Below are 62261 nucleotides of genomic sequence, written 5' to 3'. Positions count from 1 at the left end.
AAGGTCAGTTTGTACTATTGAAGCGATTTTTCTAGTAATTTCCCTAGTAATGTGATGTAAACACTAGAAATATCACCGAATCCACTCATTTACATCTTCATTTATTTTAGATAGTGGATAGATTTGAAACCAAAGGATTTCGAGTACCTTTAAATCAGCGGTCTTTCACGTTTAAATTACCATTCATCATGTTTAAGTCTCAAATTTTATTAAGCAAACGATGACGAATACAAATGCATTCATCCGTAACCACTTGGTGTGGGTAGACCGTAATGGTTGGCTGTACGCCAACAAGCACAAGCGTTCACATTTGAAACGAGTTAATCTTGCAGAGTCAATAGTTTTCAAATAACGGCAGCTTCTATTTGCATATATTCACCATAAGAGTTTGTGTTCAGACCGGAAACGATTTCCTTCTGTAATGAGATGTCGCGATTGCTTCTACAGCTCACCGCGAAAGAACAAAAGAAGACATGGATGAGATTTATCAAGATCACCTTACAATTTTATTTTATGTCAAACTGATGGCGTATCCTCCGCACAAGTTCTTGTCTTGTGCAAATGACTTATTCATGAAGTAAAATTTCCATTGCCGCAAATTTGTTGCATAAATTATGGTTAAGTATTAGGGCTATATGCCGCGTTTGTCGCATTGAATCCTTGATTTGTTATACCAACAATTATCCGCCCCCGATTTGTTCAAAAGCGTGGCACCTGTAATCTGTGCATTGTTTATTGAATCCGCTTGCATGTGTCCGGCTCGATTCAATAATAGATAGCAACTATTATGCAATACTTATAAATAATCCGGATTAATATTTGGTACTGTTCCGTGAAAATTAATCGGCGACTCTTCTAGGTATATTAGCTCTCACTATTAAAACTTTCCAATTTACTGAAGGCAATCATACTATATTTTGATGCATCCTTCCAGCATAGTACCAATATTATTCAAATGTTTGTTATTTTAAAGTCTATAGCTGATGTTAGTCCCTACACTGGCTTCTCAGTTACGAGTAATATCTCAATGGATATTTAGTCCCTATACAGCTTCCACTCGCATTTCCTCCGAATTAAACAGAGTGAAGACCAGTGAACGCATTTTATTTCCCGTGTCCACTGTCCAGAAACTTCCATCACTTTCTTATAGGGACAAGCAACCAATCAACGGACAGATCCAGCCTTCCGTTTATTGTTGTTGGTCGTAACATACCCGCTTGTCAGACAGGATAAGCCGGTTTAATACTCTTCCGGCCGCTTCAACTACGGCTGCGCAAAATCTAAATGTGTCATCAAAAAAGTACGGTATCAAATTACGGACAGCATCAGGAATCAAACCCAATTTGAACAAGATGTATTTTTGAACATTTTTGAATTGAATGTTACATACTCTAGCATTCCACTCAATGACAACTGAGTTGATAGGTCAGAATGGTAAATGATAACTTTTACAACTGAACATGAAGCAGGAAAATTTGATTTTCGTTGCGATCTGTCAATGCTAATTACTTTAGCAGCAGACGTTTTCGTTCTGTTGCATATTGATATGTTAAACGTTTTTTCAAAGCAAAAATGTTGCCTTCATTTTCTTAAAGATGTCAAGGAAACTAGCACTGTATCGAACTGAACCAAAATATAGTTATTTGAACCCAAAATATTTTACAAAATTTAAACAGAATTATCAACTGTTATCATTCGAAGCCGTGACTATATGAACGCATTTTGCGTTATGTCGACTTGCGAACCAATCAAAATCAGGAACGCCTGGGCGTGCGTCGGTTAAGGTTGCAACCAGTAAACATACAAACAAACTGTCAATCACGCTTACGTCAATCTAAACAATCTGACGCTGTACGAAAGAATACGACTCTGTCCGAGTCTGCGCTGTTGCTTCAATCTGACAGCTTCGTGACAATACGCGGCGAGCCCGTTCCGTTCGTGACGTCAAAAGACGCGTGGTTCGCTGGAGGGGTGAACAATAATGGCCGCGTTCGTGTGTGGTGTATGACGTTTTCGGTGGAATAGTGCACAGGCTCCATGAAGAACTTGACATTTGTAATTCTTATTGATCGCAGTTTCGAATAAGAAACTCCCGCCATAAAAGTAACATGGCGAACGCATCAAATGTTTTCCGGGTTGGAGGTGAGTGTGATCACAATATAAACTTGGGGGAATTTTTGACGAAATGCTTCAACTTCCCTCGTCGTAAAAAAATCTTTGGGACGTCGCTTTTGTCTCCCAGATTTGATAGCTTCACTCTTTGTGCAAACCTCAACTAGGAAATAAAAGCTTTTCCTTGACAAAGGTGATAAGTTTTAACGCGCGGACGATTGCGTTATTTTGCCCGTCTACCGGGCGAGTGAACAAAAGCCGTACGGTGTACGAACTTGTCGGGGACATCATTACACACTGTCCCTTCTTTTCTTGAAAACCCGAGGGAAATCTCGTACAATTGATATCTGGACACTGATAATCCAGTAATTTGTCGAAAAATGTAGATACGATTCAATAAGAAATGAAACTGAAACCGACAAACTTTCCGAATTCGCCGCGAATCGTCGTTGTCGTTTTCGTGCGCGCGATACGGTTACCAACTAGCGGCCTGTCTTGGTGACCATGTGCGTTTTCTTTTGCTGCAACCCGCACAGTCAGTGAAATTAGACGGTGACTAACAGCCCTATTTTCTATGCCCTTTACAGATTATGTGTACGTTGAAACCAACCCGGCTTTACCGTATCAAATACGAAGAATTGAGGAGTTGACCAAGGTAAAAATTTAAGGTGGCTCTGTGCGTACTCATAAATATGTTAATTATGCGAGGATGTTTGAAAATGAAACACACTTCATCTTTTTTCTGAAGACAAGCAATGGACAAGTTGAGGCAAAAGTCCAGTGTTTTTACAGAAAGCGAGATTTATCCTCGACGCTGGCGTTGCAAGCTGAAAGGCACTTATGTAAGTATCAGTTTGTGAAAGCTTTAGTTTGTATCTTGTCAAAAAAGGTTGCCTGTAAAGTGCTCCTACGCTTTTCTACATTTTTTATTTACAGGTAGCAAAAAGTGGTGGTATAGTTTTTTCTTCTTCATTGTCCTCATAAAGTGGATAAATACAACTGAACATAATTTACCATATAAGTGACATAATTCAATGTTGACCTAGACTAATGTGAGGCCTTGCTTCCATGGTTAGCATTCTTTTCTTCCTGACTTGAGATAGTGCGCAGAAAGTATACCTTGTAAATATCCTTTAAGCTTTAGACAGAATTCTATAGATTCTGAGAATAAGAAGGCAGGAAATCACATCTCTGCTTCAAAAATTTGATTTGGGCATTTTTTTGCATTGTCATATATGTTTGTTTACTTTTAAATTCAAATATTATTTTGTAAAAAAATTTTGTTTGTGTATCTCTTCTCCTTTTTTTATTGTCATCTGCGAAAAATAATAGAAAAGAAACACACATTTCTGATTATTTATCAAGAAAGTTGGTCTTTTTTTAGATTTACCACAAGTCAATTTAAGTCAATTGGAGGTTCTAGAATGACATGAATTTTTCACTCTGTGTTTCATCTCTTTAGCACAAGAATTTTTGTATAGTTATTGTCAATAACGGTTCAGAGAAAGACATATACCAAGTTTTACTCATTGCTTTGTGTTTATATTGTTCCCAGTCCACTGTGTGTATCAATATTATTATTTCTAAGAATTACCCACTTTTTGAAGAAACTTTCCATTGAAAAGTGGATTTTTCTGCTGTAGGGAGTTGTGTTTATTTGTTAATTAATTTAAGAAAGCATAACAGAAAATTTGTTGAACTGTGCTCTGTCCTTACATGTACTATGCTGTGTTGATGAAATCACCAGTAAAATAGCTGGAAGTCTTAAGAAAGTAAAATATTATCTGCACCCACTTAATTTCCATTTTTCTTAAGATGATGACCCATGGTATTTGTGTTTTTTAATTTACCTTGTGCCCTGGGGACATTATGATTAATACTGATTTAGATATACAGTAACAATACTTATGATATTCTTTGACACACATGTAATTTGAACCCATGATCTTAACTATATAATTTTCTTGGATTTAAGAAGCTACTTTATATATTCAAATCCTTGGATAACTGCTGCTTGTAGTAATGATTAATATCATTACTGCAAAGTTCAATAAAATTAAGATCAATGTAGAGATACATATTAATGGTTGTCTTTCTCAAATTAAGTCAGATTCACAACTTTCAGTATAACTGAAGGTAGTTGTCCAAAAAGTTAAAACTTTTGGCTGAACAAAAGCCTTTGGAAGCCAGATAAACCTTCGAAGTTGAAAAAATTGTGGCTAACCAAAACTTAACTTTTCAACTAACTTAACCTCATCTTTTTTACAGCAAAAATCTGTAGACTGACACAAATTGATTTTGTTCCTTAGACTGGTGAACTGTGTAGTTCACATTGTGTTTGAGTTTTTTTCTGCGTACAGGGAATAGGACATATCTAAGTATATGTTGTGGTTCATTTTTTTCCTTTGTTCATATTTTTGAATTCAGTATGATACATTACCATAAACAAAGAGTTTTCCTTACTTTCACTGTAAACTTTCTTGGCTTTCCATATATTTGTTTTCTGTGGCACACTTTTCATGTTGTGCATCATACAAATTCACCCGCTGCAGTGCACTATTTTGTCAAGTATTTTTTAAAAGATGTACCAGCAATCCAATAATGCATGATTCTTAAAACTTTAGTTGACCTGATATGTTTGTGACTCTTAAAAATACATATGTAAATAATCCTCAGAAGTAAGATGGAGCTGATGACCAAAAAACAAGTTGTACCACAAATCTTGACACATCAGGGGTTTTATATGGTGTTGTTACAGTGTACAAACATGATGTGAAATTTATTTGCATAGTATATTTTTTTTGGCATTTTGACAAACATTTTCTCTAAGTGTGAAAATCTGAACCAAAAAACTTATCTAATGCATGCCCAACAGAATTGATTTTCTATCATAAAAGTTTTGAATTATGTCCATAATGGTGCTAATTAGATTGTACTTAACATTGATGGTTTTACTAATACTAATTTTAGGTATTTACATGATTTATTCAAACATAATGTCATGGTCTGGTCGTTACAAAGTAGTTTTTATTTACCCACAGTCCGTGCCAGTACTGGTTGTGCTTTTGAACAATAATATATCATGGTCTAATACTAAAAGTGGTAACATTTTCTAGTTCAATACCATACCACAATAACTGAGTCTGGGATCTTTGGTTACCAGACCAGTTCAGAATAAAAAACTGTGAAAAGTTTTTCATTAACATATTTGAAGGTTATTACCAATCACTCTGCTTAAAATAAATGCATGTTTTTTCGTGTGGCATGCCAAGATGTTAAATTACTTGACTGTTAGGAATTGTCAACATCTTCAGCAAGTTCTAGTGGAGTATTTGGTTACTCAGGCCTTGAGAAAAGTTCTTTCAGGTCTTCCATGACAAGCAGATTTTCTCTTTGGGCAAGTAACCTCACTTGTCCAGTGGGCAAGGGTCGACACAAGTCATCTTGTTATTATTTCATTGGCTAAGACAAGCTATGTGTAGATATGGCATTGGGCAATCAGAATGCCAGAGCTACTTGTACATGTCTAAAGGACAGGCTGGAATTCAAGCTTTTCATTGGCAATGTTACTTATGGATGTTTGTTTTTACACAGTGCAAGCTGAGGAAGATGCAGAAATTGAAATGGGAGATAATGAAATGGAAGATTTATTAAGGCATCAGCTGAGCCACAGAGAAGTATTTTTGTCACGGCAGTATGAAAACATCAACGCTAATACTATAAGGTAATATTCTAGTTAATCATATTTGATGATTTACAGGGAGAAGTGCCCGTTATTGAATTCACTAGGTAGAAAAGAAGTTGGTTAAAAATTCGTAAGCATTTTTTTGGAGATTACTAACTTAGCTGTAAGTTACTAGTCCAGGGTCTAAAATTAACTTTTGTTCTTGGTTCCTCTTTGGACAACCACCTTTTCTCTGATCTAGGTGTCCAAGGTGAAATCCCTTCACCTTACTTTAAAAGACATAGTCAGCTAGTTTTTCAAAGTGACTGATTTTTGGAAGCCATGAGTTTTGTTAAGGGAGCAGCAGTGAAAACAGATACCAAACTTGATTCAAATTTAATTCAGATTTTGTCCACCAAAATTGATAAAAGTAATCCTATTAATGTGGAAAATCAGAACTTGATTAGCCATGCTTAGGTCCCAAGAGTGACCTATGTCAATTTTCTCCTGACAGGATCAGAACATTATCAATGCTTTGACCTTTTATTTAATTATCTCAACTAATTCATTCAGGAAATGTATGTAGATCAATCTGGAGAATATTGGGCCATAAAGGGTTAAAACAGTTTTAGGCAAAATATGGACAAATCTCTAATAATGGTTACCTTACTGGTACTTAATTTCGCTGGTCTTTAATTTCGTGTTTTTTGCGATTGTAAAAAAATAGCAAAATTAAAAGCCCCGCAAAGATAAATCCTTTTGAAATTAAAAGCTGGTGAAATTAAATACCCATGTAGAAAATTAAAATGACAATTGACATGTAATAGCAACGATATGTATTGACAAACACAAATTGCTTTCTGGTTTTACTGGTAAGCTCCATTTTGTATCTTTTGCCATGAAATGATGTTAGTTTCCAAAGATCTCACATATTGCTTGTTCCAGTTATAAATCTAATTTTCTTAAAGGTTCAGACTTCTTAAAAAAAGAAAATGAAGTTGAGAGCGTTTAAATTGCAAAATTTAATGTTAACTTGTTAAAATTGTGAAAATAAAACCCCGCAAAATACTCTTTCGCCAAAATGCGAAATTACAACTGTAATTACCTGCAAAATTAAGTACCAATGAGGTATATAACTTGGGCATTAGCTTTAGCGCTTTAAAAGTTCATTGTTCCCATTAAAGTTGTTCCAAAGAAATTCCAAAGTGAGCCAGGTTAATTTATTTCATTTCCTTTCAGAGGGAAATGTTTGGTCACACTCTACAATGAAGCAGAAGTTTTACCAAAGTATTTAGAAAAAGAGGTGTGTTAATAGTTTAATTGAGTCATGAGTTGACAAAACCTCTGTCAGTACTTTAGGGAAAAGTAGGAGGTTGTGTTTTTGTGTTTTTGTGTTTTTTATATATTAGAGAAGGAATAAAATACAGTCAAACCGACTGTATTTCAAGCATTCAACCTCTTTAAAGCGCTCATTTATCAAAGTCCTGAAAATCATTTTCCTTAAATATTGTTAGTAGAACTTACTTGTATATAAGCCATCGTCTCCTTTATGTGGCCATGGTTATCTTTTCCAAGGTCCCAACAAGTAATTTTTTATGGTCCTCACCTCTATAAAGTGGTGACTTGGTCAAGCTGTACATAACTAGTAACATGATAACTAAAGTGTGCATTAAGTGTTTAGCGGTCTTTTATTTCCTTTCTTTTGGTACAAGAATCAGTAGCAACACTTTGGGATCATTTTCTTGAGGGACTCTTTGGTTTGTCAAACCTGTACATATTAAACGGTCAACCTCAAAGGGATCAGTTGGCCATTTGCCAATGGTGACTGCTTAATACAGGTTTAACTGGAAGAAAAAAATCTTATTACATCTTACTCCAGGATTCTGTAATCAAAAGTAATTCTTGTTTTTATATTAACATATTTAATAAATTCCCTCCTCCCTGATTTCTTCCCAAAGGCTTTTAAAACTACATTCCCCCAGTTGTTCAAACCCTGGATAGCACCATCCACAACATTTTCCGATCACTATCCAGTGGATAAAGGTTAACGAAATCACTTGCATGGATAGTGTTATTCACCCTTTGAACAACTGGGGCCAGATAATTATATATAAAGTATACCATGCTCATGAAAGCATGAGATAACTAGACTACACTTATCTTGTTTTTTTTTTACATAGGACTGGTTCCACTACTTCCTGGTTTATGATCCACAACAAAAAACCTTAGTTGCAGACAGAGGTGAAATGGGAATTGGGACAGCATATCAGGCTCATGTGCCCAAAACTGCTATAAAAGGTAATTTTTATTGTTGGAGACTAAGAGTTTTTTAAACCATTTATCAATTTATAATACAATGTAAACTCAAAATTTAAACAAACACTTGCAGGAGCTTGCTTAGGTTTTGTCAAGGACTTTCTTGTTAAAAATTTAATTTTTTCACAGTTAAATCTTGTCTTCAGACATGAAACTACACTTTACCGTAATGAGGCTATGTAACATGATCCTAACTAGAAGTAGCAACAGCTACTACATAAGATAAAACTACAACAACAATTCTGGGACAGAACATTCTTGTTTAATTTCCAGTAAATATGTTAAGTATCAATGAAAAAAATTACATGGGATCCCCTTTGGCCCCTCATTACTGCTGATGGTACTTCAAGATTTCTTGGTGATGAGCTATTTAAAGAAGCTTTTGTTCTTTATAGGGTTACAAGATGACAGGGATCTTTCAAAGCTTGAGACATTAGTGTGGGATCCAAACAATCCTCTACAAGATCAACACATTGACCAGTTCCTTGTAATAGCAAGGTATAATAATAATAATTAAAAATCCAGTGCTCACCTTTGACATTTTCAAGAACGTAGTCACTAAAACATGGAATGACCTACAACCACCTAAAACCACCTAAAACCATCTACAACCACCTACAACCATCTACAACCACCTCAAAAAAATTCAACAACCACCTACAACCATCTACAACCACCTCAAAAACATCTACAACCACTCGCAAACAATCTAAAACCATCTGAAACAAGGTATAAATGTCTGAAATAAGGCGAGACGACAACATGTCACGTACATGAAATACGAGAATCGAACAAAACATCCACTTCCCCCCCAAATCTTACTCTCCCTGGTCCCTTGTATCATCAACCATTAAGCTTAACACAAAACTTCCACCGCACTGTCCTCTTATCAAACTGCAAACGTGACCGCAAGCCCGAGGTCAGGTGACATTTTGCGGTTTGTCGTTTCCCATGAAAAACGTGATGCTAAAGGTCTCTATTATGTAAACAAATGAAACGTCAACCAAACGTCTCACTGGTACCCAGGGCAGAAAAAGCCAAATCAAGTCAGTCTTTCGACTACGAGTTTGTTATTTTATTTTATTATTTTTTGTGACTTGATAGTTCATTTTGTAAAGTTCTTTAACTCTTTTAATATACTTAGCATGATCTCGCATTTCATTTCGTGACTTAAGCCAATGGTTGATGATACAAGGGACCAGGGAGAGTAAGATTTTAGGGGGAAGTGGATGTTTTGTTGTCGTCTCGCCTTATTTGAGACATTTATACCTTGTTTTAGATGGTTTTAGATTGTTTGCGAGTGGTTGTAGATGTTTTTGAGGTGGTTGTAGATGGTTGTAGGTGGTTGTTGAATTTTTTTGAGGTGGTTGTAGATGGTTGTAGGTGGTTGTAGATGGTTTTAGGTGGTTTTAGGTGGTTGTAGGTCGTTCCATGTTTTAGTGACTACGTTTTCAAGAACCAGTCCTTGAGAATTAAATATTATTGGTCAACAAGGCTCCGGTGGTAACCCAGCCCCTTCTAGGCTTCTGAGGTTCATAATAAAAATTATTATTTTAGCAAGCTGTAAAGCTTGTCTTTGACTTTTCTCTGGAGCACAGTGTCCCTGCACACCTCAACAGACAACAAGCCAGTGAATCTGTTCAGATATCTTTAATGACCAAACCTAGGCCGGCCTCTAAGGACTTGACAGAAGCTTCCAGAGTAGGAGGGAGGGAAATAAAGAAAACAGCTACTCCAAAGACTAAGCAAGACACATGTGATCTGATTACAACATGATGTCAGTCAGTGCCCAGCTGGTGTAACCGCTTGGTGTCCTAGGGCTAATTAAGTTACTCCCTTGGAATATGAACACTTTTTCCTTGCTTCACTTAACCTTCCAAAACCTATTTTAATGACAGACTAGCTAGTGGCTTTAAGCAAGGAAATAAAGCTATATGTACTTGCATCCAGCGTTTAAAAAAGTAGGATGTACTCTTTTTTAAAAAATCAATTTTTATCCAGGAGTATCCAATTTAACAGATTTAGTGTAAATGGAGTAGCTGTTGATCTGGACCTCTTTGACTAAAAGTGTCTTTTACTTATCCTTGTAAACCACTTACAGTGTGTACTGGTTATTTGTTTGTTATAGATCCGTTGGAACATTTGCAAGAGCACTTGACTGCAGCAGCTCAGTAAAACAGCCTAGCCTTCATATGAGTGCTGCCGCAGCTTCAAGGGATATTACTTTGGTGAGTGACTTTTTTCATTATCCTTAGTAAACCAGTAAACTTCAAAGGTTGAATATAGGCCATTTTACAGTTACAGGTGGAAACGAGGCTGGAGTTGACATTGTTTGGATACAACCCTTCCTGCTTTATTATGTAAATTATGTTTTTCTTATTCAAACTGGTATTTTTAAGCATAATTTCCATAAGAAAAGGAAAGAGGTTTGTATAAAACAAGGTCAACCTCGGGCTCACATTCACTCAAAGGCTGGGATTCTAAGCTCACAACTGTAAAATGATCTGTTGTTAAAGATATATCAGATGTTCTTGAATACTTGTCATTTAATCTCCTTCTACCTCAGGAAAACTTTTTCAAAAAGGATAATGGTGTGGATCTTAATAGGCCATTTGCACCAAGAGGTCATATGACATTGTTTTTATGAAAATGAAAGTTATATTATTTTACCTTCAAAAAGCACTTAGTGGGTAATATGTTAAACAAAATAATAGTGATTTGGTTTTGAGTAAGTTCATAGCTGGTCACATGACCAAATCCTGATTTTTAAAATTATGAATTACTTTCTGAACTCAAATCTTGCTCCTAACCTTCAAGGAAAAATATTGAAAAGATGATGTGGTAACGTTTGCAGCACATCTCAGAGTAACTCGAATGTTTAACAAGATACAAGCAAAAAGAAGTTTTGGCCACCATGTTGGAGGTGCCCACAATAGCTCGTTCCTCATGCTACGCGTAATTCACAAGTTAAAAACTGAATTAAAGTGGAATTCTGATTTTTTTTCAAATCTTTGGCCAAGGTGGCAGTTGAGGATTACAGTGTTTTACCGGGGAAACAGGCCAAATTGTGGTTTCAGGATTGGGATTCTATTGTCCAGTGGAACCGCAATGTACATGTAACGACCCTCTATATGAAGAAGTCCTTGTTGAAATGAATGATTTTCTTTACTCAATTAATAGTAAAGTTTTATAAAAAAGAGCCTTGATATAACAAAACCTTGTTATAGCGAACAATTTTTGCCAGTCCCCTGGCCCTTCATTATATGAAGGTTCTGCTGTACTTTGAATATTTTGGTTATCATTTTAAACATCAATTGACAAATATTTTCTAGGCTCATGGCATGTTTATACTCCACAATAACGGTTACAACATTGGCAAGGCAATAGCTAATCTTGTTCCTGCTGGTGGACCTGTTCTGTGCCGGGATGAGATGGAAGAGTGGTCTGCAGGTTGGTTACTGGTGACATTCAGTTTGTGTTGATGTGGTGAAGTGAAGGTGTTTCTTCAGTAGGATAAATCTCTGTTTAGAACTCTCAATCCGGATTACCTGAGCCCATTGGAAATTGAAGGGATTGTGTTTATAAATTCCACCCTCATATGGAGAATTCAGGGAACCATTCTTAGCAAACGTAAGCAATGACAATGGAGACTGCAACTAGAGCGGGAAAGAAAGCAAAGCATGTGTATCATGTGTACATTTCTTTGCAGTTGCTTGACTTCCATGATGTGTGAAAATTCCTAACTTCACATGAAAACTTGACATTTAGACATAATTATATCATTTGACATTAATGAGTTAAAGAACTATTTGTTTATCATTTTTTTGCTATTTTAGGAGAGGCAAACTTGTTTGAAGAAGCCCTTCAGAAATATGGAAAAGATTTTTCAGACATTCAAAAAGACTTTGTGAGTAGCTCCTTATGTAGATTATTAATTTTATGATAGATGTTTCAGTTTTTAGAGATTTCAAATTACATTCTTTGCTGAGTTATTATTCATTGTCATAACACCCACAGTAGTTATGGCTATTTACTTTACTCTATGAATAAGGGTAAAAAATATGTAGGTCTCAGAAAAAACTTTTCACTGGCTCAGCCTTTTCAGTTGATGAGCAGTTCTCTATATACCTTGGACTACTCAATGGTGTATCATTAAAAGACAAAAACTGTTAATCTTGCATAAAAATCTTGGTTTTGCCATCATGGTCAAAAAATTGAGTCCCTGACAGATTTCAAACTGACAAGCTCGAGAAAGTAGTCGCACTAGACTGCAGAGAGTTGCCAAGAAAGCTAGGTTTTACACTAAAGCCAGGTTTTATTTTGTTTATTTTAGCTTCCATGGAAGAGTCTACCAAGTATAGTTGAGTATTATTACATGTGGAAAACCACAGACAGATATCTACACCAGGTATGCAGGGAACTTGAACAAAATTAATAATACTTAAATATATTTGGAAGTTATCTCGACCTTTATGTTACCATGCTGATTTGGGATGTTTTTAACAGACAATCGTCTACTTTGTTACTGAGGTTATTTTTAATGATTTAAAAACTTCCTGGTTTATGTGTTTGCATTTTCTCTAAATTTAACATGAAGAAAGGCATGGTTATTTCAATGTATTACAGTGATATTAAGACAGAGTGTTTGTACACACAGTAACTGATTGAATTCTTTCGAGAACTATTCTTGGTTTGCAACCATGTAACAAGGCATCCATGTTGGGTGTCAAAATTTGTCGAAGAATTTACATGACAATACAGCTTAGTTCCCAGAGGAGAGAAAGGCTTTGATTCTTGACCACTAACATGGCCACCAAGATGTCGTGTGCAAACCAACTATTGTTGCAAAAAAAAATAAAGACAGGGTTAGTATATTATCATTGTTCCAGCTAAAATAATATACATTATTTACTGGTAGACATGTTTATATCATTGTTTCAAAAGTACCATTTGAATAATATGTTATTATTTTTGTATTTTTCAGAAACGACTCAAGGCTGTCTCCAAGGAATGTAATTTAACACAGATATACATTCCTGGGCTGTAAGTTATTATTGTATTCTTGATCACAATGTCACTTTTTTAAATAACCCTTTCACATGAAGATTGGTTTGACCGAGAGGCTTTTTTAGAACACTGTGTAATCTGTTTTTTTTTAAAGCTAGAGGAACTGAAAATTTACTTTACAAATATAATATTGTCAGTAACAGTGGTCAAACCAGGTCTCTGAGATTTTGTTCGTTTTTTATTTTTTTATTTGTTTGTTCAAAAATGATGACGTTGTGTAGATTGGAATTTAATAAGAAGTCTATTAATTATGAAATTATATGTGAAGGTAATTCATATGCAGTAACATTTAAAACACAGGAAATGTCTGACTTTTAGTAGCAGCTAAAAATGTTCAGTTTCCCAACTTTTCCCTTGCTCATGTTGTTCTTTTTCGTTTTATTTTGTTCTTGTCTAGGGGTGGTAGTACAACTCAATCAGGAAAAAAACAAACATCAACTATAATATTGACACCTCCGCCAGGTGTGGCCAGCAATCTTGTGGGTGTCTCGTGTGAGAGCTGCTATGGTATGTAGAGGTGACCAGTGAAGTCATTTTATTTCTTTTGCAGTAGTATTATGATGGTTGAAATACTGTTGCAATAGTTTCAAGAATAGTGGTCTTCGTACAAAGATATGAGGGGTTTCAATAAGCACCGACGGCCGACGAAACGCGTCAGCTTTTTCGCTGACAAAGATCAGCTACTTTTTTTCAAGAAAGAAGAAGCAACTAGTTTGAATAACAAAATTTATCATAACAAATTTTTGAATAACGTTGTAAACAAAAAATTTATTATAAAAAATTTATCATAAAATCTGAATGTAATGTGTTTTCATGATGGCCCACTGGTTTTCCCTTGATTTAGTCACGTGAATGCTATATTTCAGCCATTTCTCATAAGTTTCTCTATAGGTTTACGCAGAATTAGTTTACGAGCTAAAGCACGTCATTTAGTTTTCATTTGTTCATTGCTTGTAGGAACTGATTGTGTGACTGATAAATATTATTGAAAGCTACATTCTCTTGAATGAAAAACACACTCTTTTGTCTTTAAATTTAGTCCCCAGAACGCTGGAAATCACATTTTAGGACTTTGAATTTTAAAAAATGTCTAAGGCAGAACACGCACAAACCCCCTCCTCACCCTCCCTAGAAAAAGGGGACCAATTGCGCTTTGTTCATATGTTCGTTACTCTATTCAAACCTGCTGGCTACTTCAAATTTTGATTGAAACCCCTGGATACTATTGCAACAGTGCATATTTTGCGATCATTATTCCAAATCAGATGAATTATAGAGAGATTTGCCTTTCAAATTATGGACCATTTATTACAAGGGTAAGATTCTGGGGACGTGTATTATCTATATTTGTAAAAAAGGCTTATTCAGGCAGTATGACAAGTCAAATAAAAATATAACAACAAATAGAATAACTTAAATGCTCATGGTCCCATTAGTCAACTGTCTCATTTAATGTTAAGTATGTTATAAATTGTTTTTACTTAAATTCTGCTCTCTTAAATACGTGGCAGGATTAACTCAGTCAGTAGAGCGCTTGACTGCAGAGCGGGAGGTTGCGGGTTCAATTCCCAGGGTCGGACCAATACTCAGGGTCTTAAAATAACTGAGAAATGAATGTACTTCCTTTGCCCTGCAAATGGCTAGACCTTCGCGTGGCTTGGATGACCACGTAAAATGGTGGTCCCGGCTCTAGTAGGAAAATAAGTGAAACAAGTTAAATAAGTGAATTTTAAGGTTTAAACCTCACTTGGAACCTTACAGACAGGCCACACCCATGAACACCTAGCAAAGTTTGTTTTATCTGGCAGTTTTTGATGGTTTATCTATTATATTCATTTTTTTGCACTTATGGTGTGCACAGGAACCTCATCCCAGCAATGGTATCCCTGGGGTGTACCAAACTCCCAGCACAAGTTCTGGCTTTGTACACTGTGCTGGATTTACTGGAAGAAATATGGTGGATTAAAAAGACCAGGTAAGCATATTAAACTCATTCAACAAAGCCAGATAGTAACCACATCATCAACAACAATAATTATTCAAACTTAAATTACACATGACAATGCTTGTGCCCATGATTAGCTTAAGTACATTAGTCCAGACAGGCACAAAAAAAAGTGATTGATTAAATGAATGAATACAAGCCTAGAATGCACTCTAGTCATTCGTTTTTTATGTCTAGTTTGTATCAATAATTTTTGTATTAGTTGCTGATGAAAGTGTGACCTATAGATTGGATGGATAATATTCATTATAATAAATTATTTAGCAGCACTTTGGATAAACAATCTAGTTTTTGTTACAAGCTTATTTTTATATATACAAAGTCCAAGGACAGAATCTTGGGGAACAGTGCAGCTCTAAAATAAAATGACAGCTTTCCAATAGATTTAACACACTAGACTCATTCGGTATGCTTACATAACTGATTAATTAAAAATCTCTTTTTCTTTTTTTAGATGGTTTATCTGGAAAGGGTCATGGAGGCGGACTGGAAACAAGATATACATGTAGAGTGTGTGGCAAAGTGTTTAACAGAGCAGGTTTGTGAAATAGATGCTTCACAGTTAGCTTTTTTTTTTTAATTATTTTTTAAATAATTTATTTTTTAAACATCATTTAACATAACATTACAATAAACTTTACAATAACAGGGCAGCAAATAAAAAGGCGGTGAAACAGTAAAATAAATAAAGTAAATAAGTAAACAAACAAGCAAAATAAAGCGAAATACGAAGGTTCAACAGATTAACGACAACAAGCAGAACAAATAGAAAAATGTTTGCTAAATTACTATAAATCCAACACTAATCAGAAATGCACAGCGTGGTCCACTTATGTCTGTATTTGTTAAGATTTCCTTTTGTTATTGCTCAGTAAGCTTTACTCTAAGACCGACACGGCTGGGAAAAAGAAATATTAGCATTCTCAATACTGAATCCTGACTGAGCTTGCAATAGACCTATTCGGCTAACTCAATGTTGTACCCAATTCAAATCTCCCGGGGATAAGATTCTTTGTGTATTGTATTTGCATTATAACGTTGCATTCACATTTAAATGATATGGAAATTCCTGAAACAAAACGTTTTATTCCCAAAGGGGTTGAATTGGGTACAACATTGAGTTAGCCGAATAGGTCTATTAGGCATGAAATAAAGTTGTCTTGGACTGAGGATGTGGGTACAAGACAGGATATCAGTTTTTACACTTGCTGCATGATTTATTTATCGTTTTTGGTGACAGCATTCTTAATGTCTTGAACCTTATCCAGTCCAAACAAATTGACTGAAGGGTATTTAGGGAAAACAAATTTTTTTTTTTTCGTGTGGGTTAGGTTTTTTTTATTTTTCTTATTTTAACATTGCCCAAAATACCATTTCATCGTTCACTAAATTTCTGCATGAGCATTGTGTTCAATTTCTCTTGGTACAATTATAACACCTAAGAGAAATTGAAACTATGATTGTTCTGCATTTTGGTAAAAGTGAATTGCATTGCGCAAATGAAATCTCCTTTTCTATTAATTGTTGTGGTGTTTGATAGATTTATTAATAAAGTGCTGTTGCTTTTGGTCATTTGGCAGACAAATGCCATTCAGTGTGTGAGAATCGTTGGGAATTACTGAGAATAGTCCTTCTACAAGAAAATAACTTCATTTTTGACATTTTTCTTATCTGCAGAGCGTCTCTCCAGCCACATGTCAATTCACAAAATGTACAAATGTGCAGTGTCACAGTGTGACAAGGTCAGTGTGGGGGTTTACATAGAAAGTTTTTTTTTTTTAAGCATAGAACGAGTATTTTAAGGTTGAGTTTAGTAGCACAGTTGTGCCTTATGTTATGTGCGTATTCTAATACTCCATTTTAATGACATTTCATAGGGAAGCAAGCAACAAGTATTTTTATGGAAGCAAAGAGTTAAGATGTAGGTTCCTTTAACCTGCTTTTAATTTTTATTGCAGGTGTTTAATTCGCGTCCAAACCTCACTCGGCATCTAACGGCTGTGCATGGGTACAGGCCACCCAGCCCACGCAAACTAAAACCCAGGTCACCATTCTATATGAAAGCCACACCGCTGACCAGACTTGCTCGGCGGCTCTGTCAGGAACTGTATAATAAGGTGCATCACTGTCGAGTGCCCGGAGGGGCATTAAACACACAGGAAATCAGATCCCAATGTATGTGCATTAATTTGACTCATAACTCTAAATTTTGTAATCGCCGCAGTTTCAGATCATAAAAGTATGAGATTGTTGTATTTAAGCATCTCTGGTTTAACTGCCTCCTACCTGCTTGCGCTGAGAGCATGATCTGACGGGCTTGATCCAGTTAGCGTTAAACAGACCAATGAAGCTCTGTAACTGTTAGCTCCTACTCTCGTTGAGGGAACATATGTACGGTCAATTCTCTCTAAGTAGTAATCTCTATCCAACGGAAGCTTAGAATTAGTCTCTTTCTCAAGTCATTTTCTTTGACTCTTTATAAGGTGGATACCTTCAACCTCGTTTCCAGGGCTTTTTCCCTTAGAAAATAGAAATAAGCCTGGGAACGAGGGCGGGATACCTCTTCAAGAGGGACAAGTGCCGATTTCAACTGTTTCCTCCTTAGAGAAAGTCAACTGTTATCTATCTTGTATTCTCTGTTGTACTCAAATCAAGGTTTTCTTTTCAGGTTTAAAGAGACTTGAGACACCCAACGCAGACGCCATAATCAAGGCCAAAAAGCAGATGAAAACGCGAAAAATCCACGATGTCGTGGACAAAATCAAAGCAAATCCTCCTAAACCGCGCAAACCAAGACCGCCAAAGCCAACGCTCCTACCCATCCCTAAGGAACAATCGCCAACCGCACCCTCACCACCCACCCCTACAGGACATTCAATCACCTCCCCCTCCCGGAAAATGATTCCCCCTTCCAAAAGTTATGTGCCGATTCAGCCGACCCCACCCAAGGCGAGTGACTGGAAATATGCGGCTATACCCTCAGCTAAACCTGTTGTTCAAAACCAACCGCTTCCTACACAAACCAGTAACCACATGATGTCTCGGAAGAGATCTCACGATGGCGGCCAAGTACAACAGAATGGAATTGATGGTAAGATACTAGAGATCATTAGGTTACAAGACGAGGATGACTACGAGGGCAAGGTGTTATCAATACTAAGTAGTGAACCAGCGTCATTTTAGCGGGAAAACGTGGTAGCCGTTGTCATTCTACTTCGAGCACGTTAAGCGAGATTAGGGAGCTTAAAGGTGATGTTATACGGGATGATTCGCAATGACTATTATTAGCGCAACGCAACGTTGCAACATTGTTCCAACAGTGCAACGCTTTGTTCCGACGACGACGGCGACGTTAACGAGAACGGCAAACAATAGGTTAGATTGGCAAAACACCAACCCTGCACATGCCGAATTTCGCGTTTTATGGAGGTCGTGAAATCAAGACAACGACTTTTGCTTTCTCTTCCTGAACTTCGATACAGTCTTTTAGAACTCAAGTCCAGGAAATATTGCCAACATTTCTCGAATTGAATGACATGGAATAAGCGCGATCAAGTTTGAAGCAGTGCGGCTTCACTTTATAATTGACGTTTTCGTAGCTGTCGCAGTCGTTTTGCTTAGGCTCCCTAATGTCGTAGTGACGGAAACAAGTTATCAAATGTTAGGAGTTTTATTATTTTGCGATCAGGAAAGGCCTTTACCTCCTTCATTAAAAATAACCGCTTTAAAGGATAATAAGAAGATGACAATCAACGCAGATACTGTAGCCGACGCGCAGCGCGGGAAAATGCTCGTAAATTTGGCGACGCAACGTGAGTTTATTAGACAGTAACATACCGTTAACAATGTAAACCAAAGCAATCCCAAAGTCAACCAAATCTGGTCTGTTTATTTCTGCAGGCCCTTCACCAAAGAGGCTCAGCGCAACTTCTCCTTTAGGAAAGAAAGGCTGCGAGTGCACGTATTGTGGCAAGATTCTTCACAATCAGGGTGAGTCTCTTATGTTTCTCCAGAGGATGGGGGACTGGAGAGATTTGTTTATTCATACTATATATGGAATTTGCGTAAGTTTTTTTTTAAGTGTTTCCTAGTTTAGAAAGAAAACTGCAATTTTTCCAAAAACTCTTTCATTTTTACGATACTTTTAACCTGCTGATCGCGTAGGCTTATTTTAGCGGGCACTGGAGGAAAAAGACTGAGTCTGCCAGCAGATGAGATTCTGTCTTTACTGGCTCAACGAGTGATATTTCTGATATCTAACCATCCCCTTCAAGAAAACGAAAAACAACATTTTCATGAATGCCAAGTTCTTACGTTGTTAATGAACCAGAACTGAAATGTTTACTCTTTCTTTCTTAATTTGTTTATAGCAAGTCTAATACACCATGAACAAACAATGCACACGTCCACCGAGCCACCAAAACAGCGGTCATACCCAGCATACTGTGACGTCAGTCCTGCTCTAGGTCCCGGATCTACCAAGATCGTGCCTTACGCCCAACACTCAGTGACGTCATACATTAACGGCCAGCTCCATGTAGAACGAGCTGTGCCCAACTATGCTGCCCAAAGCGCGGGAAACAAGCCCTACCTGCTCCCCAAACCTCCTACTGCTGCACCTGCACCTGCACCTGCACCTGCCATCAAGGTAGAGGGTGGAGTGACTGCAAATGCGGCGAGTAATACTGTGCCAAACAAAGTGATTGTAAGTCAGAATACCAAACCAGTCGTCCATAACAAGCCAGCTCCGTCAGTGAAGCATGTTATGACCAAAGGCGGTGTCCATCCACAGTTTATTGATCCCCCCGAGGAGTTCCAATTCTTGTCGAACAAGCATTCGAGGTAAGTAAGTTGGCATTATTATTATTAGAGAAATGTTATAACGGCGAAGTTTCTAAAATAAAGTATTCAAGTTTTATTCTACAATTTTGGTAACTAGTTCATTACTTTGCCGTCGCGATCGGTCCACCTACTTTATCTTCAAGAGATTTTCTTCTACTTATCGATTAGCCTTATTTTAGGCGTTCAGATTGTGACAACAGCGCAAAAAGATGTTAACGGGAAAAAACCAGCAAGGAGTGGGGTAGGGGTTGAGGAAACGCCTGCTCTACTACTCTCCGGGTTGTTGCAAATAGGAGAATGGGACCCCTGTGGTCATAGCATTTACCCTTTCTCTGTTATTTTTCTTTTCACAGGAAAGCCCGCAGGGCGTTGTCAGTTGAGACTCAAAGGAGAGTAGCTCGGAGGCCATGGAAAGAGGTCAAGTGTAGTGTCAATCTTCGTGCTCTAATTTATGCCATGCCCCAACCACCACAAATGGATGCTGTTGAACCTATAGTCATTGATGATGACTGAACAAGAGTCCGACCTTTTGATGTCATTGGACCCCTGAGGGAGATTTGAGAGTTACAAACGTGATAGAGGTGTTTTATCGCGTGCTTTGCTTTCTGAATAACGCTTTGCGGGGCACTTCTAAGACGGTGTGCATAAAACGTGCACACCACGTGCTCGTAATTCCGAGTTCACGCGGATGGGCGTCTTAGATCACGTGAATGTCCACAAGCACAAGGATCACTTGACTAAATGGTCCGAATGTGCTCTGCACAAAAAAAAAAACGCTAACTAAAAAGGGCGAAACTAATTACCGTCTACTAGATTGCGATTTCTTTTAACGGAATATTTGTTTCCTGTTACTGGTGTCACACTTTTGACAACCGATTGCTGTTTCATTGGCATCGGAAAATGTGGTTCGACCCGATAATAATAACTTAGTGTTGAAGAAACCCGTACACGTGTTTCGTGGAATTTTTCGCACTGATTTTTCACCGTTGCTTTTCCGCAGTTAGGCATAGCACGTGGGTTAAGTTGGCAAAGACAGGCGTTGGGTACATCGCAAATTTTATCTTATCTTGTCCCGAAAGATGACCAAAGTTTACCCAGGTTAAGCCAAATTTTAAGCAAAGTTTCTTTACTTGAAACATAGTTAATTGAGTGGAATGGTTATGAAACCCGTCAGACTCCTTTGTTATATGTTTTTGTGGACCTGAAAGTGCACAACGTTCAAAAGAATTCCTATCATTTTGATTGTATTGACCAATAAAAAAGTTGCATTAATTTATTCCGTAACAATTTGCCAACAGAAAACAAAGGATTGTGCACTTTCAGGGTGCTTCCAACATAAACTGCAGCACTGTTGTTTTTATCATTGATGTTTCCCGCTTTTCATAACCAGTCTCCTCTAATAACTATGCTTGGAACATGTATCTGGACCTTACAAAACACAGGCCAATCTTATCTCCGAAATCCAGATATGACTACACAAAATAATACCCTGAATAATCGAAAGGTGCTATAAATCGGCCTTCTAGGAACCGAGACCATTCACGGCTGTTTTCAACCACGTTGCTAGATTGAAAGTGTTTTGCACTCATACTGAACCATGCCCCTCTCGTTTGTGTTCTTCGTTTTACTCCACAGTACATTTTTCTTAAGTTATATATCCGTTCTCCGCTTTCCACCTATCTTTGCCAACTTTTTCTGAGTGCAAGCGAATTCTTCTGTGGTTGAGTTTCGGGAATGTTTAGCGATGGTCAGGTATCAGTGTAGATTAGAGCTAATACAAAGAAATACATATAATTCGCAACTGCGCAGAAAGACCTTAAAGTAATATGTTTTCAGTATATTGTACAATAGAGTTGATGGCGTATTCCTTTTATACCAAGAAAACTATCTAATGCATCAGATTTTTATTTTAAAAGTCCTTTGTGGTAAGTGTTTTGATGTATATGTAATTATTTATTTGGTCTTTGATAAGACTGTAAGTGGGAAAACTAAGAAAAAAAGCTAGGATTGAAATGCAGCTTAAACCCGTCTTCAGAACAAACAAATGATTGCCATTTTTAAAGAAGTTTCCAACTGTATTTTGTTCCTATATTTGGTTCCTTCAAGCTACGAGCGATTTTCGTACTAGTGTCCCGAGTAATTATCGATTACTGACTTCGGCAATTACCTTCTTCAGCTCCGAAGTCTTAATACCTTACGACAGGCTCAAGCATACCAAGTTCATGTATAGCCTCTTCTGCAGGGAACTCTGAAGGGCTGGAGAGGGCGTCGAACTGAACTCCTCTCTAGTTTGCTTCTCTTTTATACTAGGCGATTAATTAACCTACCCTATAGACCTAAACGCATACGATCGTTTGCACTTGATAACGGTCAGTTACGAAAATTGAACAGCGCGTCACGTCTGCCTTGCGTGTCGGTGTAAGAGGGAAATCGCGGTAACCGTCATTCCGTATATTCTGCGCTATTTTCTTGCCAGCACCACCCTTCAGGTCTCTTCCAGGAGCTTTGGTTTCTCCTTTTCTCGTTTTGAGAAGAAGAAGGCTACCTTAACTTATGCTTGAGGCAGATTCTTAAAGACTAAATTATCCTTCAAGACCTTCAATAAAATTTGTATATAGTCATTATGTGTTTGTTGTTTCGGTTATTATTTATTTATTTGATTTTTTTGGGTGAGCAATCACCAATGCCATCAATGTTTTCAGATCGTCGAGCGTAGCTCGTTCAAGGGCCTGTTTACATGAAGGTGGGGGACCCCAGGTAGGTAAGGTAACATGTGGCGGGTTACCCCACCTAGCATGTAAACGTGATCACATTAAAATGAGAGATTGTATGGACAGGTGGGTTACCCCACTTAAGCGGGTTACCTCACCTACCTGGGGTCCCCCACCTCCATGTAAACAGGCCCTAATAGACCTCTTTAGCTTGTATGTTTTGCTTTCCATTAGAGGTCCCAGGGGAACTTAACCTTTTGTCTTTTTATAAATCATGCGTTCATGTGCAGGTGAATAAGACGAAATTTGAAAAAAAGTTATCATGAGTATTATCACATGACCTGACTTGGGAAAACAAAACGAACAAGCTTGAAAGGTCTATTATGCAAAAGGGCGTTTTCCTTGTTTCGCGGAAACAAACATTCCAATGCATGCGGGGGCGAGACAATCTCTTATGTAAATCGTTCAAATGAAACTTAACTTTTTGAAAAAAAAAACTGATATACAGCAGGTGTCTAGCTCATTGCTTTTCTATTTTCTATCTTTCTGTTTCGTGGCGGAGGTTCAGAAATTAGACCTCTCAACTTTGGGACAAATTTCTTTTTTTCTCTCTTTGCACGCATCAGCAAAATTTGCGAAAAATTGGAGAATTCGCGAAATTTAAATTCAAGTGTTGAAGCAGGTAGAAAAGGATCTAACTAAATCTGCGATTTTTGCGATTTTAATAATAAAAGAACTTTCTAATATACGTCTGATATTATGCAAATGGAATAGCACGGATTGACAGGATTTGTTAATGTGCGTTGTCATACTGATGTGGCTATCAAACCAAGATCCAAGGTTTCTGACAGAAGTAAAAGTTGGAACACTTGCATTGTGGATTGTAAACTGGCTTATCTTTACGTTGTTCAGTTGAGCACGTGTACCAATCACAATGAATTCCGTCTTGTCCTCATTAAGTTTCAACTTATCTACTGTTATCCAAGTTCTAATCTCCTTAATACAATTCTGAACATCATAAATAGCATCCAGTCAGGGTTAAAGGACAGATATAACTGTGTATCATCTGTATAAGCAAGTACGTCAGGAAAATGGGTTTCAATCACTTCAAAAAGCTTGCCGGCGTACATTGTAAAGAGCAGAGGTCAGAGGCAAGAACCTTGTGGGACACCATAATGCACGTCGAAGCTATCTGAGTAACTGTCATTAATGAATATACTTTGGGATCTGCCTTCAAGGCAGGATCCTAACCATTGCAGAGCAGTGCCAGATACCCCGAAACTAGACTCCATACACTTCATGTTCAACCGCATCAAATGCGGCGCTTAAATCAAGCAGAACCAACAATGTAACTAACTTTTGGTCCTTATTGCAGATTGCAATAAAGGATATAACGAGAACTGTTCCATGTCTTCCATGTGACTGTGAATTTGATTATGGACAGTACGCTCAGTCAGTTTTGAAACGAGCTGAAGATTGCTGACAGGTCTTAAATTCTGAAACGAGTTGTAATGGCCAGGTTTCTTGAGGAATGGCGAAACAAGTGCATTCTTCCATCCAGGTGAAAAATAAGCTGAAGACAAAGACGAGTTAATCATACAGGTGATGACAGATAGAAGCTTATCTTGACAGTTTACAACCATCGATGTAGGCATGGGGTCGAGCGGGCACATTTTCTTAGCCGACCTTTGTACGAGCTGAAGGAAATCTTCTTGGGATAGCAGGTGGAAGCTGAGTAATTTGTTCTCAAGTGCAGAATCTACTGGTAGCAATCTGTTAAGTTCATTTGGTTCGATACCAGTGGCGTCAAGAACTTTGCGGATTTTGTCAGTCTTCAGGAAAAGAATCTGCCAATGTCATTATCAAACAAACTGTTGTCATTATATTCAGAAAAACAAAGGTCATCAATTGGGGCTAAGAGTTTCTCTGTCGCTCTGAACAGCCTCCCTTGATCAGTACCATTTTCATTAATAAAATCTGCGTAGAATTCTTTTCGTGCCCTGTTCATGATAAAGGTAGCATTGTATTTCATTTTGTTGAACAATAACAGATCAGCAGGCTTTTTCTCAGCTTTTTGACGTCGTCTCTTTGCCAATGCAATTTCCTCACTGTACCAGGTAACTTGTGGTCTAGTTTTCACAGTTTTAGTCTTCAGCGGCGCATGCTGGTCAATGACGCTAGACAGGGTAGAATTGTATTGGTTAACAAGCACCTCAGGATCTCTAGGTACAAGTAGCTCCTCACAGTTAACGCTGCATAGACCAGAGGATGTAAGGCTATTCTTGAGACTGTCCAACTTAACAGATCTTAATTTTCTGTAAGTAAGTTCCGTTCTGACTCTCGTTGCGGTTACTTTTGCCAAAATACTACAAACAACAGATCCATGATCAGAAACATACGGTGGTGACCTAATGATCTCATTGACCTTGCGGGTGATGATAAGGTCAAGTGCGTGACCCCGTTTGTGGGTGGGCTGATTAACGTGCTGTTCAAGACCAACAGACTCAAGTAGACATAAATAACAAAACAGCAAAGAGAAAAGTAGACTCAAGTAGGTCCAGGAAGTAGCTAGCGTCAATATCAGTGGAATGGTCAACATGTATATTAAAATCGCCAGTTAGTGATCAATAACATGACAAAGAACTGCGAATTCGAAAAATTGACAGTAAGGCGAAAAATCGTCAGACTTGTCATTTTTCGTAATTTTCGCAAAGTAGCGCGAAAATTCGTAAAAACGAAAAATCTCAGACTTGCGATTTTTTGCAATAGGTCATAATTCATGCTTGGCTCCGAGGCTAGTGGGAATAAAACAAAAGAAATGTATTATTCGTTGCTGAGCCCTAAGATGATTTCTTTTGTTTTATTCCCCCTAGCCTCTCAACCAAGTCTATTTTCGCAACTGGCTTTCGAAAAATCTCCTATTTCACTGGGAAACCCCCTGGGATGGGTTGTTGTTTCCACGACAACTCATCCGGGGTAATTCATGCACGGCAAGAGTGTACAAGTTCTTCGTACACCAGCCCTTGTTATTGATAACTAGTGTTTTCTTTGCGAACAGTTAATACTTGTGGCATCAAGATCCAGAACTCGCGAGAAAAAGGAGATCTGGAGACAAGGACGGTAAACGCACTGTAAACTGAACTCGTTGACAACACAGTGACATTGAAGATCATTGAATTTAAACAATGGAGTTCCTCCTTGAACCAGTCACGGAGGTTGATGCGCAACAGTTTTGCGTGCAAATAATGAAACGCCTCGATATCCAGCGAAGAAACGAGCATTTGTGTGATGTGATTCTAGAAGTTGGTGAAGATCAAGCTCGATTGAAAGCTCACAGAAACGTGTTATGTGCCACCAGCCCGTTCTTTTACAACGCCCTCAACACGGAAATGAAAGAAAAGGAAGAAGGAGTCATTCGATTGAAAGATACAAGCAAAGCTTTGATGGAAGAAGTTCTAGAATATTTGTACACAGGATATGTTGATATCAATGACAATAACGCATTCGAATTGATGGCTGTAGCAGATTACTTTCTTATAACAAGCTTGAAAGTACTCTCCAGTAAGTTCATTCAAGACACTTTGTGCGCTTCAAACTCTATCATGGCTTATTATTCCAGCGTTAAATACCAATGTTCTGATTTACGAGAGGCAGCCAAAAGCTTCATTCTTGCCAATTTTATGGCCGTGTCAAAATCCAATGACTTTCTTAATTTGAATTTGGAGCAAGTCGAAGAATGGATTTCAAGTGATGAAATTGTTATAAAAGGCGAGAAAGAAGTTTTCATGGCTATTTTGATTTGGACTGAACATAACACTGAAAGAAAAGTAAGCTTTTATGACTTATTTCGTCACGTTCGTTGTCATTACGTATCACACAGTTTCCTTACCACGGTTATTTTGCAACATGAACTTGTCAGAGGCCAAAAAGAATGTTTTGATTTGGTTGTAGATGCCATGAAAGAGCTGTCAGATGAAACAGGAGCACAATTTTGGAAGCATTCACCAAGAAAGTGTTTGAACACCCCTGAAGATGCGGTATTTGCCTTTGGGGGTGAAAATGGTAACAAAGTATTGTGTTACCTACCATCCCAGAACAGTTGGTGCAACTTAAGAGACATGCATGCATATCGGGAACCCGGTGCTTTTGCCTCAAGTGCTTGTCAAGGTAGACTTTATGTCATTGGTGGACGTTGGGGAGAGAGTGTCTGCTCATGCTATGATCCATTGCTGGACACATGGTCTTCTATCAAACCCCTGGCAGAGAGGCTTGATTTTGCTGCGGCTGTGTCATTCCAGAGGTTATTGTATGTCATTGGTGGAGCAGATAACACTGGAAATAGGTTGAGAACTGTAAAGCAATATGATCCCAGTACAAACTTGTGGGAGGAAGTTTCTCCCCTGAGTAGTGCCAGATCCGATGTGTGTGTAGCAGCTGATGAAAGCTACATATATGCCATTGGAGGGTATACAAATGTGATATCTGAAAAATGTCTTGATATTGTTGAAAGGTTTGATCCTAAATTAAACTCCTGGAGCAGAATTGCACCAACTCAAGCTAAAAGAAGAGGGGCTGCTGGTGTTAGTTTACGTAACAAAATTTTTGTTTTTGGGGGTGTTGATCTGTCTGGTGGATGTCCTTGTGAAGTTTATGACAAAGACACAAATGTTTGGACTGAGATCGCAAATGACATTGCTCCAAGGTACCGCGCAAGTGCTGTTTGTGTCAAAGGACAGATTTTTGTGTTGGGTAAATTTGGGGTGAATCAGAATGACTCTCAACAACACTTATTACAAGTATATGATGTTGAGGAAAATGAGTGGAAACTTTGCTATAGTCATGGCAAATTGGGCACTAAGTTGTACAAACTCTCTACTCTTAAGTTTTTCAAAACAGGATAAAAAAATGTTTTAGATGTTCCTTTCTCTATGTAAAAATGGTTATTTAAGAAGTAAGTAACAATGTTCCTTTCTCTATGTAAAAATGGTTATTTAAGAAGTAAGTAACAATTTTCGACAAACTGTTTATAATAACTGTCAGAACGTGAAATTTAAGTATGATTGGAGAAAAGGGAAGTCAAGAGTGGATCTTAAAAATCACTCAAACAATAGCCTGTGTCGGTATCCCGACCACTTGCCCCCCAGACAATAATTAGCCCATCACAACTGGCCCCCACATTATGGACAATTATTCCCCACTTTCTAAACGATTAGCCGCCAACCAGATTGTGATAAGGTACAAAATGTTATTTATACCAATTTATTGGTATACTCCCGCCTTCTCTACTTTCCACGGTTTGTGTTATTGATTAACTTCACAGTGGTCTTGGAGAACGCCAAATATCCTTGTCTGAAGGGATCAAATTAACTCTTTGTTTTGGAATTAGTATTTTTTTTTAATCTTGACGTCAGGATTAGCCCAGAGAGTACAGTTTTTCTTTTCTGTATGCAGATCCTAAAGTCGATGGACAAATAAAACCTAACAACGTAACACAACAATGTAACGTAACACTGCTATTTGAACCCAGGCCTTTTTCAATTTTCCTTCAGTTAATATAAGCATTTGTTTTTCAAGGGTTCAAATCACAACCTTATTTGGCTCAAGTTTAACATTAGAATAATTCCTAGTTTTTCAAAGGTTGGAATCAAAACCCTACTTAGCATAAGTTAATATAAGAATTTGTTTTCTAAGGGTTTAAATCGCAACATTATTTAGCTTAAGTTTAATATTAGAATTTGTTTAAGTAGATTTGAATCACAAACTTATTTAGCTTAAGTTATCATGGGCTGGGTGTCACTCGAACAACCCACACATCCTCGCATGTATTAAGTAGATTTGAATCATGAACTTATTTAGCTTCAGTTAATATACGAGTGTGTTTTTCAAGGGGGGTGTCACTCGGACAGCCCACTCATCTCCGCATGTATTAAGTAGATTTGAATTGTGAACTTATTTAGCTTTAGTTAACATAAGAAATGTCTTTCTCAAGGGGCAGATGTCACTCGGACAACCCAATGAATTTATAAAGATAGTGAACTGAAAACCCAGCTAGTGATGATGATAGCAATACTGGTGACGATGACTGCAGCAATAGTGATGACAATGAATAGACACCTGATGGACCTGAGCAATATAGCAAGTGAATCCATCTCACTATGCAGCACCTCTCTATTCCTTGTCATCACCATTTTTTGTTCATTTTTATTTCTCGCATCATTTTTATATACTTAAAGGAAGTATAATTAACAACATGGGTTTCATACAGTTTTAAAAACAGTTTTGATCTTCTTTCTTGTTTAGGTTTGCTTTAATAGTATGTTTGTTGAGTTGTATTTTTGTCCAAATTAATATGACAAACACATTGTTTTAAAAATAGTTGGTGTAGTTATATATCATGGTCTGGCTGTCAGAGGGGTGGGGGGGGAGTTAAGAAATAAACTGAATGAAGTACAGGGGGATATGACATTTTTGCCTGCCAAGGAAGGGGGAGGGGGTTGGGTAATCTTTGGAAGACAATAAAAGTGATTTTGCCAACCCTTCAAGCTGGCACTAAGAAATGAAAGCCCCCTTACTCTCAATAACAGATATTACAAGTACACGATGCTGAAAACAGTCAGTTTTGCCAGGTAACAAATGCCTGCAGTTTAGAATTTACTGTCTGTTGTTTCAACAAATTGTAGCACAGTAACTATTACTGTGCTACAATTTGTTGAAACAACAGACAGTAAATTCTAAACTGCAGGCATTTGTTACCTGGTAAAACTGAAGTTCGATCCATCAAAATGTTCCTAGATATTATGAAGACAAATAATGAATAACATAATATGTTATCCTTTACTTGTCTTCACAATGCAAGAATTCAACAAGAATTATTGTTGCTGAATTCTTATATTGCGACTAATCTGTAACGGAGGCCACCTAGCCAAAGTTGACCAATTGGATTAAGGGAAAATACCAGTTCATTGCAAGAAAGTTGGTTGTGGGCCAATCGGCAGCTCATAAGCAAAAAAACAAGTCACTCGAAACACATAAAATTAATATTATAGCAAATAAGTTATATATCCGTTCTCCGCTTTCCACCTACCTTTGCCAACTTCTTCCAAGTGCAAGCGAATTCTTCTGTGGTTGAGTTTCGGGAATGTTTAGCGATGGTCAGGTATCAGTATAGATTAGAGCTGATACAAAGAAGTACATATAATTCACAACCGCGCAGAAAGACCTTAAAGTAATATGTTTTCAGTACATTGTACAATAGAGTTTATGGCGTATTCCTCAAGAGAGGATAAAGGGCACAGAAAAGGCATCCCCCATACACACCCTATCCCATAGGTAATTCGTCTCGAGTTATTTTTAGAATGGGGATAAAGTTACCTCGCGCGCTGCGTGGAGGTTTCGTGGAGGTTTCGAATGAGTAAACGCCGTGCAAAACATGTCGGGCGAAAGCCAATGAAAGCGTAAAGAGATCGAGAGCGTTTCGGAATATTGAAGCGAAATGAGTCGGCGCTCACCTGGGAAAAGCGAATCGCTGGACTCTTTGACAACCCGTGTCCCCTTTATCCTCTCTTGGTATTCCTTTTATACCAAGAAAACTATCTAATGCATCAGATTTTTATTTTAAAAGTTCTTTGTGGTAAGTGTTTTGATGTATGTGTAATTATTTATTTGGTCTTTGACAAGACTGTAAGTGGGAAAACTAAGAAAGAACGCTAGGATTGAAATGCAGCTTAAACCCGTCTTCAGAACAAACAAATGAATGCCATTTTTAAAGAAGTTTTCAACTGTATTTTGTTCCTATATTTGGTTCCTTCAAGCTACGAGCGATTTTCGTACTAGTTTCCCAAGTAATTATCGATTACTGACTTCGGCAATTACCTTCTTCAGCTCCGAAGTCTTAATACCTTACGACAGGCTCAAGCATACCAAGTTCATGTATAGCCTCTTCTGCAGGGAACTCTGAAGGGCTGGAGAGGGCGTCGAACTGAACTCCTCTCTGGTTTGCGTCTCTTTTATACTAGGCGATCAATTTACCTTCCCTATAGACCTAAACACATACTATCGTTTGCACTTGATAACGGTCATTTACAAAAATTGAACAGCGCGTCACGTTTGCCTTGCGTGTCGGTTTAAGAGGGAACTCGCGGTAACCGTCATTCCGTATATTCTGCGCCTGCGCCTATTTTCTTGCCAGCACCACCCTTCAGGTCTCTTCCAGGAGCTTTGGTTTCTCCTTTTCTCGTTTTGAGAAGAAGAAGGCTACTTTAACTTATGCTTGAGGCAGATTCTTAAAGATTAAATTATCCTTAAAGACCTTCAATAAAATTTGTATACAGTCATTATGTGTTTGTTGTTTCGGTTATTATTTATTTATTTAATTTTTTTTGTGAGCAATTGCCGATGCCATCAATGTTTTCAGATGTCGAGCGTAGCTCGTTTAATAGACCTCTTTAGCTTGTATGTTTTGTTTTTCATTAGAGATACCAGGGGAACGTAACCTTTTGTCTTTACATTAATTACCGTAAAATTCCGAAAATAAGCCCCGGGGCTTATATTTTTCAAAGGCCCTTTTTGAGGGGCTTAGATTCGGAGAGGGGTTATCTATGGAGGGAAATTTGCGTTTCAAAATCGATTGGGCTAGCCTTATAGTTGGAAGTAAATTTACCATTTTTGCATTGTTTTACTTTGTATTTGAGGGCAATTTTCCAAGTACAAGCCCCCGGGGGGCTTATATTTGGAGGGGCGATTTAATGGAGGGTTTTTTGCGTTACCGGATTGGGGGGCCTATATTTGGAGGGACTTATACATGGAGGGGCTTACTTCGGAATTTTACGGTATGCATTCATGTGCAGGTGAATAAGACGAAATTTGAAAGAAATTTCTCATGAGTATTATCACATGACCTGACTTGGAAAAACAAAACATACAAGCTAGAGAGCTCTATTATGCGAAAGGGCGTTCTCCGTGTTTCGCGGAAACAAACATTCCAATGCAGAGACAATCTGTTTCGTAAATCGTTCAAATGAAACTTAACGCTTTGAAAAAAGACTGATATACAGAAGGGGTCTTCCGTTTGAAGGTGTCTAGCTCATTGCTCTCTATTTGCTATCTTTCTGTTTCGTGGCAGAAGTTCAAAAATTAGACCTCAACTTCGCAACAAATTTCTCTTTTTTCTCTTCTAGTTATCTTTCTCAGTGCAAGGTAGTAAAATAATAAAATCAACTAATCGGCAGTAAACAGTGCGGACAAAAAGTTACGGAACTTCTTCCTTTAAGGCCTCCTTATACCGTAAAATTCCGAAAATAAGCCCCGGGGCTTATATTTTTTAAAGGCCCTTTTTGAGGGGCTTATCTACGGAGGGTAATTTGCGTTTCAAAATCGATTGGGCTTGCCTTTTATGTGGAAGGGAATTTACCGTTTTTATTTTGTTTTACCTTTTATTTACATGGAGGGGCTTATTTTCTGAATTTTACGGTATGTCCATGGTTAAAATTTGTGCACCGTCCCCTTTACAGTTGTCCAATGAGCAGCAATTCTCCCCCTTCAGCTCTTCTGCGTAGCTTAGAACGTCCTCTTGAATATTAGCCAAAACGTCCGACCCTTCAGATGGAAATATATCTTGTACAAGAGAAGGAAGCCGCAAGGAGCCAATTCCGGAGTAGATGGGGTAGCCTGCGAGCAAGCTCTTCTATTTGGGCGAGCGAAAAGAGCCGCGCGAGAACGCGCGAGCGAACGGCGACGCCCTGAGAGGCCTTTGTCGCGTCTCCTCTCGCGTGCCACTCGCGCGTGTACTTTTCACGATATCCCCAAATGGAGAGCTTGCTCGCAGGCTAGTTTTCAACTTGGTTTTGAACACTTCACTCTTTGAGCGCGGGCGTTACCCTGAACCAACATATCACCAGCGTCCCAACAGTAGTCAGAGACAAGAAGATATCGATTTATTGCTGGGCAAGTAACTTTAAACTAAAAGTTTACTTGTCAAACTGAAAAAAAAGAAGTAGCCCTGGGCAACAAAATGCGAGAGCTTCTTGCCTAAAGGACAAGCTTGAATTCAACTGATTCAGGTCGATTGCGCCGAATATTTTCAATATAAGACAACCTTGTCTCCAGGGCCTTTCCCTTAAAAATTGGTTGGGGCGGCCCCACCCATTTTTTAATGGAAAAGCCCTGGGAACGAGGGTGAATATAAGAGGCAGAAAAATTTATGATGTTTTCATCGCACATAGACATGATATATAAAAATAGGGCCTTGAAAGACATATTCTTAAAATTACTGTTTATCGACTATAGGCTCTCCAAGAAGGTACCCCTTTAATGAGAAAGTGATGAGTGATTACATTTCAACAAATATTGCATACACCCCGGCCGCCCCTCAAGCACTTAGCATTCCAGATTCCGTAGTCTGCGTAGCAAGCGTTTCCGTGCGGTTTAGGAGCAAAGAACGAGGAACGAGATTCAAAGATTGCGCGAAAAATGGCGTAAGTACAAGAGCGGGGAGGGGGTGGGGAAAAAAAGGAAGGAAACGCTTGCAGACAAACCCCACTTTCATTTTTTGGCTCTTGTTTCATTTCTCGCGCGGCCAAAACCGAGAATCCCGTTCCCCTGTCTTTCTTTGCTCCGAAACCAAGCGGAAACGCTTGCTACGCAGGCTACAGATTCCGACGCTCCTCCAATCTGTCCAATCACCCTCAGAGCCCTGAAACTAGAAATTCCTTTGTCGCATGGTCTGCATGGTTCATCCTTCTACACTGGCTTATGCTTGAAAACAACTTTGTTGGGTTTTCAGTTCCCTTTACGGCAAGGTTTCTTGAATTATGAGTTCTCTTCTTGAACCAGTCATAAATAATGACACCCAACAGTACTGTGTGGAAATAATGAAACGCCTCGATTATTTTCGAAGAAACGAGCATCTGTGTGATGTGATTCTTGAAGTTGGGTCGGATGATAATCAAGTTCGGTTGAAAGCTCACAAAAACGTGTTATGTGCCACCAGTCCCTTCTTTTATAACGCCCTCAACACTGAGATGAAAGAAAAGGAAGAGGGAGTCATTCGATTAAAAGATACAAGCAAAGTTTCGATGGAACAAGTTCTGGAGTATTTGTACACAGGACATGTTGATATCAATGATAAGAATGCGTTTGAGTTGATGGCTGTTGCAGATTATTTTCTAATTCAAGGTTTGAAATTAATCTGCTGTAAGTTTATTGAACAAACTCTAAATATTTCAAACTGTATCATGGTTTATTTCTCCAGCGAAAAGTATCAATGTTCTGAATTACAAGAGGCTGCGAGAACCTTCATTCTTGCCAACTTTGTGGCCGTGACTAAATCCAATGACTTTCTCAACTTGAGCGTAAGTGAAGTTGAGAAGTGGATCTTAAGTGTCTTGTCTTGTCCTTATCGGAAACTATATTTAGACCTCCACAAAAAAGTGCGTTGCATCAAACAGAAAGAAATCAGTCTTTAATTAAACAGACTCTGCGAAGATGGAAAAATATACTTTATGGATCACGCAACACTCTCTCGTTTACTGGCCCAATAATAAAAAGTGTTCATTTTTCATCGTAGGAGATCGAAAAATTCCGAAACCAAATTTATACGAACTGGGCGTGTCTTGAGGCAGCCGAGTTAAAAAAGAGAGTGACTAAAACGTATACAGCCGATTTCGAGAAAGGTTGTCGGAAAAAGTGCCCGCGACAACCCCGAACGTTATTGTGGGAAGTTTTGAGTTCACTGTTCTTCAAAGAAATTTGAAAGAATGGCAAGAGAGGCCATGGATATATCATTGAGATTGCTAAAGGAAAGCAACAAAAGTAGGTTTGACAGCTGCAGTGTCAGGAACAATGTATTGATCATACGGCCCAAATTACCTTTCGGGATTGTCGCGTGCACTTTTTTCCGACAAACCTTTCTCGACATAGCTGTATAAAACTTTGTTGAGCGCCCCCCAGGGTATTCTCTTTTAATAAAATCCAACAAGTGGTCCATTATCGATGCTGCGCTCTGATTGGTTCAGTTACTCCTAGGCTATATGTTATAGCCCACTACTAGCGAAAAGCGCGGGCTTTTTTGGCGGCAAAAAAGGATTAAAGTCTAGCTTTTACCTAGCTAAATTTTTTTTATTCTCGATATTTTTGACCAACTGGTTGGATTTTACCATAACAATTATTCCTCTCGCCCTCATGGCCTCTGAGTCAATAGCCCATTCGGCCTTCGGCCTCATCGGCTATTGACTCAGAGCCCATTCGGGCTCGAGGAATAATTGTGTTGCGCCCACTACTTTCTAGCGCCTGTCACACAGGCTATATCGCACCCATCTCTGTGAAACAAGATGGAAAACAATACCAGGAGCCCATCAATGGGCTGATGGGCTCCTGACAATGATGGGCTCCTGACAATACCAATTTTTTTGTACTGAAGCACACGTACCGTACTGACCATACCGTGGGGTTGGTCACGGCGTGAGTTTCAAGTCTGCTGAGAGCAAGCAGTTTTTTTTCCTCATATTTTGTAGAGAGAATATTTGTTGACCTTTTTCCCTGCCTCCTCTCACAGCCCCATTATCATTTTTTTCTTATGGCCCGAGAAAACGACGACATTTTGCAACGCTATAATTTTTTTGCTCTGGTTCCCCCGCGAAATGACCTCTCTCTTCGCGGGAAACCAGTGTGCACCCAGACGTAGTGTGTGTCATGACAATATATTAATATTCACATGGACAAAATGGGATGAGTCCCCGACGGAGGGGGGGGGGGGGTACTGCCATATATGGGCTATATGGGTATGTGCCGCTGTGAAGGGTATGGTTTTCAAGCAGTTTACTCTAGGATAGGGTATATAAATCAGAGCGTTTGGGTCTAGAATACGGTATCATTTTTCAGGAAACTGATCAGTTGGTTGAAGATTTTCTCTAGACTGGGGAAACAGCTACTCTAGGATAGGGGGATTTTGGGAATTTACTCTAGTATAGGAAAGCAAAATTCAGCTGAACTAGCTCTGGTATAGGTCAAGGGTTCCAGGGTCCCAGCGGCACATCCCCACCCAGAAATTCCTAAAGTGACCCCCCCGGGGATGAGTCGTCGAAACTCCCATGAACTAAAATAGTCCCATTTTGTCCATGTGAATATTTTCACACACTACGTCTGGGTCGCCTGTGGGGAAACCAGCCGCGGTCACGATTGATAACAAGGGGCTCGAATAACGTATGCACGTGTGTGCTCGTTTTCCACAAATCTTTCCTTTTAGTTGGCCTTTTTCTGTACGATTCAGCTGTCTAACACCGCCATGGATGTTCTTCTAGAACCAATCATTGAGACTGGCAAGGAAACGTTTTGTGTAGAAATTATGAAACGCCTGGATTGCCAGCGAAGGAACGAGCATTTGTGCGATGTGATTCTAGAAGTTGGGTCCGGTGAAGATCAAGCTCGCTTGAAAGCTCACAGAAGCGTATTATGTGCCGCCAGCCAGTTCTTTTACAATGCTTTTAATACAGACATGAAAGAAAAGGAAGAAGGAGTCATTCGATTGAAGGATACAAACAAAGTTTTGATGGAACAGGTGTTGGAGTTTCTGTACACAGGACATGTCGATGTCAACAACGCGTTCGATTTAATGTCCATTGCAGACTACTTTCTTATTACCGGCCTGAAATATCCTTCCAGTAAGTTCATTCAAGAAACGTTTTGTGTTTCAAACTGCATCATGGCATATTATTCCAGCGTGAAGTATCATTGCTCAGAATTACAAGAAGCCGCCAGACGCTTCATTTTTGCCAACTTTATGCACGTGGCGAGAACTGAAGACTTCCTTAGTTTAACTCATTCTTGTCACTTGAAAATAGGCATATTTTAAGCACATTTTATTTTTATTGAATATTTCTAAAACTATTTACAGGAGAATTGAAAGCTACACATCATTGTAATCAGCACTGATGAGGCTTAACAGAAAAAAAATGTTTGTCTCCAAGGGAGCTCACATTATTCCAGAAAAAAATTACAATTGTCATAAATTAGCATAATTTATGCCAAAAAATTTTACCAAATACAAAAAATATGACCCAGACTTCTGAGTATAGAGAAAAGTTAAAAAAGAAAATTTTCCTTGGTATATTGACTGCAAATCCTCCAAATCTGGTGAAAAAAGAACACAAACACAATTAATTACAAATTTTTATTTATAACCATTTCATCACATAAAAATCAATAATTTTTTTTTTTTTTTTACTTTTGTCTTGGGTGTGTGTGTCTACATGGGAGTGGACAGGAGAGGGTGGTAAAAAGAAAATCAAGCCCTCCTGAGCCTCTAAAATTGATTTTTGGCCAAAATAACAATGTTCCATCTTTCACCCATAACATGAACTAAATCAGTAGAAACAAATGCAAATAGTTGAAATTTTTCTTAGAATTTTTTGTAACATAATGGTCAATGATCATAACCCACAGAATGAAACAACTGGAAACAATTTTTTTTTACTTGTTAGGTGCATGTGGTGGTTACACTGTGGGGCACTGCAATAGGTTCTAACTTTATAAACTGTTTTTTCCCTTTTCCAACACACCACACACATTTTCCTTTCTTCACCGACAATGGGAATATGTTCTGTCACAAAACGCCCATGGTCAGGTGGATGAGGAACTGGCTTTGTGGTGGCATGGACTGGAGGATGGTCAAACTCAGGAAAATCACAGAGCTGCCTTACTATTTCCTCCCTATAATTAATGAGAGAGTAATCAGCAGTACGCTCTAAAGCCGGCTGCTCATGTGAAAATTTTGCCTGGTATTCCTTGAACAAAATAAAACTATTTACCACTGCCATATCAATAAGATGAAAAAATAAAGTTTTCCACCACCTTACACACTTTCTTAGTACATTCTGTGTGCCTAAGATCTGGTCAGACCGGTCAACTGCATTCATAAACTTATTGTAGTTACCGATAGCCCCAGGCTGTGGAACCTGAATGGCGGTCCACCCACCCTCTGCAGTCTTTACTTTCCGGGTGACACAATTCTTGACATTCGCATTGTCAATAGTGGTTAGTACTGAAACTACCTTATTATCTACCCACTGTAATGCTAGGCAGGGGGAGTCCCTTTCCCATCGCATACTGCCCCTATCCTTTCCCTTAGCCCATTGTTTGCTATTCCTGAGATTTAGCGGAAAATCCCTCCTGCTTTCTATAATAGTTCCTGTGGCTGCGACACCACGAGCAAACAAGTCTTTGAAAAGGGTAACGGAAGTATAAAAGTTATCAACATACAAATGATAACCTTGATCCAAAAATTTGTTCATTAGTTTCATGACAACATCATAACCAAGCCCATTTGCACTGACATTCCTCCCTGGGGGGACTGTACAGAACAAAAATAACAATATAACTATTATAATCTAAAATATGACAGTGTATGATGTAATAGACAGCAAAAACTTGGTTTTACATAAATATATAATCACAGTAAACTGACCTGGAGGACCAGTTGCCCCAGTTTCATCATCTGAAGCCCCAGCATCTCCTTCATCGCCTTCATCACTCTCACTTCCATCAAGAACCAGTCTAAATTCTTGTTCAATTAAAAAAAAAACATAGAAAACCTGTGTAATTTCGCAAATTGTTTTTACAGTGTTTCTAAAACATCAAATATATAAAGACAGAGTAAAATCGTAACAGAAAATGACAAAAAACGACTGTAACTCATAAACTCAAAGCACGCACACTGATATGCTTCCGTGGCAACAGAATGCACTTTCGAAGTAACTCGAGACTTCAGCGTCAGAGCCATACACGGCATCAAATCTTTTTACCCTGATGCCTCTAAAAGACATTTCTAACGAAAAATACGGAGCTTTTCACCTCAAAATGTGAACTTAGAAAGGTTTTTTAAAGAAATAAGCAATAATTCAAGCGTAACAGGTATATAACAATCATATTTTCCCGCAATTCACGAACATGTGTTCTGTTACTTGTGACATGTGTGGCGTCGTAAGAAAAACTCTTGTTGTCGCTTACCTCGAATTTCCACTTTCATTGGCAAGAAGGCGATCTAATTCGCTTTCTTCACTACTAGACATGCCTTCTGGGTCGCTATCTCCTTCAAAGACTGGAGGTGTCGCTCCTTCTGAGCTTGTTTCCCCAACACGGGCTCGCTTGAACTGGTCGCCATTACGCTCACACTGCGATTCTCCACATAAAAATTCCGTATGAATAATTTATTCAACCGATTGCCACAAAACACGGCCAGTGATTGGCTAATTCTACAATGTTCTTTTGTGCCAAGTTTGACGTCAATGGGAGGTAACGCAATTTTTTTATAAATTTTCTGCCTATTGGTCCATATGGACCAATAAAATGTAGTGCGTGACAAGAAAGAGTTAAGCGCCGAGGAAGTTGAGGAATGGATTTCAAGTAACGAGGTGGTTATCAAAGATGAAGAGGAAATTTTTAGGGTCATTTTGAGATGGACAGAGAAAGCTGTTGATAGAAAGCAAAGTTTCTGTACCCTATTTCGTCATCTGCGTTGTTTGTATATCCCACTCAACTACCTTGTTACGGTCATTTTACAACACGAGCTCGTGAAAAACGAGAAAAAATGTATGGATTCAGTGCTTAATGCCATGAGAGAATTTTCCGATGGAACAGATGCATGTTTTTTTAAGCAGTCACCAAGAAGTTGCCTGAGAACCCAGGAGGAAGTCATTTTTGGTTTTGGAGGAGAAGATGGTAACAAGTTGGTTTGTTACCAACCATCTGAGAACAAATGGTACCAGATGCCAGGACTACAATCCTGTCGAAATAGATTTTCTCTTGCTACAACTGTTTGCAAAAGTAAGCTCTATGTTGTTGGTGGAAGTACTGCAGAATTTACAGTTGAACGGTATGACCCAGTAGTAAACACTTGGTCACCAATCAAGTCTTTCAAACAGAAAATCAAGTTTCCTGCTGCTGTCACATTCCAGGGCTGTCTGTATGTCATTGGTGGGTTAGATATGGATGATGAACCCTTGAACACAGTACAACGATACAACCCAGACACAGACTTCTGGCAAGAAGTTGCGCCACTTAGTTGTGGCCCGAGGTCTAGAGTAGGTGTTGTGTCTGATGGAAGCTACATCTATGCAATTGGCGGAATGAATTCATTTGACATATTGAATACAGTTGAAAAGTTTGACCCTAAAATGTCTTCCTGGAGTGCAGTTGCACCAATGCAGGCACAAAGAAAACACCCTTGTGGTGTAAATTTAAATGGCAGAATTTTTGTTTTCAGAGGAGTTTATGATGAAACTGGTGGATGTCCTTGTGAGGTGTACGACAAAGAAGCAAATATTTGGACTGAAATTTCAAATAACTTCGCCCCGAGATTCCCAGCAAGTGCTCTGCATTTCAAGGAGCAAATTTTTGTGTTTGGTGGATTTGGTGTAGATCAGAGTTTTTTCCAAGAAATGATATTACAAGTTTATGATGTCAAAGCAAATGAGTGGAAGCCATGCAGCAATGCTTCACTTGGATCATGGTTGTACAAACTTTCTGCTGGGAGGATTTCCAGAGAACTTTTGAATTCTTGTGAATCAATTTCAGTACTTTAAAGTAATGTTCCCTGAGGTCTCATGAGTTAAATATTTAATATTTTAGTTCATATTTGGTTAGAAACACATTGAGTCACCAAAACAAACAGGGTTTTAGAGGCAATTAATCCCTAATCCAAATGAGGCCTTTAAAGTTCAGTTGACCAAAAAAAATAAAATGGGATAAAAAAAGGTCTTTGATTTAACAGATACAGTGAAACCTCTATTATGCGGGCAGCTTCGGGACCTTCCCAAGTGTCCGCTTAATGGAGGTTGTAAAAGTTGCACAATGTCTGTTAGGCATCAACATTCAATGGTTACTCTGTACTGTGATAAAGTTGCATGTTGTTAAAGAAGCTATGTAGAGTTCAAGTTCATTACCTTTCATTACCAACTTTAATTTGTCTGTAAATGCAAAAACATTAACTGACTTCAGAACGTATATCAAGGGCGTAATCCAATACTCCTATTGTCAATTAAGTCTGGTGTCCGCTTGATAGAAGTTTTTAACAATAGAAATTAGCCAAATACAACTTATTTTAGTGTCAGTATCTGCTTAATAGAGGTGTCCGCTAAGACGTTAATTTCAGGATCCGGCTTAGTGTCCACTTAATAGAGGGTGTCTGCTTAATTGTGGGTCTGCTTAATAGAGGTTTCACTGTATTAAATGTTTCTTTCCTTTTTCAGAATTTGTCATAACTAATTCTGCTGTTTGACGTTTTCTTGTTCTATGTATTATTCATATCCTTTGTATCACCCTTGAATTCTGTTTACAGGCTTGTAGCCTTTTGTAGGGGGCGGGGGGGGGGGGGGGGGGGGTGCAATCCAACCAGGAGAGAGCCAAGAACAACACTGGAGGCTCAAGTCTCTAGTGGGGCAAAGATTTCATTGTCTGGGACTGAATTTTGAGGGTAGGTAAAAGTGAATCTAAAGTAGTACATATTTCTCAAATATTTGAATTTTAAAGTTATGTTTAGGTAAGGGACCATTCATTTTTAATGGGGGAGGGTTATGGGTAGCTCCTGTAGTATATGATGACCCCCCCTCTTCATAAGACATTTTTTGGGGTGGCCCCACCTTGTATCCCAAATTGAGTTTTATTTAAAAAAAACGTCAAACCTCTATTAAACAATCAGTTGGCATTCCCCCCGGGGGGGGGGGGGGGGGTTACAAAACAAAACGAATAATTGAAGCGGTCAGTCCAGTGGCGCAAACTGTGCAAAAAAATTGCACAGTTAAGGTGTTTACAGGGTCCGGCTAAAAGTGGAACCGTATCGTTAAAAAATTGTGACTTATTTCTGCTCAGGTAAAAAACTTGCACACTTTGCCGTTCAAAATCTTGCACGATTCTGCGAGTGCATGCCGTGTAAACGAACGGCGGATTCGTACAAGTTTTTGTCCGCTCATAAATTTGTCCGGAACCATATAAACGGGGTGTAAATGAGGGTCTTCTCTTTAACTATCTACAGCAATTAATAAACAATCTGTTTTCAAAGACATCCCATAAAATAAATAAATAACAGTGAAACACTTTTCTTCTCTGCTACAGTCACCAAAATCCGGAACAAGAAATTGCAGTTTGCAAAGCTGATCAAGTCTTGGAATTTTTAAAATGTTCAGTCTTGTTTTAACAGGGAAGAAAACGTTTATAACAGTTATTCTTCCCGGCTGATTCCCTCAACCCTGTCCACTTTATATCTATCACGCACACGATCGTCACTTTTAGCAACCCGGCTTTCACTAAACTAATTGAGTTACTCAATTGGTTCCTTACTATACATGCATGCCTCCTCAACTTCAACCAAACGTAACTTCCCTTCAACGGTTATAAAAAGAGCAATAGGTTTAATGAGCAAAACAACTGTGCACGTGCATCACGCTTTTTTGTACATTTCTTTGCTGTCCCTGCACAACAACGACGTGAAATGACCACATTTTAAGTTTGACTTGAGTACGGGAACGGTACGATCTCTGTCTGAACTCGGGCGTGGCCCCCTCTCTTCAGCTCCAAACAAAATTCCTTTCTTTTAAGTAACAGGGTGAATTCGGATAATCGTGAAAATGTTTGAAAGGATGCGAAGTCTATTTTTCCGCGACGTTTTCATGGACGTTGTTCTTTGTCGGATCGTAAGGTCGCTAATTTTGTCATTTCACGCGCATGCAGTTCTGGTACAGCTAAGAATTTACAGAAAAGCGTGATGCACGTGCAGAGTTGTTGTTTTTAAGATTAAACCCATTGCTTTTTTCATGTTCCCGTTGCCGTCGCCGTCATTGTTTTATAAGGTCCCTACTTAAGGTCCGACGACGTCGACGGCAACGAGAACGTAAAAAAAAGCGATAGGTTCTTAATTAGCAAAACAAGAACTCTGCAGCGTACAACACACTTTTTCGTACATTTGTTTACCCTCACTGCCCGACTACGACGTGAAAATGCCCTATTAATTTGTCAGGTAGTATGAAGGACGTAAACATGGTAAACGAGCGACGACAAAATTTTCTTTCTCTTTCTGAACTTGAACGCGGTTCTAAGGAATTCACATCCTCGGAGACCCAGGGGCAGAAAATAATGAATAATTTCGCGTTCTTTCACGACGTAGTGCTTTGAAAAAAGGTTGAGGCACATGCAAAATTGTTCTTTTGCTACATAAACGTTCTGCTTGTTTGACATTCTCTTTGCTCTCGTCGTCGTGACATCTCAAATTCCCTATCTCCATTGTAGTAGGAGTGCTCCTCACCTCTTTTCTTTCTTTTTATTATATTTACCCGTCAATAGGTGTGCGGGTCGTGCGCGGGCCGACTGTACTGTCGAGCGGGCCCTCTCTTTTAACGAGAATTTGCCGATGGCCAAAAGGATTGCAGCTCCAGAAAAAGAATTCGACCACGCATGCGTAAGGTTTTGGCGCGTTTCTCTGATTGTCTTAGTTTGTTTTGCTTGAATTTTTCATATTTAAGAGGCCTTTTTTCTGTATTTAACAGTCTATCATTAACATGGATTCTCTTCTTGAACCAGTAATTGAGGCTGACAAGGAAACCTTTTGTTTGCAAATAATGAAACGCCTGGATTGCCTGCGAAGAAACGAGCATTTGTGTGATGTGACTCTAGAAGTTGGATCCGGCGATGGTCTAGCTCGCTTGAAAGCTCACAGAAACGTGCTGTGTGCTGCCAGCCTGTTCTTTTACAATGCCCTCAACACGGAAATGAAAGAAAAAAAAGAAGGAGTCATTCGACTGAAAGATACAAGCAAAGCTTTGATGGAAGAAGTGCTGGAGTATTTGTACACAGGACATGCTGATGTCAATGACAAGAATGCGTATGAGTTGATGGCTGTTGCAGATTATATTCTTATTCCAAGCCTGAAATATGTCTGCAGTAAGTACATCCAACAAACTTTGAGTATTTCATCCTGTTTGATGGCTTATTATTACAGTGTAAAGTATCAATGTGCTGAATTAAAACAAGAAGCCAGGAGCTTTATACTTGCTAATTTTATGGCTGTTACAGAAACAGAAGACTTTCTCAATTTGAGTCTTGATCAAGTTGAGGAATGGATTTCAAGTGATGACATAGTGGTCAAAGGTGAAGAAGAAGTTTTTAAGGCCATCTTGAAGTGGACTCAGAAAAACGCTCGCAGAAAACGAAGCTTTAGTCACCTTTTTTGCCATGTGCGTTGTGTGTATATCTCACCCAATTTCCTTTTCACGGTTGTTTTGCAACACGAGTTTGTGAAAAACGAGAAGAAGTGTATGGATATGGTTCTAAGTGCCCTGAAAGAGTCTACGGATGGAACAGAAGCATGCTTTTTGAAGCAACCACCAAGAAGTTGCCTGAGAACCTATGAGGATGTCATATTTGGTTGCGGAGGTGTAGATGGAAGCAAGTTGGTTTGTTACCTTCCATCGGAGAACAAGTGGTACAAGTTGCGATGCCAGAAAGGTTCTCGAAACGGATTTGCTCTTACCACAAGTGTTTGCCAGAGTAAATTATATGTTGTGGGTGGAAATACAAGTGGTTCGGCAGCTGCAAGGTATGATCCAATCATCAACAAATGGTCATCCATCAAGTCTTTTAGGCAGGAAATCACTCATCCTGCTGCTGTTACATTCCGTGGATTTCTGTATCTGATTGGTGGGGTAGATAACAATAAGGGAACTTTGAGTACAGTGCTACGATACAACCCTGATACAGACCTATGGCAAGAAGATGCCCCTCTCTGTGGTCCAAGATCCAGAGCATGTGCAGTATCTGATGAAAACTACATCTATGCAATTGGAGGGATGAGTTCATCTGAGGCTTATAACTCAGTTGAGAAGTTTGATCCTGAAACTAATTCATGGAATCTAATTGCATCAATGCAGGGAAAAAGAAGAAACCCCTGTGGTGTTAGTGTACACAACAGAATTTTTGTCTTTGGTGGAGTTGAGGGATCTGGTGGAAGCCCATGTGAAGTGTATGATAAAGAAGAAAATGTTTGGACTGTGCTTGCAAATGCTTTAGTACCAAGGTTCCCAGCAAGTGCTGTGTGTTTTAAGGAACAAATTTTTGTGTTTGGTGGATTTGGATCCAGACAGAGTTGGCACCAAGATATGATATTACAAGTCTATGATGTTGATAGAAATGAGTGGAAGCCCTGTGGTAATGCCTCACTTGGAAATTATATGTACAAACTTTCTGCTGGAAGGGTTTTAAGAGATGTTTTGAAGTCTTGTGCAGTGATTTAAAAACCAAAAGGATGGCCCAAAGACCTTTTTCATTAGTATTTGAAATAATGTTAAATATGTCGATTTTTGGTGTATTCAAATCATGTTGATTTTCTATTTGCTTACAAGTAGATGGGCCAAAACTTGGGTTGGGGGAGGGGAATTTTACAGATATGTGTCACAGTGTCATGCTTATTATAATTCGACTGACCAAAACTAAATTTAAATTTTCATCTTTGAAAAACTGCTAGGCTGAACGGCTTTTAAAAACTCCACAAGTTTTAATCTTAATTTTGCCAATCCATGCCCTCTGTTTGTATTTGCTCCTCTAGTTTAAACCGTTGCTTATTTTTTTGAGAAGTTATTTGTATGTTTTGCTCAATAAAGTGGACATTTTCCAGTGGTGAAATTTCATGACACAGCTCCTTCAACCCTTTATGTACCAGTCATTCCAAAATTGCCCATACCCCCTGTTCAAAAACCCTAGGCATTTGGCTTTTTTGAAACATTCAAATTTCCCTGTTATGTTGGTAGTTTTGTTCAAGTGCCCCACCAGCTAACACTTCAAAAAGCATCAATTCCCCTACCTATCAGGTATTAAAGGTATTAGGGGCATGAAAATGAAACGTTAAGAGTAAGAAACAAACATGGCTCTCTGTTGATATGGCATGAAAACCCTCCTAATACATATGTACAGGTTAACCTGGGTTAACAAGGGTGTAGCATGAGGAGGGGTACCCTGGTTTTTCCCCCAAAAAGTCAAAACATGCACACATAAAAGTTGAAAATAGAAATTCATCTCCCAAAGCATTGAAACGATTATGTCTTTGCAGCTGGGTAAAACATTTTCTGGTTTTAAGTTACAAAGACCAGTCCAATGGGTCCACCGGACCCAAAACCCTCTGCTTTCAAATACAATGAGCTCCCTAAAATCTCTGTACCCCCTATTTTCTAAAGGCTTGTTACGGCCCTGGTTAACCTGTTGGGAATATTTGGTTATCTTTGCCTAGTCTGGGTTAGGCGGTGTAGATGTATGACATTCCAGACTAACGTTTGCCTCATTTGCATGTCAGTTTCTAATCGAGGTGCCCGTAATGCTAAAAGAATGAATTATGTAATTCTTTTACTTGCCACCACTGATCAATGTTTTGACATGAAACCCTAGTACCCCCAACCAAGTGAGCCTCATTTGTAAGCCCAGTGTGTCTAATCGAATAAATGCAGTACTTGAAAGAATTTGATAAAATCATAAAAAAGCAACGCCTTTTCCCTTTAGTGATTTTTATTAATTCTCATAACCTTTGGTCTTGATTATGTATTGATACTGTAAAAGAGAAACTTTGTGAAAAGTCTTCCTCTTCTCAATTCAGTTGAATACGCATATTTTTACGAATGCAGGAGCCCATAACTAGTCATGGATCCTTCAGGGATGAAAAAGGAAATTATTTTGATATGAGAATCATGTTATAATTTTTTTAAAACGTTTTTAGTTAGTTTTCTTTTTGAAATATTTTTTAACTCAAATTTTTTGTATCCTGTTACTCGTGTTTAGCAATACCCCTTCTAAGCATGCGTATTATTTTGGTGAGAAACCAGTGGTTTTTTTCGCTCAGTAGCGAGTTCGCCCCCTACTAGTTAGCCCCCTTATTCTCGAGTTCGCCCCGTAGTGAGTTAGCCCCCTAAAATGTTTCAAATAAACAACCGATCCATGGCCAGTTTAAATTATAACTACTCACCGTGCTTCACTTTTAAATTTCAACTATTCGGTCAGTTAGATTGAAGCGGTAGAAGTTTTACAACATGCGAGCGATCACCTTCAGATTCTGCTTCATGTACCGGACACAGGATTATACAGAATCGTGTTTTGACAATCATAAGTATACAAATACTTTAAAGTTACTCAAGAACGTCAACTAGAAAAGATATTTAAAAGAATGGTATTAAACAATTTTTCATTTCTTTTCTTTGTGTCTCTCTTTGCCTTCAATTAATGTAGTGAGAAAAAGTCACAAATAATGCTTGATGGGTTATGTCACTGCTAGTTCATTAGCTATGCACGCGCGACAATAAATAAAGAGGTGTGAACTTCAAAGTTGTAACTTCATTACAATTTGAATTAACCTACCAGTTTACAACTGGCCAATTAAATAAAGCATTTTATGACACTTACCTTTTTGATCCGGAAGGGGCTATAAAAAGGATGAAACGTTCGGGGGGTGACAACTCTAAAAAAGGCTCTTTGGGCACTCCTATAAATAACTTTATGTCCTCCCGGAAATTTGGACGACCTTCCCGAAATTTTCGGTGGCACTCTCCATAACTGTTTAACTTCCCAAAATTGTTAATTTAGAGATTTTTTGCTTCTGGTTAAGTATCTAACTCTAGTTAGATAGTCTAGTCTAGGAAGCTTTAGTCCCTGGGGGTCCATCAATCTTCCCTCTTCCTCCTCGCACATTTGAGGCGGTGGTGACCACTACTGGATCAGCATCCCTTACTGCCTCTTGAGCTTCCAAAGTATTTTGTATTCTTCCAACAAATCTTGCCTTAGCCAGGAACACACATAGTCGATGTCCCATTTTCGAAAAACCTTTTCGGCTTTTATAAAGAACATTCTAACGTCTGCTGCTATATTGTGAGTAGTTGCTCAGGGAAAATGTGGAAAACGTCATGACACCGGGTAAAGGTCCTCCTGTCATGGTTTATCGGCTTACTTTTACCGACGCGTCCATTTTACAGCTCTTACTTCCTTCTCAAGTATGTAATCATTGGAATGTGCTCTTAAAACTCCTTAACGTGCAGCGTAAAAATACCACTGAACTAATGAATGATGGGATCTATAATTATAATTAGAGATTAGAGGCCAGGCTACATTGGTGGTAGGCGGGTGCTCTCCCCACGGCACTACGCTTGCTCTTAATGTGCAATCAGTCGGCTGTTCGCCTGCAAAAACAGCTATATCTCAAATTAAAAGGCGACCCAATTTTCACAGGCTACTTAACTGTGGACATTCCCACAGGGAAATCCTCTACAAGGTAGCATAGCCATGGCCTTCACAGGTATCATCTTCCAGGTATATTTTGTATTTGGTGAAAAAAAAAAAAAGGCACTAGCTTGCGAGCAAGCTCTCCTGGGGTTCCCTGGGATACGGCCAGAGCGCCCCGGAAGAGCTTGCTCGCACGCTACCCTCGAACGCGTCCCTCCTATCTAACGTTAAAATAATAAGAGACTGCTCACAGTCTAAAAACTTTCGGCAAGGATTGTATGTGAGAGAACAAAATAAACGTAGTTCTAATCAAAAATTCTTTATTGATCATTCACGTTCTGGTTTCTTAAATATAAATAGATTAGTATTTGAAAGCTAATTTACAAACGGAATGATAATAACGTCAACATTTATCACATATTTGGCTGAAAAACGTATAGTCGTAGAAGTAGTTGGAAGGCAACCACAGAAATTCAGGTTTTAAACTTGTTCTAACTGGACCGGCGGAAAAAAAATACTTTTTGTGCACTGGATGCTGAAGACTCAAAAGACAAATGGTGTTGTGTGCGCTCGACGTTTGGCCGATAAAACTCGGGCGGCGAGCGGTAGATAAAAGCAGAGGTTTTCCCAACATTTGACCATAAGATTGGAGTGACATTAACTACCACACACGGCACGTTAAGTGAATTCTGCCGTATCAGCCGCTGAAATAGTTTCCATCAGACCCCTACTAAACTGATGCGTTTTTATTTGAAAATGTGTACATATGTTTATTATATATCATTAAATATTTAGGAGCTTTAAATTCAGATTAGCCTGTATTTTAGCCGCCTCCTCCGTTCGCTAAATCAAAAGGCAAAGTAGAGTGCGTTTTGATCCGATTTAGTGTTTCATTGTTACACGTAACATTTGAAAATGACGAGAACACGTTAACGTGGAGGCAGGCGGAGCTTTCGATGCGTTTTTGTTAACACGTAAACGCATTGGTTTGGATATGAGCTTAAGTTTTAAAACATCAGTTTTAACGTTTTCTAGCCGTGAACTTTTAAAACCATTTATTGATCTAACTAATTAGTTCTCTGAAAGGAATAATCTTGATCCAATCTTTTCATGCATGTACATAAGTCTCAAAAGGAAATAATTACATAGATTTAAGGCCAAGCCATAAGACCCGGGAAAAGACGGAAATGAACCCTCCAACCGTCAAATGGTCTAAACTATAACGCACAAATGTAGTTTTACTTTTCTTTCAACGAAAAATAAACACTACGAAAATTTCTTCCAGCAATTACCTCGTCTCCGTTGAATATACCTTCAAAAACTCCGCATAAAGAAGCAAAAAGGTTATGGTATACAGACTAAAAATCATGTATAATTATTATTTTACCTTCAAGCATGCGCAACACCTCTGAAATTTTTTTTGGCCCTTGGTATAATAGGGGTAAAGAAAATCAGAAACAACGGAGATGTAAACATCCAACCTCCAGAGTTAACCCCTACTCCTTCAATATGGTGCCTTTCTCCAGTGTGTCTTTCTAATTCTGCTTGGTTCATTCCGACGAAACTTTGCCTCTTTTCATGTCTGTTACGCACTTATCATGAAAAACGATACCAAAATTAACTAACTGAATCTATCCCAGTTTCCTTTTTCTCTCCAGTCCGAATAATTTCAGTCGAAATCTCCCGACCGGATTTCAAACAAACGAGACAGTAATATTACAGCAAATCACGATCCTGCATCTTATTAAAATATTTTGTTATTTTTTTTCCGACGTCTATTTACTTTAGAGTCTCCACAATACCCTCAAAAAAAATATTCTGACCGGAATGGTAAGAACTCGAACCCATTAAGATTTTAAAAATAAATAATCATTTTTTTTTTACAGGTAATACTTCAAATTAAATATTTGATTCCTTTGCCTTCTTTAGCTTGTGGACTAGTTCATCGACGTGTGTAAAAGAAAGAAGTGAGCCAATGGGAGATTTTAGCTTCTTGGAGATCTTATCGGTTTCTTGTGCTTTCACTTCCTTCGATGAATCTTCTTTGTCTATGCTGAGCCTTCGGTAGTTCTCGTGAAACCCCAGCAGTACTGGAATACAGCCTGCGCATGCGCCAAACATACACCAGTTCATCCATACAGTGCCTGAAAAAAAGGAAATGAGACTTGTTTTTATTTCACCAAACCAAGACTGTGAGCGCGCCATTTAGTGTTCCTAGTAAGTTTGCAGTAGTCGAAAACTACTTTTCGCACGAACCGTTTTAGAGGTTTAACGTAACATGCCTATTTCCAGTCTGTTCTATCGACAAAACGTACGTGCCATACGCGAGCGCATGTTTTATTGATTTGTAATGCACAAGTCTTAAATCGTCTTGTAGGCCAACGGAAATTTTTCAAACAATTCCAGGGGAAGCATTGAGGAGTTGCAGGCCGGTTCTTGAAGCATTTCTGGTTAGATCAGTTCATATTCATGACTCAACAATGAGCGAGGAACAAAAATTGCTCAATTTACCGGTAGGACACCTAAATTCTAACTGGTCTTCACTTACCGACTCCTGGGACCATTAAGATGATCAAGAAGATAACAGTGAATGAGTTGTTAATAAGGGTTAACAGTCCTGTAGTAATTCCTTCAGCTATAGGGTATGTAGATTCCACAGTCAACTCATAGAACAAAGGAATGGTACCACTCACGAAAAAGCCGCCTAATATACTCGACTTGTACAAAGAAGCTGCAATATCAAGTACAAGAATACTTAGAAGAATCATTTAACCGTCGATTCAGTTAGCTGACGTAATAATTTAAGAATATATTTTTTTCCTAATTATAAAGAAGAGTCAACTTGAGGTGTTTCATGTTATTTACCATCTAAATGATGGGTTATAATGCGCCAGTAGTTACAGTTCTACTGCTAATATATTTTGTAACGTTTTGTTAGTTTCACAAGAGTATGTATATTAGGTTGCATAATACTGCTGAAGTATTTAAGGCGTGTTTGTAAGGAGTCTCAAGGGGCTAGTACACTATTTAAGATTTGTTAAGTTATGCAAGAGCCATTCGAGGCATCTTTTTCAACCCTAGTTTTTTATTTTATTTACGGTTGTAATTTTCTCTGAGTTTGTAAAACTAATCATGAAATGCTGTTTTTGTAACGTTTTGCGCTCGCTTGATCAATAAACGAGATGCCCGCTCCTATTCTGTGTTTTGTGATTATTTAGATTAGTTACAAAATATTTTATAATCGTTTCAGTGTGATTAGAATATAACTATAATTGCAAGTCAAATCGTTGGCGATCCTCCCGCAAGCTACGTTCAGCTATTTCAGGGTATTTTTTAAAAATGGCGGATCCAGGGGAGAGCTGGGACCTCTCTGGCTCCCATCTTTAGGCTAGACTGAAACCCACTAGGATGAGAAAAATGTTTTCGACGCTTGGCCACCCTCTTATCTTGGGCTTTTGAACGAGAGCCCCCTACCCCAAATTTAGATGAAGACCTGAATCCGCCACTGCAATATTCACCGAGAAAAGTAATATTTAATTTGATTTACCGACAGATACATATCGCTTTATGATTAGTAAGTCTGTCTAGAGGCTACCACAATTTTTTCATCCAATGAAAGTGTTAACATGAATGTGAACAATAATTGCATACAAATAAATCAAACAAAGTTTTAGTTATGTAAGTATACTCTGTAAGCTGTTCCTCCCTCCGTCATGTGTATTGGCGTATACAGAAACTGACAACTGGCAGTATCAATAAAGTACGTTGCGCTCGAAAACAGAGTCTACGAGATTTGCTCTAAATTTCTGCAAATGGCTACTAATGAACCAAGCGCGGATAAAGCGTAGATAGATGTTGAAAGAAAACTGGGGACGAGTGTCCAGCCTCACTCTGACAGAATTCTGGCGAGTAAAATCCTTTTCTACAAAGAAAAGTGCAGGTGAAGTGTCTTACCTTCAACATAATCTATCATCCTGAGGCAGAGAAGGGAGAACCACAAAAAGCATCCAGAGGCTCCAAAGAACAACACGAGCAGAAGAACCTTCATTTTCCCGCCAAACAGATCAGCACATCTCGCCAGAAGCAAACCAGCTCCAATGCCGGCTAATGTTCCATAGAAACCGATCCAGCCTGCTTCATTCTGGAATTGAAACGAGGTAGGGATGGGCGTTTGGAAATGTAAAAATAAAATAGCATAATATAAAATAAAAATTAACAAACATTTCCTCGCTATATTTAGCTGCATGTATAAGATTATCCACTGAAACTTAATACGACCAAATTACGGAAAGCAAAACAAACTAAAACATAAACATAAACTAGCAGTGCATTTTTAGTGCTAGAGGTGCCTGAATCTAAGGCGATATCTTCTTCTTCTTGTCGACGGGCATGAAGTGTGACAAACTCAGTAGAGTTGGAGGCCTTTGTATGGGAAAAACCACGTTCATTTTGTGTCCAAAGTAGAAACTATAGTATTAACTTACCTGACGGATTGAAAATGTCTCTAAATTGACTGCTAAAGACGCGCCCCAACCACTGTAAACACCTTTGACAAGAAAAGATGAAAAAGCAAAATTGACAATCAAATGTGCTGTGCTCACACGTCCAGGATTGCAGGCTTACGAGATTCATGCTGTTTATGATAGAAATCATGCGCGAAGTGCCCTATAAACCTAATCCTCAGCTAAACGTTAGCAAGGCCTAGGCCAAGCATCGAATTTGGGTCGACCTTAATTACTGAGTTAAGATCGTCTGTTGGGTCAGACGTCGGACTTAGGACGCGTCGAACCAATCAACTGAATCAGATCAGTAATAAATTTTCTCCCGAACGAGGCTAAATAGACATTATCATACAAATTTTTAATTTATTCGTTCAGTTCGTCACATACGCCACTTCTACATTTCCCATAATGCACCTTATTTGCCCTCCAAAATTCTGTATAAGCATTGTTTTCAATTTCTCTTGGGACGGCTGTAATACCCAGGAGAAATGAAAAACAAAGGTTATGCAATATTTTGGAGGGCAAATAAGGTGCATTATGGAAAATGTGGAGGTGGCGTATATGAAGATCGACGTTTTTGTCCCCGAGACGATCTTAAGACGTTCTAACTGTCTAAAGACGAAAGAACGTGTTGGACGATCCAAACTCATTCAGATGAACTTAACTGAGCCAGATGTTGGATTTTTCATGAACTTAACTCACTAAGTTTAGTTTGTCTCATGAAAAGTTTTACGTTGCCCGATTTTGCCAAACATGAAGTCGGTCATAAGTAAATTGCAAATAATTGTGTCTAATATGAGGTACATAATTTCCGACTTGCTTGTATCTCAGGACATAAGCACACAAATGAGCGCTTCTTTTAACTTGCAAATGACTATTATTATTATTTTCACTCATTCAAGATCGAGAAAAATGGGAAGAACCAACGTAAAGAGCCAACGAGGATGTGAGAGGGAAATGTTAAAAGGTTTTTTTTTTACGGCTTGTTTCGCCATTCCATTTAATTTACCACTAGTTGGGTTTTGGAGCAATGTTGCTTGTTTTGATTGGAAGAAACGTCTTCACGGATACCCAAAAATTCAGACCCAAAAAAATGTAATTCATCCGGTTCTGGATACAAAAAAGTGTTCACTCTCTAATGTCAAACATGCACGTCGCTGATAAAGCTACTGTGTAAAAAATTAAACAATCATACGTAATGCATTTAACAAAGAAGCAATTAGGAAGTAACAAACATACCAGTCGTAACACCGTATACTAAACCAAGAGTCCAAAATTGTTTATTCCTGTGTATCAATAAAAAAAGGGTAATTTAAAAAAGAACGTTACGATGTGTGCACGGAAAGGTAGAATTGATATACACAGAGATATCATTTCTTCATTGTGTGCAGTGCCATCCATACGTAGCAGACCTGTCAATTTAGGCCTCACACTTTATCACCCACGTTTGAACCAGTCTTGCAACAAATAAAGTTGCAAGGTGTGTTTTGTGAGTGGTAAAAAGCGCAACATCGCTATTCAAGTCGTTTTGCAGCAAAGCCGCAACACAAGTTGCAGGTTTTTTATTGCCCGTATTACCCTGTCTTTAGCCTCACAAACTGAAAATGTAATTCATGCGCTCTTCAAGACTCGACAGCAAATTGAAGACGATTTTAATAGCATTCCACTCTTGGCAGGGCTAGTAAGATAAACCATTAAGGTCATTTCGCCAAATGCACAGAACGGCACACACACAAAATATGGTCGCTAATGTCTTACTTGAATATTTGTCTAGCGCCAGCGAAGAAGTCCTCTCTTTTCCTCTTTGCTGATTTACTTGGAGGTAACGGAGGCTTGTTTGGAAAATACACCACAACTAACAAGAGCAGGAAGGTTACGATACCGAATTCTATAAAAACAGAAAATGAGTACATTAGGTCCACTGGGCTGTTACGAAAACTGCTGTCCGAATATTAGCCAATCAACAAAAACAACCGTCCTAAACATTCAATAGAGAACGTCCTTTATTATGTGAGATCGACCGACAAGCGGCTTAACAAGCCAAAATGGAACGATATCTTTCCTACACCGTTTAAATTTGTTTGTAATATTCATGACGCTCTAGACCGCAAAGAACTGTCGCTTTTTTTCTCAGGAAATCGATTTTTCAAGGGGCGAGGTGCCGGGGCAATTTCTTATTGAAACGTAATCCAGGGAATACATTACATCCATCATAACAAAAGGCTTGATTAGCAATGGTGGCATCGACCGTCAGAAATAGCAATGAAAGGGAAATAGGCGGTGACGGCGAGAGATTTTCGCGGGAGGCGCCAGCCTCAACCCTCCTGTTTTGCATTTTAATTTAGACAGTCTCTTACCAAAACGACCACGGTAGGAGAAGAAAAAAGTTGCTGAAATAATATTTTTGGAAATGGACTTGTTACTTTCGAACCGATCAACCAAGGAACTTAACACAGAGAGACAAATTTCTTTTCTGAGCGTGGTTTTGTTCGATCAAACGTTTTTTCCTATTTTGGCTCAATCAAAAACAAGATATTTTGTGTCCTTTAGCTAAAGTGGGATACTTACCAGCATAAAGTAAAGTCATTATCTCCTGTTTGCCTTCACTGATAAGTCTTTCTTTTTCTGAAATAGAATACAATGGGGTCAAGAAAAAAAACGCCTTTGTGGGAGGCTAAATTCATGGCTGCCAGAAGAAATCTACTTATGCGAAGATTCCCGAGTAGCTCCACGCGGAATCTGACTTTTCTTATCCCTTCTGCCTTCTCCCAGGCTCCGAGATAGTCGGGTCCTTTAAAGTGAGATAGCGCAAACACGAAAATAAAACGGGAGGAAACTGGGAAGAGGATTCCTTTTTCCCGCCCCGCCAACCTTTCGCGCGCCTTTCACTTTCGCGTCTTCCCCACTGTCTGAGAGCCTGGAACAGGCCATATCCCTGATGATGCCGTTGATCCGCAAAAGCTTGGATTTTTATCCTTTTTAACAATAGAGTAAGGCCTTGTTCTAACTTAATACTTAAGTTATTATTTTAGTTATTTTTTACATTGCTACCATGGATTATCTATGTTGCTACTGAAGGACAATATAAAATTCATCAGCAGGTTTACTAAGTAATACGAAAGAACAATGCGGGGGTGAGAAGGATGTACGGTAAAACAAAATGTAAATGTTAACAACATTTCTCCTACCTTTTTCTAAATCAGGCCCTTGTCCTAATCCCGCAGTCCGCTTATACACCGCTTCAACTTCTTTGGGATGAAGTTTTCTATTCCACACTGCTATCTCATCGTACGCAGCTTTAGAGAATATCAGCTCATTGTTGGGTCTTCCGAACGTAAAAGACGTATTATACACTTCCTGGGGTTTTGTTTTTTTACCCTTTTGGTCCGCCCCCGCCCTGGATCCATTTGAGTATATCACGAGACCATCACGTTCATCCCACGTGAACGTCACGTGCGTCCAACTGTCACGCGGCACAGGAAAGCTTCGTTTCCACAGCATTGTGCCGTTCTCTACTTTAATAGCTAAGTGGTCCTCTTTATCGTAAGGAAAGTCTTGATAAATCAAGAACCCCTTAAGGCCTTCTTTTGTACCGCTAGTCCCTATAAAATACTGCAGCCCGTTGTTGTCCAGTATTGCATATTTGATCCACAGAGCGAATGTAAATCCCAACGGGCAAAGCGAAGGCTCACTCACACATGTGTTGACAAAGCTACCAAAATTTACCCACGCTCCTTTGCCGTCGGTTTCTATGCTTTGATTGACTACACCTTGTGTCGTCACGCACTCATTGAATATAAGCCCTTCCCTGTTTGACTTGAAATCTCTTAGTCCTTTGGTGACTTTAACACCCCAATATTCCCCTGATATATTACTTGCCGACGTTTTGTCACTCTTACTCAGCGAAACATCTTTTATAGTGATGTTCAGATTGTCTAAAGGCCAGTAATGGGCTGCATCTCTGTAAATGGAATCTAAAGTATAATAGAAAAAAAAATCATATATTTAGTGAATTAGAGTAGAGGAGACTGGTTAAGAAAACCGGCAAACAACGGTACTGTAGTTTACTTTGAAAGTTCCCTGACAGTATACAATTCTTTTTTGTTCACAAATTGTGTCTGAATAAATCAATACGATCTTTAAAGTCGTCAGTTAGTTCAAACTGATGCAGGGCTGGAAATCATTTCCGGAGAGTCTCCGGACAGGAGGACCGACGTGAACTCCGATGCCTGGCTTCAATACGCGAATTGTAAACAACGGTTCTAGTTACATTTCACCCAGGATTTCATATCAAAGTTCCGCAATACAAAGCGACTCGCTACATACAGATAAAAATTGAACAGCATGGACATTTTAATTTATTTTATTTTCAATACGATCGATGTGACCGGTCAACATGACCGGCAAGACGAAAGGTTGACCGGTCAACTCCCCAATCAGTCCGGACATCATCCGTTGACCGGCCGTTATTTCGAGCCCTGTGATGATAGGGATATAACTGAACGTTGTGCCGGGTCAAGCTCAAAAAAGCTAAGCAAAACATAAAACAGAGTAGTCTAACGGGCTACTCGTAAGCGGACACGCTCGGGACCAAGGGTACGAGTCCGCTTTCGGTTCGATGCGTTTCCAACTGAAAGTCCATAATTTTTGCTACCAAAGTTTCTAAAGAACAACTACGTTAAATGTTTCAGTAGACTGCCAGACTGATTTTTTTTAAAAAGCTCGTATAAACTAAATTTTGGTGAAATAAAAACGGTAACAGCAGCCTTACCTGAATATGGAAGAGTTCCGTCGAGGTACAAGTCTAGAGTGTCACTGAGAAAAATAAAAGAAAAAATTCTGAAGTTAAAAGGCATCTTTGGTAAAACCGGTAAGCAAGACGAAATCCTAAATTGTAAACATTTAAGGCCAACTTTCTGCGGTACTGATCTTTATCAAATGTGCAACTTGCGACTGGTTTTAAATACTTATCTTGGGGGTTAGCCTGCGAGCAGGCAATCGCGATGAGTCACGCCCGAGCAGCATGCATGCGAGAGGAGATGCTAGCTTACCTGCAAGCTACTTAATTGTGGGTATTTTGTTCAAAGGTAGGGAGCAGTTTTTCCTGCGGTGTTGTCGTTTAATGAGAATTATAAGGTGGTGTAAACTTTAGGCATTTGGAAAACGTTTCGGATTGCCCTTTTCATTTAAATGAGGGCTGCAGAGTAATGTATTCGCTGGGAAGCTGTTCACTTCGAATTATTTTACAATCTATCCGATAATTATCAATGCTGACCTGACATTAGAAGAGAGGTTTCCCCTGTTGGGCGTGATTGTATCCAATTCAAATTTGATATCCTTTACAACCAACGGACCAATTACAAACGACATAGCTACACCTAGTGAACCGCACAGAGCCGCTACAGCTGTGGAGGTTGTCCGCTGTTCAGGTGGAAACCAAGTTGCTGAGACCAACGTGGGCGCAGCTTGGGTTACAGGACCCGCCAAACCATTCAACAGCTGACCTGCTCCCATGGACCTGCGTAGTAGAGAGGAAAATCATGTGATACGTTTGTTAAAAGAGCTACGCAAGGTTTCTGAGCATTGGAAAATTTAGCCTACATTTATCAAGTTTGTAATTGATAATTGTCCATTTTTAATGCCCTTCACACTCAACCATCCTAAAACTTTGACGTTAACTATTACCTCTTTGGTGTTTTTCTATTTTGCTAAACTAATATTTTGGGTTTTACTTTAATTTTAAGGCGATATGAAATTGCAAAATACTTACTCAAATGAAAATCGTTACCTAGAGTATACTGGATATTGCCTTCATATTGAACAAGAGTTCTGTGGGGCGAGCGAGGACCGGGGGAGGAGAGTTTGGGTAGAACCTAGTAACAGGGAGCTAAGGCAGCCATGAAGACCCTAAACGACAGTAGTGAAAAAAAAGACGCTAAAAAAGAAATTTCCGTTCTTTCAAACGTTGTCCCGTTATTTTTCTAAGTTCAATTTGTCAAATATAGTTGGATTTTCCCACTTCGAAATCTTAAGTGAGGGACAGAAACCAAGTTCAAAAAGAGAAAGGAAAATTAGTCGTCGTGAATTCACGTCCTCCAAAAAAAAAAAAACGAGGCATTAATGGCATTCGAAAGTTTTACAAAGTTGTCCTTTTGTTCATAAAAATAATTTGTTCCCTTTATTGTTGAGTCAAACAGGACATCGATCTACTTAAGGTCTACCAAACGGAGTGTATAGTCTACCGCTGCGTTCTTAACAGGTGGCTGGCCAGCACACTAGTGAATGCGACATGGCTCCGCGGGTTCCAAGGGTTGAAATAGTCTAAACCGGTTCACTTACCAGATGGCAAATGATGAATTTGACGTCACACATCTGAGTCCAGTTCCAAGAAACATGAATACACAGGAAACAAGAACGCTCAATCTCAGTCCTGTCATTGAGAAGAAGGTCATTTATGAGAGCGGATTTCACAACGTCTTTTAAAGATAGCCTGCGTGGCGAGCCCAAAAAAAAGGGGAGGGGAGGGGAAGACAGCTCTCTCCCCAGTCACTCTCTCCCTTTCCCTCTCCCATTTCTCTCCCTTCCCCTCTCCTTTCGACGCCCCCCACGGAGGCTACAAAAAGGGAATTTTGTGCGTTTCAGAATATGGGGTAAGCAGATATTATCTGAGGCTTTTGAAACCAACGAAGAAAACTCCTGGTAACGGAGTAATCTCAAACAAGATAAAGCAGATAAAATAAATCGTTCTAACTTTTAAATCTGTAGACAAAATCCTATGGTGTTGCCATTCAAAACGGAATCTTCCTTGGTTAAAATTTTTGCACAGCCCAATTATTTCCAAGGCTCTTACAAAGATGACTATGTATTTTTAGGCAAAAATTTTCTTTGACCACTATTAGGAGATAAATGGTTACATATCTCTTGCTAACGGAGTTCAAGCGGCGAAACTAGTAAGATAACCATTATATATCTGAGGTTTATCAGACGCAAGGAAAAGGATAACTTTCAAATTTTGCGGGCTGCACGGTAGAAATTTCTACGGCCCGCAAAATTAACTAGTAACAACGCGCGTACTAACTGACAGATACTATAATGGTTTGTAAACAGATACCTTTCTCATCCATCATCCAGGAGAAGAAAAGCATCGAACACAAATACGTGATGGGATCCATACTGGCAAGGATCGCGACCTGAGTGTTAGTCCAGCCGAACACCATTTTAGCCGTTGTAGCAATGGGTCCAAAAGTATTCCATGCGCAGTATTGACTGAAACTGATCAGTGAAAACAGCAGCACAATATAGAAACGCCGCTTGTAGCTTTTGTACCCCACTGCGGGTTCATCAAAACTGTGATCTTTGGTATAGGAGAGTAGTTCTTGGTTTTCTTGTTCAGAGTAGAATTGTCGGGCATCTTAAAATAAAGTTTAACAAAATTTGAGTTGACACGAAGTAGTGATGGACCCATTCCCCCTAAACCTCCTTTGTACTGCTCGTAAACTGCAAAACAGTCGGTTTTTTCTCAAAATCGTTTTGGTGTAGGGTCAGAGTCTAACACGCGCGAAGCGCGCGAGCCCCACATGCCCGTAGGACCTCTCTCCCTAGTCTCGCTCTCCGTTTCCGGCCTCGCTCCAGAGCTTTTGTTTGACTGTTCACACGTATTTGAATACACCAAAATAAGGACTGTTTTGCAGTCTATACCGCTCTTGACGTCATCTCTTATCGGTCATGGACAATTCTGACATTTAGTTTGCGCAGGAAAAGAAAGGAAAAAATAACAAAGGAGGAAAGACAAGCAGCCTTTTTTTACACAGCATCACTTATTTTTATTTCTTTTTACAAGAGAGCAGAAAGAGCCCATTATCAAACGGAGGCAGCTATTGTGTACGCATCTTTGGATAGACTCATCATAAAGCTAGGCTTACTCTAGGATTTTTCAGTGACTTTGTAAGAGATTATGATAACTTATGCTCTTTTTTGGATTAGGTAAAGTTTCTGCCTCTTTCTGTGGGGTGGGAAAACATTTACTTTAGACTTAGAAGAAATCAAAAACCACGTGCAATTACCCAGGCTCCCTCGATAAGAAGAAAAAGACTACCAAGCTCTCCCCGGAGAGCTTACTCGCAGGCTAGTGTTGACTTCACCGCCCATTTTTCCCTTTCCATAAATGAGGCATTGCTAATACTTATAGCCTACCTCGCTCATTTCACTTCACAAAGAGTTGGCCTATAAACCACTACCTCGTGCCTCAAGCCACATAAAATATCATTCACTTTCCCTCAACATTGTCTGGTAAAGGTAATTTCTTTGTTCACGTCAAAACTGCTGTTTCCTAAAGTAAGCGACCGAACAAAATGAGAGGAGGTACCTGCACGCCTGACATATCCACGTCCGCGCTTGTCATAATCGATATCTTCCCTTTTTACCCAGGGATCTTCAAAGGCTTCAACCATTCCATTCTCCGTGGTGTTGGGCGGTATGAATGACTCGCGGTCAGCGGAAGCTCTCCCGTTAGTAAGGTGCATGCTGGGACTAGTCTCTGGTGGTAACGAGGGAACTGTGCAAACATTCAACAATTTTATCAAAACAAAATTTTATACATTGAAATTATGGAATGGATAACTCGCGGTCTTCATTTAAACCTAGAAAAACTGCACGGAAGAGGTCAGTTCACTTGTCTTGTCCCCATTTTCTACAAGTCAACTGACCTAAAATTATGTCGGAGAATAACATAAGTGTTAATCCATAGAGGTTAAATATTTAAACGAAAAAGGTAAAAAAAAAATGTTGTAGAGTCTAGTTACTATTGTCGAATTAAATTATGCAAGTATTTATCATAACCACACTACAGAATCTCATATATCTGTTTTTCACCTTCCTCAAGCAAAACCGATCACTGACCTATGTTACCTATGTTGCCATTTACTTCACGTCCGCTAAAATCCGTCACGAGCTCGTGTTTTAAACCCCGGTAAAACACTGTCAATCTTAAAAGCCTGGGGGCAGCATTTGATTTCAGTCTCAGGCGAGTGCGAGGCTGATTGCATTTTGCTTCATTGATATTCTTTATTTAAAAATTTCATCCTCATTAGTATTCTTTATATAAAAAATACTAATAAGGATTACATTTTATTTCATTGCACGTGACCTAATATTTTTTATTATCACTATCAGCACAGCAACAGGGTAAGCCTTTGTTTCCATATCTCAATCCGCCCTCTCCCTTTTTACTTACACTTACATGAAATTTCTAAGTTTCTTGACTCAGAGACTTAGTTTCTGCTCAACAAATGTTGTGAAAGGGCAAGTCTCTTCAATTTTGAAGGGAAGAAAATTCATAATCACGCGCAGAATTCGATCACGGAGTGCCGGGTCTGCAGTCTTCCATCCTAACCACTACAACCACCGAGGATTAGCTGCAGGAGCTTGGTTTGATTAAGCACTATAGCGAAAACCCTAACCCTAAATAGAAGCTAACCATTAAAGCTAATCACTATTCTAAGTGCTTAACCCTAACCCGTATTTTCAGGGGCACCCAACGGCAATTTTCGGGAAAATATCTGTTCGGAAGAAGATTTGAGAACTAGAATTTTCGGAGCATTTGTTGTAAAATTTCTTGCTTGCCTGCCTCTCCTAGGATTTTCGAACATCTACAAAATGGTATAATTACCCATTTTAAACGGATATTTACCCTAAAAAAGGCCACCTAGAATTTTCGGGAGCCTTTTCCTGGCTGAAATTTTCGAAAAGGTCAGTTTTGATCCCTATAATTTTCGGATCACTAGACTTTCAGCTAGGAAATCCGAACAGAT

The 62261-nt window shown here is 38.9% G+C and overlaps 4 protein-coding genes across 5 annotated transcripts in view; 3 read left to right on the top strand and 1 right to left on the bottom strand.

Moving 5' to 3' along the window:
* Window positions 1-1945: 1945 nt before the first annotated feature.
* On the top strand, window positions 1946-22627 carry LOC140942661 (metastasis-associated protein MTA3-like). The gene is made up of 21 exons (XM_073391607.1): window positions 1946-2142; window positions 2700-2767; window positions 2861-2954; window positions 5707-5836; window positions 7016-7079; window positions 7957-8074; window positions 8488-8590; window positions 10221-10320; window positions 11425-11542; window positions 11929-11999; window positions 12426-12500; window positions 13077-13135; window positions 13557-13666; window positions 15021-15134; window positions 15619-15702; window positions 16842-16906; window positions 17123-17339; window positions 17833-18255; window positions 19065-19154; window positions 19535-20006; window positions 20360-22627. The coding sequence occupies exons 1-21, from the start codon at window positions 2109-2111 to the stop codon at window positions 20517-20519; spliced, it is 2769 nt and encodes a 922-aa protein (XP_073247708.1). The 5' UTR covers window positions 1946-2108; the 3' UTR covers window positions 20520-22627.
* Window positions 22628-33493: 10866 nt separating this feature from the next.
* Window positions 33494-41022, top strand: LOC140944779 (kelch-like protein 23). Its single transcript, XM_073393885.1, has 3 exons — window positions 33494-34065; window positions 35982-36372; window positions 39062-41022. Exons 1-3 carry the CDS (start codon window positions 33526-33528, stop codon window positions 40288-40290), a joined length of 2160 nt encoding a protein of 719 aa, XP_073249986.1. The 5' UTR covers window positions 33494-33525; the 3' UTR covers window positions 40291-41022.
* A 2138-nt stretch (window positions 41023-43160) lies between these two features.
* LOC140943193 (kelch-like protein 11) lies at window positions 43161-45079 on the top strand. Its single transcript, XM_073392263.1, has one exon. It carries the CDS (start codon window positions 43258-43260, stop codon window positions 44986-44988), a length of 1731 nt encoding a protein of 576 aa, XP_073248364.1. The 5' UTR covers window positions 43161-43257; the 3' UTR covers window positions 44989-45079.
* Window positions 45080-48259: 3180 nt separating this feature from the next.
* Window positions 48260-62261, bottom strand: part of LOC140942825 (solute carrier family 49 member 4-like) — a 23769-nt gene continuing 9767 nt past the window's right edge. For both annotated transcript variants that reach the window (XM_073391831.1, XM_073391832.1), the window contains 13 exons: window positions 60818-61006; window positions 59564-59863; window positions 58792-58882; window positions 57728-57970; window positions 57224-57267; window positions 55641-56426; window positions 55021-55077; window positions 54211-54340; window positions 53692-53738; window positions 52435-52496; window positions 51905-52091; window positions 50499-50681; window positions 48260-50094 (listed from right to left, as the gene is read on the bottom strand). In XM_073391831.1, the coding sequence (XP_073247932.1) occupies window positions 49850-50094; window positions 50499-50681; window positions 51905-52091; window positions 52435-52496; window positions 53692-53738; window positions 54211-54340; window positions 55021-55077; window positions 55641-56426; window positions 57224-57267; window positions 57728-57970; window positions 58792-58882; window positions 59564-59863; window positions 60818-61006 (2564 nt within the window). In that variant the 3' untranslated portion in view covers window positions 48260-49849. The remainder of the gene's footprint in view (window positions 50095-50498; window positions 50682-51904; window positions 52092-52434; window positions 52497-53691; window positions 53739-54210; window positions 54341-55020; window positions 55078-55640; window positions 56427-57223; window positions 57268-57727; window positions 57971-58791; window positions 58883-59563; window positions 59864-60817; window positions 61007-62261) is intronic.

The sequence above is a fragment of the Porites lutea genome, chromosome 7, assembly GCF_958299795.1.
Source record: "Porites lutea chromosome 7, jaPorLute2.1, whole genome shotgun sequence".
NCBI lineage: Eukaryota > Metazoa > Cnidaria > Anthozoa > Scleractinia > Poritidae > Porites > Porites lutea.
The sequence above is the reverse complement of the archived record's forward strand: the minus strand, read 5'-3'. Positions and strand labels throughout refer to the sequence as shown.

Bases quoted from the DNA above. Each gene is read 5' to 3' on its own strand.
- LOC140943193 (XM_073392263.1), top strand. From the start codon at position 43,258: ATGGATTCTCTTCTTGAACCAGTAATTGAGGCTGACAAGGAAACCTTT.
- LOC140942661 (XM_073391607.1), top strand. From the start codon at position 2,109: ATGGCGAACGCATCAAATGTTTTCCGGGTTGGAG. The intron at 15,703-16,841 runs GTTTGTGAAATA...TCTTATCTGCAG, and splicing joins CAAAGTGTTTAACAGAGCAG to AGCGTCTCTCCAGCCACATG. The intron at 19,155-19,534 runs GTGAGTCTCTTA...ATTTGTTTATAG, and splicing joins CAAGATTCTTCACAATCAGG to CAAGTCTAATACACCATGAA.
- LOC140944779 (XM_073393885.1), top strand. From the start codon at position 33,526: ATGAGTTCTCTTCTTGAACCAGTCATAAATAATGACACCCAACAGTAC. The intron at 34,066-35,981 runs GTAAGTGAAGTT...TGTACGATTCAG, and splicing joins ATGACTTTCTCAACTTGAGC to CTGTCTAACACCGCCATGGA. The intron at 36,373-39,061 runs GTAAGTTCATTC...AATAAAATGTAG, and splicing joins CGGCCTGAAATATCCTTCCA to TGCGTGACAAGAAAGAGTTA.